At 33.4% G+C, this 72,089-nt stretch overlaps 1 pseudogene; it reads left to right on the top strand.

The window, feature by feature from the left end:
* Positions 1 to 40,671: 40,671 nt before the first annotated feature.
* On the top strand, positions 40,672 to 48,078 carry LOC147400262 (uncharacterized; annotated as a pseudogene).
* Positions 48,079 to 72,089: the final 24,011 nt, after the last annotated feature.

Raw genomic sequence — 72,089 nt, 5'->3', positions numbered from 1 at the left:
AGCAATACAACTTCCCTCGCCTAATACCACAACCAATCGTCAACTTTGTTTGATGTCTTGAAACACACAAAAATCAAGGTAAAAGATTACAACACAAGATAAAATTGTGGTTATCTAGGAAATTGACAAAAAGTTATAATCTAAAGATGGAGCAACTAAAATAGAATTTAAATTCAGATTATTAGCGAGGGTCAAAGATCCTTCCCCAATCACTGGGGTTGAAGTACCATTGGTAGTAGAAACAAATTTTTGTGAGTGAGGATTAAGAGGTGAGACTTATCGAGAATCAAAGGTCATATGATTTATAGCACCAGAATCAATTATCCACGTACTATTAGAAATAGGTGTATAAATATTCATCATCTTACCATCATTATCTGCAGTTACTACCAACCCTAAGGCCTTTTCAACAACCTTACTTTCAGTTTTTGTTTCAACAACTACTGTAGTGGAGGTCTTCTTTGAATTCTTCTTCCAATGGCTAGGATCCCACCATTCCAGATATCCCATAAGTTCGAAACAACGACTTTTGGAATGACCAATCTGATTGCAATGTGTGTATTTGTAGAGACTTGTCTGCACTATTGGTCGCTTTAGGTTGGTTGGGCTGAGTATGATCTTACCAGTTTTGAGCCACCATGGCTAAAGCTTCATAATTTTTGGACTCCCCTTTCAAAGTTGCACGACATACCGTTTCTCATCAAACCAAAGAGTAGCATTCTTCCAAGTCTGGCGCTGGATCTTTGTCTAGAATCTCTCCATGAACATGTTCAAAATCACCATCCAATCAGGCATGAAAGATGTGAACCCTTAATTGCTCGATAGACTTCTGATACAATTCAATGTCATCTGGATCTTTCATGACCACTTTATCATGATGGTCCAATTCTCGGAAAATCTCTGTTAGCACTCCATAATATTCATATAGAGATTTTCCATTTTGTTTGGCAGTGAAGGCCTTTTGGTTAAAGACAAAGACTTGCAACCCGTCACTCCCATCATAAAAGGCCTTTGATAGAGTACTCCAAATATCTTGGGTAGTGGGTAAGCGTGAATAATGCTTCATAATTTTTGGACTCATGGACATTAATAATCACTTCTTCACTTTTTGATTTTCGACATACCACTTTTCATATCCATCTTCTAATTCAGTAGGTAGCTTTGTCTTGCCACGAATATAAGAGAGTTTCTCTTTTTTTAGCAATATGCATCTCCATCAATTGGGACCAAGCATCATAATTTGATTCAATAAGAATAATCGTTTCATTAAAAATACCTTCAAATTGAACAACAATAGAAACCGATTTTGTCCCAGATGATTCAATATTTTTTTTCATTCATTTTTTTAATTACAAAACACAAATAGGACAACAAGTACAAGTGATTATCGCATTTATTTTCTAGATCGTATATGCTTATTCGGTGATAAGTTTTCTTCGATAACGACACATGAACAAATCGCAACTTGGCAACTAACAAATCTCCACTAATCATCGAGGTTTCCTAAGGTTCATTCTTGAAAGATTGATAAGTTGAAGGTCTTATTAGAATCTCTTGTTAATTCCAACTCAAAGCGAAAAAGCGTATATCAGATCATAGGTCTAAAGTTGTATATGAGGCTTCATAAAGAATAGGCGCTAAAGTTTCGCATGGCCAAAGTTGGTGAAGCTATAGAATTTGAGAAGAAATTGGCTTCTGAGATTTTGACTCTTGAGAAGCAAAGAGATGAACTCGAAGTTGAGCTGAAAAATATTAATGTCACCTTGATTGCCACTCGAGCATGCCTTCACAATACTAGAGAAGAGAGAGAGAGAGAGAGAAAGAGCAGTTTGATGAAGCAAGCAATCAAATTGACGATCTTCAACACAGGAATCTTCGATTGGGGCGCAAACCAAGTAATATGTTATATTTTATAGTTTTTTCTTTTCCATTTTTTTTTCAAAGATTCAAGAGGTTTGAATTTCTGGGTTTCAAAGTTTCAAAGAGATTTAAAAAAGCTTTTTGGTAGGTTTTGATACCATGTTTCAATTCAGATAAATAATTGTGGAGGTTAAAATTGTATTTGAATCATGTTTATTGATTGGGATCATTTCTATTTATGGAACACAATCCTAACTTAATTAGATAACTAATTATATAAGGATAGGGAAAGTAGTTTCCTACAAATTAGCTCTAAATTAGAGTCCCACAATTATACAATTTGTACAATCTCGAATTACAAGAGAGTAAATTTCAACACATTGTTGTATGCGTGGATGTATTAGCAAAAATGACTGGAGGGCGCTACCATAACTCATATTTTTGATAAAAATAATATTGTATATATGTATTGAAACAAAAATTATTTTGTTTATCAGTAAAAGATTGTAGAAAGGCTAAAAAAAGTGATATGTTGTTATACTTCCTGAAGCGGTGGGTTAATCTAAAATAACACCTGATGTTATATACTATTTACTAGTATGGGATACCTTAGAATGTAATTCAAGAATTTCTTATCTTCTTTCATTAAAGAAGATTGAGGAAAACTACTATCTATTTGATAGGCATACCTTGATCAGTATTCAACAATGCCAGATTCTTCATCTAGTCATTTTACTTATACTAAAAAGATAATTTAAAAAAAAAAAAAAAAAACAAAGAGTTTTCTGCATGCATCATGCCAAACTAGTATTTGGGCTTGTGATGAAAAGTTCAATTTATTCCTTAAAAATAAGGTATCACATTACTTAAGGTCAATAATTATCAAAACTATTTTGTATAAACAATTTCTGAACATTTGCTTTTTAGAAAGAGTCTAAACTATATATTGCTCCTCAACAAGAACCTAAACCGTATGATGCTCCCTAGTACGAACCTAAACTACCTGGTGCTCATTAGCTAGAGCCTAAACTGCGCATTGCTCCTCAAAAAGAGCCAAAACTACCTGGTACTCCTCACTAAGAGCCTAAACTACATATTGCTCCTTGTCACATGAGTATAAACTGCACAATATTTTTAGTCTTTTTAAAAATATAAAAAATAAAAAATAAAAAAAACAAAAAATCAAGGAAAAAAGAAATTTGATTTCCTTTAGATTTCATAGGTTCGTCATTCAAAGCAAAAGACGTTAAATCATTTTTGTCAAAACACACTTAAATTGCAAATCTCCTTTTCACTTTCCACATTCGATTTAATCCTTGTCAAACTCCTAGCCTGGGAAACTGTCTTATTTATAGTAGATTCCATCCTTATCAGACTCAAAGCTCGGGAGGATCATGTTTTCTTTTTTCTAACCATTGCAATCAAAGAGTGTTATGATAAATTTGAAAGATTTTTCCGTGTAGACCTGTTAAAGGATCATCACAAGTACTTTAGTTCTACCAAAAAAAATTTCATTATTTAAACGTATCTTGTTTTAAAAAAAAATTAAAAAGTAAATAAAAAATCCTTTTTTAGTTACATTCAATCCCAATTTGTCGAAACATAATAAAAACCCCAAAATTTAAAAATTTATTATCAAATCTGAGATCTCAAACAAACTCCATACCACGAGATCGAGGAATTCTAAGGCCAACCCTACCAGATCCCATGCTTGGGTAGCCACTTTCTACAACAAAAAAAACTTCAATCCGCTCAGTGTTTTAAAATCGAGTTTTAACAAAGTTTTTAGGCCTGTACAAACAGGGGTGCAGCCTATTCTTTGAGATTCTCTGCATGCAAATCCTGCAAAGAGAGGCAGTTGTAAACACTCCAATTTGAACGAGCCCCCGTTCAAAAGGACTCAAAAATATCAATTTTTCAATAAAATTCGCAAACGGGCCTAAAAAACCCAAATCGCCTAAACATGGCATTTTTATTGATTTGAGAGCTCCTAAGACCCCTAAAGATCTAAGGGACCCACAATAAAAGCTTTGCAAACCTACCATCTCCTCGACTCTCAAAACTGAAACTACCCCTAACCCGCTTAAAGCCCACCAACCCTTGATTCTTTAAAAATCACTCCTCATCTCATCCAACTTAGGTTAAACCTAATTTCATATTACCCAAATCGCAAAACATACCCACTCTAAAAAATTCATTTTAAAATATACCCTAACCAATCCAAAATAACCTAAAACCTTTCCTAAAACTCAAGCCCAACACACTAAAGCCTAAATCAATTCAAACCCACATTCATAATCCACAAACCGTTACCCACAATCCATTATCTACATCAATCAATCAACTTTTGATCAACAAATAGACACATGTCCACACCACATCTCACCTCCCAAAAAATCATTCTACCCAACCTAACCTCTCACCTTTCTCCAACTCACAATCCATACCATTCACCCTCCATATCATAAACCTAATCCATCATTTTTTCTCTAACACAATCACAAACCCACATCACAGCGCACACCTCCCATCATTATTCACCCTCAACCCATTTTTACAAGCCATCCTCACACCCCTTCCAATCAATCAATCTACCTAAACAATCCCTCTCCATATTCTTTTTGACACATGTCATCATCCCCTTAACCCTCCCAAAAATCTAGACACCTAACTCCTTACACAACTCATTATTCTAATCAAACACCGCACCTTCTCATCTCACCTAACACTCAATCATATTCTTTCAACTAAACACCCTATCATTTCACCTCACCAAACACTTAATCCAAATGGGTTGGGTTGGATCCAAATCATTTGGACAAAAAAACTATCCATTTGCCTCCTTTCCTCAAATACCCTCCTCTTTACCTAAAATTTCACACCCCTCACTGTTATACCCTATGCCATTCTCTACTCTTCTAACTTTTCATCCCATCTTACCCTCAAAAGTAACATTTCATTCCTATAAACATCTCGTTCATCTTACAAAATGGGTACACCAAGTCTAAGTCTAATTTTTTTTTTCAAAAACTCTCTACTCTCCTCAATTCATCTACTCTAAAAAAATTGTTATTCTCACAATTTTACTAAGGGCTCAAGTAGAAAAAAAGAAAGAATAAAGGAAGACAAGGAAAACCCAAGTCTCAAGGTAGGATTGAGGATAGTATTGTACTCCCCCCTCTCTCCCCTCTTCACTTTCCTCATCTACCTCCCGTCTCACTTCTATAATTTTTCTTTTAGAAAACTTCTAAGATGTGATGGTCCCCCTCCCTTATATCTGGTAGATCGGATTTCTATTCAATTGAAAGTATATGGGTTGTAACTACTTTCAAAACAAAATTAGTTTTAAACCTTTCAAATCATTTCGTAGCAATCAGTATTTGGGTCCTTCTCAACTCATGAGAATGAACTCATAACCATAGCCAACACTTTCCAAAAACACATATAGTTCCCAAGGCTAGTTGTTTATAGGGATCATCTCCTTCAATGAGATGATCCTATAATCCGAGCTTAAAACAAACCCCTTCTTAGGGTACAAGTCGTCAACATGTGACATTTTTTTTATATTTGCGTTTTCATCCAAAATGATCGAGTTACTTTCGAGGTTACCGTCATTTGATGGAGAGAGAGAAGTGCCTAACACTTTCGCCTCTCTCTAATCGAGCCGCTTACCTAGATCTTAGGTGGATCGATTTTTTATTCGTATGAGAGTCCTATAGTCCTAAAATGATAATTTTTTCTAAAAAATGTACATCGGGAGACCATTGACACCTTTTTACAAAAATGAATGGTAGCGACTACAATCCTTCGTAGAAGTGATTTTTGAAAATCGAAAATCACGTATCTACAATCAACATACAAAGCCTAAAAGTCAAACTAGGGTCCCAATCATCATCAATCTATATTTGATTTGCAATACGAATCTTACGGCTAAGATTCTCCCAAGTATCACATGATTTCTCGAATTTTGCATAAAAAAAAGAATTTATGAAAAAACCTCCCATATCCTATGATCTAAAATTAAACGTAAATCCACATGCAAATATTTTTCAAATCAATAATAATGGAAGTTTGTGAAAATTTTCCAAATGAAATTTCTAAATTAGTAACCTATGAGGTTTCTAAATTAGAAACATGAAACTTCCCAAATTAGAATTTTACAAATATGATTAGCTCCCAATTTAGAAATTTGTAAAATAATTTGCCAAGATTGAAAATTGTGAAACCTCCACATTAGAAAACCCTAAATATGAAATTTTCCAAAATAGCAAATTTCATTAATAGGAATTCCTAAATTAGATACTTATGAATTTATGAGAATCACCAAATTGGAAATTAACAAAATATCAATGAAAATTTTCATATTATCATGCTTACCAAATTGGAGATCGACAAATATCAAAGCATACAAAATTTCCAAATTTGAAAAAAAAAATCTACATTCATCCAATTATTAAATTAACCAATGGGTATGCATACATAACTTTCAATTTTTCCAAAAAAATTATCATTCAATAACATGCATATTCATCAAGTTGGGAAGTACATTCACATGGAATAATTTTCAACTCATTACAAATTCATCGTAAAAATATATTTTCCAACCCTAAAATAATGCAAGGAGCTTAAATATCATTATAAGTCCTACAAATCTAAATCGAGCACAATAATCGTAACATTTTAACAAAAAAAATTCTAATAATCCTATTAACAATTAAAAATAAATAAAATAAATAAAAGAGATGCATAAAACATATTCTCCTAATCCTATCAATATGCAAAAAATAAATAAAAACATAGAAAAAACACATAAAAAATATTCTCCTAATCCTATCCATATGCAAAAAAAAAAAAAAAAAAAAAAAAAATCATAGAAAAAATTACATAAAAAAATATTCTCCTAATCCTATCAATATGCAAAAATAAATAAGGAAATATAAAAATGCATAAAAAATATTCTCCTAATCCTATCGATATGCAAAAGTATAAATAAAAAAAATAAAAATGATGCATCTATTGTGAATTATTCAAAACACAACAAAACATTGCATGGCATCGCAAGTATAAAAAATCTCTTTTGTAATAAACTCTATAATGATTATGACACCGAAAATTAACATGAGACATCAATACAAAGGGAAATTTAACTATATGAACACATGAAAATAGAGAGGAAAAAAAATAAGTATGCCGTGAAGAACAATGAGAGAAAGAAGAGAACAAAAATAAAAAATAAACCAAATAAAAACTTACCTATAGGGAGAGATAACAATGAGTTGATTCCTTCAGGTGCGACTCAAAAAGCTTATTGTGATCGCTGCTGTGGAGATGTGAGAGACGGGGGTAGAGAGAGATGGCTATAGTAGTCGATTGAAGATAATGGGAGGAAAGTAGTTGCTATAACAGTAAGTTGGAGAGTCTAGACAAGCAAAGAGGTGGCTGTGTTGTGTTGCAAAGAAGATGAGGGCTGAGAGAAAGGTGGTTGTGTTATGGTATGAGGGAGACAAAGACAAAGAGGGGTGGCTGTGCTGTGTTGCGAAGAAGATGAGGGCTAAGAGAGAAGTGACTGTGTTGTGTGAAGAGGAAAAGATGATGGCAACGCTGCTGTTGTAATGGTGAAAAGGGAGAGATGAGGTCAGCGTTGCTACTATAATGGTAAAGAGGGATAGATGAGAGTAGTAAGGGAGTGGCAGGGATGGCGGTTGGGATGTGAAGGATAGATGAGGGCAACAAGGGAGTTGCAGGGATGTTGTTGTTGGGATATGAAGGAGATGAAGTTCAACAAGGGAGCTTCAAGGATGTTGCTGAGTTGGAGAGAGATAATGATAGAGAGAGGTGAGTCCAAATTCGTTAGAGCAGAAAGAGGAGAAGACCTGGAAAAAAGAGGGAGGGCAGAGACGTTAGGGTGAGAGAGCCCTTTTTTTCATTTTGAAGTAGTCTTCTTTATAGAAACGATGTTTCTATTTGGGTTTTCTTTTAAATTTTTTTATTTTTTTATTTCTTTTCCTTCATTCTTAAAGAATGAGAGCAGTTATCCCACGCTACTTGTAGTATGATTGTCATTGCTTAACTTTCACTTTATTGGTTTATTGAGTTTCAAATTTAATTTGATTGGTTTTTTGTGTTCCATTAATTGATATTATTTTAATTTGATTTTGAATTTCTATTTGAGTTTGCATTTTAATTGGTTTAGTAATTTTAAATTTAAACTTAACTTTGACTTTGCAATTTAGTTCGATTTCTTGGTTAAATTTTAATTTGATTTTCAATTTGATCGATTAATTTTTAATTTAAATTTTAATTGTTTGATTTTTTAATTTGGGATTGATTTTTAATTTGAGTTTGACTTTTTTGTTATTTCATTTTTTGTCATGTTTTCCTAAGAATCAGGGTCTCCAAGTCAAAGTTAGACATTGTGGGGCATTTTAGTCATCAATTTGTGATTTTTCCTAAATTTCTCGATTTTCATCGATTTGAGTCTCATTAGACACGAAATCACATTCTGAATGTAATGGAAATATTTTCGAGGTTTTTTGGAGGTTCGAAATTCATGAGAGGTATTTTCATCAATTTGGTGATTTTTGTAGATTTTGTCATGAAGTTTCTTTCAGTTCTAACATGATTATTTTTAAGTTTCAAAGTCTAATTTCCTAGCATAGCGAGATCTCTAAGTAATCGAACTATGTAGTGAACCTAAGCGTACGTGTTTATTAAATCGGGTGTAAGATGTAGCGATCTTAAGCGTGCATAAATTTTTATGCTGGGTCGTAACAAGTAAGGGAGATGAAAAGAATAAAAACAAAAAGAGTCGAGGACAATTCTCATAAGCCTTTGAGTTCTTTGCGCTTATTATTAGGAATTCACGGTAATCGGGTGACAAATTCTCAAATTAGGTAGATTCAAAAATGGGGTGTCAACAGAAATATTTTAAGAATAGATCTGTTGGCAATAAATACCAACATGATAAATACATTTATTAAGGGCTTAATAAATGCATTTAGTATGCAAAAGAATAATATATTGTGAATACTAACATCCCTTGAGGTCTTATAAGTTAGCTTTCCCCGTATATATATAAATTGTAAATCAAGTTAAATGCTTTCTCTCACAAGAGACGCATGGCCCATCCAAGATAACTCAATCTCATCGACGAGGCATCAAATTTTGATTTGAATTTGAAGCCATGCTGTGACTAGACATATAGTAACTCTAACTGGTATATCCTCCCCAAACCATAAATTTAATAACATCCCATCTTGTCAATAAAAGAAAAAAAAACAATTATAAAGAAGTCTTTATTGAAGAAGAAATCTTTATTTTACTATGTTTTCTCTCTTATTACATTAAGGATCAATTGAAGGACAAACAAACCATTTTCTAGTACAAAATCCATATCATAATTTCTCAAGATAGTTGATTGGTGTTGGTAGTCCCCTCAACCTCACTGTAGCATGGTGAAGAACAATGTGGCACTCCCACAACAATTGTGCACATACTGCATTGGCATTTTCCCGATCTGTCGCATGTTGATCAATATATTAAATAAATTAAACATCAAATATGGGTTGAGAGAAAAAATAAATGTACATTAGAAATCTAAATACCCCTTCAGGTTTGGTTGAATATTTGAGATTATCCCTGCCTACATTTATAAATTGATGATTATGATATTTCCATTAACCATAGTTTTCTTGTAGATTTATAGAAAATTATTAATTAAAATACTCTCATATTCAAAATATCCTTATATTTTTCAAAAAAATCTATAATATTTTTCATCTTCCATGTTATAAAAAGAAACAAAGATTTATTGGCAACACTTGACATCTTTTTCCCAAGAATTCTTGATTTCCCTTCCACCTCCAAAAAAATAAAAAAAAATAAAAAAATTGATCATCTTTCTTGGAAATCACCTCGCCTTGGAAAGGAAACTTCATTCATTTTACTCCCTAGTTTATAAGACGAAACAATAAAGAAAACTGAATAATTAATAAAATGTATGTGTGGTGATAATGTCACCAAAATCATAAGTAAGTTGAATTTGGGGGTATTTTTTTCTTACAAAATACTACAATCTAGGGTATGTCATCAACATGAAAACACATGGGTAACTCAAATATTCACCAGAACCTAGAATTATATATATATGGGAAATGTTCGGCACCAAACATTTTCCCAACCATTTTTGCCCTACATGGGTTAGAAGTTTTGGAATTGGCTGATTTTTGGTGAGGATGATCTCTACGGTTAGGAGATCATCATCACCAAAAATCAGCCCATTCCAAAACTTCTAACCCCATCCAAAATTGTTTACAAAAAATGGACAGTCCACGATTTTTCAACTTGTAAACATGGGGCTAGAAGTTTTGGAATGGGCTGATTTTTGGTGAGGACGATCTCCTCACCGTAGAGATCATCCTCACCAAAAATCAACCCATTCCAAAACTTCTAACCCATGTAGGACAAAAATGGTTGGGCAAAATGTTCGCCAAAATGTTTGGTGCAGAACGAGACCCTATATATATATATATATAAAATTAATCAGAAAACATTAATAAGTAATAGAAAACAATATATAATCCAATCTTAATCTAACAAACTAGTTGCAAGAGGATGATAAGGCGAGAAGCCTTCAAGATCCACAACTACTGGAAGGCCTTCCATCATTGCATGAACCTTCATAGATGAAATGGCTATCAAGAGTAGCATGCAAAGGAAAAAACTTCAAACACCCCATAATTTTGGCTGAGAAGCTAAGTGGATTGAAATTGTATTTGTTTAATGGTATAATGGGTTGCTTTATCAACCCATTAATATAGAAGGTCATTTCCTCGACTAACGAAATTTATAATTATTTTGTGTATATCTATGTGGTTGGTGAACTTACTCTTAATGGATGAAGAATTTAATGTAAGAGGGATATGATATGATTTTGTGTATCTTTGGTATATTATTACTTTTGAGAGTTGGGTTCTAATCTAGTGACTCATGAAGAATGGTTCATCAAAAAACACACAATCCCTATCGTTTAAACACAAAGTTCAATGGTTGTGATTCATATATGTAACACCCCGAATTTTTAATTCATATCTCGAGGAAAAAATAAATAGTGAAATTTTAAGAAAATCTTGAAAGTGGGATTTAGGGGTAAAATTTTAGGATGTTTCTGATAATTTTTAATGGAATCTGACCTCACCATTAGATTCAAAATGATCGAAAAACATAGTTTAGCCTGTAAGCATGCTCAAATGCGAGTTCGAATATAAAAGTTGCAAAATCCTCGATTACCGGGTCGAACCAGGCTAAAATAGTGACTTTTTATTAGAGCAATAATTTGTAAAATTCGATCATACCATTGGGTTCATAACGAAAAATTATTCAACATGGACTATTTATTTATCAAATTTGGAGACCAGAAAGTCGAATTATCGTAAAAAACGAAAACGACATCAAGTTTATGGGTCACCTCAGGCCAAAAATGTAAACTTTTGATGGAGACATAATTTGTAGAAATTGACTATACCATTAGATCTGGAACGAAAAATTAGATGAAATAGAGTATTCATTTGTCAGTTTTGAAATCCGGATGATCAAATTATCATCGATCAAAACAATAGGCGAAATACCGAATTCGTCCCAAATATTATATAAATAATATTAAATTTTTTTTTTTAATCTCATCTTCCCCAACGCGTCTAAACAGCCGAGACCTATACGAAATGACATTTTTTTTCTCTTCGACCTTCCACCTCAGATCTCTCGTAAACGGTCCAATTTCGACGATCGCCGCAGAAGAGAAAAAGATCCGCAGCTACGTTATCTACAAAATCCACCCAACCTTTTTTCGTTTCACTTTCTATTTCATCCAATCGTCAAAAATCAGCCGTATTTGGATACGGAAATTTCGAAACTTTGACCTCGGATTTCGTCCGTTTCGGGGTCAAACCGTCTTTCGACGCAGAAGGGAGAAACGTCCGCAGCCTCATTCTCTACATAACCCAACCAAATTCCTTTCGTTTTCTCGTATTTTTCACCCCGTATAGTCAAAAATCAGCCGTATTTTTATACGGAGATTTTCGTAACTTCGACCTCGATTTTCATCGGTTTCGGGGTCAAACCGCCTTTCGCCGTAGAAGGGAGAAGAGACGAGCACATCGAGATCTTCAAAACCACCAGGTCGATTTCAAAAATCAGCCGCTTCGAAGTTCGCACACACGCTTTGATCCTTTCGCCTAGTGATTGTAAGGAACTCTCAATTTCTATTAGTAATCATAGATTGTGAAAATTGCATTTACGATTTTATTGAAAAAATTTGGATGTATTTCCGAAATATAGAATTCTTTGTTTATTTCAAAATTCACGCCAGAAATTACATTTTTGATATGTTTAATTGTATTTTTAACAAATTATACGTGGGTAGAGTATTATAACGGGTTATTTCCATAAATTGGGTCTTGTGCACTGTTCGGACCCCGTTTTGATATAAAAATTGTACTCTTTTTTAATATTATTGATAGAAATAAATTCTATAGTTGGAAAATGTGATTTAATATTCAATGAACTCATTTTGAGTTGATGAATATCAGAAAATGGATATTTTATTGAAGAGATTGAAAACTGTAAAAATCGGAAAAAAAGGAAAAAAGGGTATGAAACGGTAAAATGTCAGAGTCACACCCGAGGGGTGATGTTTGCATTTTACGTTGTTGTGTTGTGTGCAGGTTGGTGAACAGATATCCAGGGATAATATTATTGGTTGCATGTTTATTTCCTTTCTGTTAGCGCGAGGCGCTGTTTACGTTTCCGTTATGTTATTTATGTTAGGCCGGGTGGCCACACTTGCATGGTAGGAAACTGGATATCTATTCTCAACCTTGTATTGTTAATTTCTCTTTTATTTTCAAATGAAAATAATATACATATGTAATTATTTTGTGAGCTGTTAAAGAGTTTGTGAATGCCTGAAGGGATAGTACGTCATATCATCCGGAGTGGTGTACTATCCTGGGATGTACGGTAGGGACCACCAAGCTCATACGTGGTATGGGACGCGTATGAGAATGGAGTCACAACTGGAATCCGGGTTTATTCCTCTCTATCTTTACCAGTGAACTTGTAATGTAAAGGTGGTCGTATACGAATGGTTTGTATATTTGGGAATCACATGTACGCCTGATAGGCATAGACGAAGATGATTGGTCAGTGATCACTAACAATCTATAGTAGTCGAACGTTCTAACACATCGAAAAGAGACCCATTGCTTACGGTCACGTCAAACGGCCAGCCTGAGCCGGATAAATGGTCAACCAAACGTGGTAAGGGCAGCGACCGGCCACAAAATCAGGAACTAAAAGCCAGAAAGGAATTGTAACATCATGTCCCGACTGGGAGCGATCCATTCGTGAATCCCAACTCTCTAATTCCAATACTCCACCATCGTGTATTATGTATCTATTGCTTATTTTGATATATAAAATGAAATGCATGTTTATTGTTTCCATTTGATCAATTAGATTTGTATAAAAAGAGAATGTTATAGTGAGTACTGCTGATCGATGTAATGTGAGTTTTAAAATGTTTAGTTGCTCATCCCTGGCTATATGTACCAGTTAATCGTAGTTTTCTTCTGTAAAACTTTGTTTATTTTAAAATGATTCAGTATGTTTATTCGTTCATGTTAGGAGAGGTTATTGGTAGAAATTGTTGCTTCCTTACTAGGTAACCATTGTTACTCACCCCTTCTTTCTCCATTTTTTTTAGTTTCAGATTTGAAGCTTGGCGAAACAAGTGTAGAAAATGAATGAGGATCATCTGGTTCGTCAGATAGACAACTAGAGTCCGTCACCTGGTAAGTACTAGGACTATACCCCCTAGTGGTGTCAGTTTCTCCAAGTAGTCTTATGGATTTGTCTTGAGTGTTAGGAATTCTGTTAGAGTGAGGAATTTTGTATAATCCTGTATATAATTTTTCTTCTTCCGCACTCTGATCTATCGTACGATATTAGACGTGTATAAGCTTCCGCTAGTTAATATATTACGCATGTATATGCAGGATTGTATGTCGTTTATTAGGTGCAGGTTGAACGCCTTGGAATGCTAACATAAATAGAGGAGACCATGCCGAAATTTCGAGGTGCCACTTAGTACCTCGAGATCTAACATGGGGATTTGTGTTAGCGTCCGGCGGGGCGCCACAATATATATCCCCATATCACATATTTTGGAGATACTTATCTCGATGATAAATCTTAACAATTAAATTTTTTTTTTTAAATGGCTGAGATCACATGTTTTTTCCATGAGTCATTCTTCTTGAGTTACGGGATCAAATCCAAGGGAAGAATGAGATCATACCAATTTCAAAAGGAAAATGCTGAAGTAACATTGAAATTGACATCATTTTAGACATTGCTGACTTGCATCTTTTTTACCAAAATACCCTCAAATGCTTAGTCCCAAATGTATTTATTGCACTAAGGGCACACGTTAACAGAACCCATAACATTTAGTAAATAATTATAGGGTTTTGTTAACATGTGGCGTAGGGCACACAAATCTATCATGCAACACTAGGTCGAACAATGATTCTAAGAAAAAAAACATGTGATCTCAGCCGTTTAAACACAAAATTTAACTATTAACATTTATCCTTGAGATAATTATAGTGTTTCATTTGATAGTAAAAATCTCTCGATACCAACGTTCTCCAGAAATCTCTCCAACTTTAGGGTTTCATTTGACGGTGACAAGCTCTCGAAGCTCCAACCAGTAGTTGTAGGCCTCAACCAGATAAGGTAAATTTATTTAGGTTCCAATCATTAATTTCTGCATAATTATTGTGTTTTTGTGGTAATTTCAACTGCTGCAGCTCTTTTTTTTTTGGGAAACTGTTATGGAGACCTTGTCTGGATTTTGTTTTAGAAGCTTTATTATGTAGTTGGTGTGGATTTGTTAATCATTGTTGTATGCTTAGATTAGATGTTTGAATGCCATGAACAAAATGGAAGATTTGCCTAGGAGATATGTAGAGTCGACACATAACATTTCACTAGGAAGGTACAGCCATATGTTGCTGGATGTGATCCCAATCATCCTCCCAAGGCAATTTTTTTGGAATCAATAACCTGTCTTATGTTTCCTGATTTATGGAATTGATTTTGGGTTTGCATACCACTTCATAACGGATTGAGTTTGTGAGAATTTTTTTTCCTAGGTAAGCTGTTTGGTTTGCTAGGTTGGTTTGCCTAGAAAATTGAAGTTGCCTTAAAATTTATGAAAAAATAAAAAATGTAGACAAGGAAAAGAAAGAAGTATATAGAGGATAAAAGACTTCAGCTATGTGCCCTTACACAATCCGATTTCTCAAGAAAATATGTTGTGTTCTTAATTTCTGAATAATTATTGTGCTTCATGGAGACAATGGGGTTTAGTGAGAAGTTGAGGTGGTAGCAAGCCTAATGATGATTTTTGTAATTTGAGATGTACTGGGCCGAATATGTTGAATTACACTTAATGATGAATACGCATACCTTCCAATTGAATAATTACCAAGATTATCTATAATGGTAAATCAACTAATTTGAGTTTGGATGAACCAAAGGTTAAGTTATGCAATGACGGGCAAGAGACATTTCGCTGCTAAATCTTATCTCACCCTAACAGAATTTGAATGAAGGCAATCAGAACAGGTCTTTGTTGAGAAACATTTCTGTTTTCTGTTGCCTACAATTACCAGCGCTGACACATTATGTTCGAGTGGAACAAGGTCTTAGCTTCATCTCCAACTCTATTAATAGAGAGCTGTAGTACCCCTTGTGGTTTATTTCATTCCATGTGTGGATTGAGGCAACAGAACAAAGCAAATAAAAAGTAATTATAGATCTATATATTTGTATTCTTGAACATGGAATAACTCCAGCCACACAAGGGTTTGGAGTGTACATGGCTAACCAAGTTTCCCTTGAGCTCATGGAGACATATCGAACTTTATATTACACCTACACATATTGAGATGTTCAAAACTAGTAGTCCTGACTTAAGGTCTAATTTAAGAGTGTGACAGACCTAATGTCTATTAATGGGTGGGCTAACCTATCAATGGGCTTGACGCAAGCGTTTCTTACCCACATCTTAGGTGATGAGAACATCAAATATTGAAGAATAGATTTTAATTTTTATTTAGCTTTCTATTTGAGGACTTTAATTTTATGTTTATTGTGCTTATTTTGATGTTTTATTTGCCTATAATGTTAGTATAGGTCTTAGGGGACAATTCGGTAACTTTACATTGACTTTTTAATGAATTTTCATAGGCTGAAAATTCAAGGGAAATAAAGTTACAGGATTGGGACGAGACATAGACGGTATTTTTACATTTTTCTTATTTAAGTTATTTTAAGTTTTATTTGCAACCATTGGATCTCCTTATTTTAGTTGGATGGTTTAGATAACATTTAGGGTTTAGAGAACATTATAAATACTTGTTTCTTGCTGTAATTTTCTTCAATGATGAATAAAAAGAAAGCTGCAACTTTGATATTATCATTAATGGTGTGGTGTGAGGCCAATTTGGAGTGAGGCCAAGGTAACATTTGTTTTCTCTTTCGAGACAGGTATTTATTTAATTTTTTTTTAATATTTTCTCTTTGCTGAAACCTTACACTACAAACCTATAACCACTTTCATTGGGATTGTGTCATACCTACAATCATTGTTTTCATTTAACTTTTGGGTTTACCCTATTCTAACCCAAATCGTAAATCCAATCTCAAATTCTTAATCCTTACCCAAAATCCTAAATCAAATTCACTATACCCCAATATTTTCTTATCTCTCCTCATCGTCTTGCATCATTAGGCTTCCTTTTATATATTCCAATAATATTATAACTTTGGCAAAATGCACAACCCTATTTTTTGGTACAGTATTTTTTTTGTTAACTAACTAATGGATGGCATTTTGGAGATCACCCACACTAAAAATCAACTTAGAGTTTTTTTTTTTTTTCTTTTTTCTTTTTTTTTTTTGTCTCTAGAAAAGGTTTTTTTTTTCCTCGTAAATGTACTTGAAGATAGTTTTTTCCCTATTTGTATTCTCACTTCGGAAATGTTGATGTTATAATTCTTTCATCCCTAAGCCTTTAAGGGGAATCTTACCTCTTGGATTATAACCCCGTTGAGGATGCAATGTTGATTGAGTCAGAACAAGTGAAAGTGATGGTAAGCACATCCTTTCTTACTATAACACATGTTGTTTTTTTTTTTTTAAATTATGGACATGCATGTTAGTGGTCTGAAAATACAGCTCTACAACCACTTGGGTATGTTGTGCAAAATCTTGTTTGGAAAATACAGAAAGAGTTTACAATATTTAGTGTGGTTTGAAAATGCAATTTCTCATAATCGGAAATTAAGAGATTTTTAATTAACTAGAATGTTTTCTTTTGCTCCTAAGTCTTACATATGATTAGTGGATTATATTACTTTTCTAGTCAAATTACCTTTTTATTTCCAAAGCATTCCTAACCCTCATTAATCATATCATTTCATTCTTTTTCACAGATAATAACGGAACCCCAAATGTGAACTTTTGCAAGGACTGATTAAGCCCATCTAAGTGGAAAGAAGTGCATGTGAGTTTAATTTTTGCCAGTAAAAGCGGTATACCTTTCATATGATCTAGACAGTCGCGTGATTACTAGAAATTGATTTTTTTAGTACTTTGTACCACGTGAATTGTTTATGAATTTTGTTGTAGTTACTATTCCCTTGGATTTCATATTCTAAGTCTTGAGCATGTCAATTATGATCATTTGAGCATCAAAAATTGGGATGTACTCTTAAGATAATTAGTTCATTTTGTTAATTATGCATCTCTCTTATTTCTCAATCCATAAAAGAAATCTCCTTTTAAGTTCATGTGCCATATTTGATACGCATAGTTGTAAGCCATACTTAGTAGGCATAGTTGTAGTAGTACCAAGGTTAATTTATACGCTTACTTGTCAAGCTCATAGAGAATGGGTTAAGTGGTTCCCTTCTTAGAAAGATAAAAATGCCCCTTCAAAATTTTAACCCAAACTAAAACTAGGTTTAGTCGACTCACTTCTTTGTCAATGTAAAAGAGTGACATTTTTGGAAGTTTCTTCTCTTTATTTTCTTCATTAATTATTTTCTTTTCTGAAATCTTCTTTTTTTCAGATTTTACAACTATCATCTCTATCTTCAATTAGTACGAAATCTTATGTCCCACTTTTCATTTGTTAAATTTTCTTTTCTTTTATTATACTTGAAAATAAAAGCGTCTCATCCCTAGCAAAGTACTTGCTCAAGTTGCACTATTTATATTAAATCCTACGCCCCACTTATCCTAAAATCCATTATTTCTAATACAATTTTTATATGTCACTTCTATCTTTGAAATTGAGTTAAGCATTTATTATTTGCATTTACTCTTAAATAACATGGAAATTCTAATATATTTGTTATTTTTGGTATTCAGTAATGGTGTTCTTCCATTTATCCAAAAAATGGTCTTTCATGTGATACAATTACTTGTATGTGTAGTGCAGGATAAATTGACGTACTTCCGAACAAAAGAGCTTGAGTATGTTCTCAGTTAGCTTGGTCTTGCAAAGCAAGGAATAAAACAGGTATGCAGTTCATTTTTGTTATGTTGTTCGGTGCCACATCTTGAAATTTCACAATTCTACTATAGCCATGTTTGGTGTTCTTGTTATTCTCATTTTCTTGTATTTCTTCTCTTCGGACCGGTCACCTCTCACCCCATTTTTGTTCTTTTTATTAAATTTTCAACTTTACGAAAAGAAAAAAAAAACAAAATACCTAATTATGCCGAGTAAACAACTATTATAGAATACATTGAAAGATGTATGACTTTTGTATTATTCAATTGAAATAAATATGAAACTTTCAAACTTGAAAATAGAGCTTTACCAACCCCAACTACGAAAATGTAGAAAGAAGAACAATATTGTTAATGAATTTTTTTTTTTTGTGATTGGCTAGTGCATTATAGAAAAATAAATCGAAAGGACAAAAAGTAAAATTTGCATTATCTACTCTTTGACCACATTTAAGATTGGTGGGAAACTATTAAAGCTTTGCATTTGCTCAAACCATCTAGTCAATTTTTTATTTTACTTCTATCTTTTTTTTATTTTATTTTATCTCATCTACTTCCACTTACAATTTACCATTAGGATTATAGAATGTTTTTCATGACAAGTCTAAACCAAAAAAGACCTTTTTAGTTCTTGTTTTGATGGATTGTAAGTCGAGAACAAAAAGATTTCATCACATTAATGATCCACATTTGCAAAGTAATAGTTCATACTACACCTTTCAACTACAATGTTATCAACACTGTATCATTCCAATTGTTTCGGATGCATCCAAGACATAATTATTGAGATCAACAACTCAACACTCAGAAACATAATCATTGGGTTCAGAAAATGATTATGAGTGCTTAAATAATACAAATAGTTTTCCACCAAAAACTCCACTAAAATTATAATTCAAAAAACATAATGCCTTATACATTGAACCGCATGATTTCTTCCAATAATTCAAACCATCAAGCTATTAATCAAAACCCATATTGAGACGTATAAAAATCGGATCACTAATAGATCATAGAACGAATAATCCTACAATCAAGAGAAATTTGGGTTTAGAAACACACCTTGTGATTCAGTTCTTCAAGGAACCCAATTCATGACCTCTAAAACAAAAACATACAAAAAATAAAATCAATTTCGAAGGCATAAAATGATGAAATCAACTTTGATAATTGAAATATAGACCATTGTGGAAACAACATATCTTATCGATCAAAGAGATTGTTTGGCAACAAAATATAGTCCAACAAGAAATTAAATCAAAATCAATACGACAAGATCCTAGATTCTTAGGTAGATTTTATCTCTCTATGCTAAGGTGGTTTCTTTCAGCTCTTCGATCTGAAAGTAATCCTACAATAAAAAATCCCAAATTCCTTTTTTGGAATGCTAAAAAAGATACAAAAATAGTGAGTATCAAGATCTAAATACAGAGAGAGAGAGAGAATAAATAATCGAATGGTGAACCTTCATCTGATGTTGTTGTCAAGAGAGAAGATGAACCTTGAAAATTCAGGTGAGCTTTTCGTTGCCTCATTTTTTTGTTCCCTCGTTCATTTTCGAAAACGTTATGGTGTTTTACACTTAAGCGTTATTCAATTTATAGAGTTTAAATAAATAAATGTTATTAATAATAGAACATTCTTAGTGTTTTTAAAAATCAACGTTATTAATCATTCTTGAACATCATGTCTAAAATGTTACATAAAACCATTGTACAAAAGAAAGGTTTCCTTCTCTTAAAAAATATTGACCTCATCTTTCTATTTTTCTCTATAAAAATCGATTGGAGATGTCTTTTGGTGATTTTTCTTATTGTCAACATTTTCTTTGGTTAGGCATACAAATTTGATCGATTTCCAAGATTACAAATCATTAAAGAGTTTGTAGATTCATCACCTAGCAATGTCAGTTTGTGAAAGATAGATCATTAAATCCTGTGAGGTGATCATGAGTTCTTAATAACATCTTCTTCATGAGTGTAGAGGTGAATCTCAATTTAAGGAAAATGAGCAAAGCTCATGCCTTGATCTTCATAACTGATAATCTTTCTGCTATCTTTTGTTTACATGTTAGAGAAATTGATTGGATATATTACTACTATAAACATTTATATGAAAATTGATATTCAAGGTATTGCTTTCCTAGGCCTAGGTTCTATGGTTCTTGTTCAATTTATCAATCTATTTTAGACCAAAGTTCTAACGTATTCTTCAATCACCTATATAAAAATATTTAGATTACCAAGGGTGACCTCCATATCCCAGAATATCCTACTTTCAATTTGTCTTGATGTTGGTCGGCCACCTCATAGATTTTAACGTGTCAAAACTAATTGCATTCAATGATCTAGGGATCATGCACAAAAATCTCTCCGATTAAAACCTCTGCTAAGAAGTTACGAGTTTTGGTTTTATTATCACAAGACTACATTTGGTAGGAAACAATTTCAACCCCTCGATGGGTTCTCTATATTCTCCGTTATTTCTTGATGCTTTTCTAAAAAATCATTTTGAAACGAGTAACCAATTTCCTATTTAAATCTCTAACAGTTCCATTGGGGGCGTTATCACTACTATCTATTCCATTAACGTCGAATTTAATCCAACAAACCGTAATTTTGTTCCAATGGGTTATTTTAAGTTATGGAATATTGATCTATGCAACATAAATTTTCATCCAAACCCGAAGGATTAGGCTTAATCAGGGTATTGATCTCATGTATCCAAAAAAGGATTTGAATTATCTTCTGTCTCAAAATATCTTTGATTTTGGGTCAACTAGAATTCACATACATGAACCAGGGGACATTAGCCATACAAGAGCCGTGTGATTCAATTTTTTAACTGCACCATTTTTTAATGAATCGCCAAATTTAAGTCATTTGGTTCGATCTATATCGAATGTAAAAAATGGCACTAATCAAACTTTGCCCATGAAATAAAGTTATACTTAACAAATCGATGATATATAATCTCTTGCACACGACCATTTACAATTTACATACGAGGCTAAAATCATTCTTTTTCCTAAGGTCATCCACACAACATGCATGTTACAACATAAAATCATTTTTATGGTACACTTTAAGCCCATTTCACTTGATCTATTTCGGAAGGTCACGTATCTTTCATCATTACATCCTCGAGCTTCGTAGAAATTGACATATCATTATTCTACCGCATATTCATCTATGATCATAAGGTTTGATTCTCTCATTGGATGTTAACAATTTTCAAGATTAACTTAAAATAGACTAAATATTTATTAACTATTCATTGTTTCATTTTCATTAGTTCAAGCTCGATGTGACATCGAGCAGACATATCCATGATTGTTAGATAATTTGTCTTTTCACAATTAAATTGTTGAGCTTTTTAAATTATGTTACTCTTGGTTACACATTATAATTTCTTCTATAATGTGTAGTAAAAAGGATGACTACAAAAGAGATTTCACAAGTTATAAAATCTTTTGACATTAACTACAAAATCTTTCACAGATCAGTTGGATTTAATAATATTTTTAGGAATGTTGCTTCTCTTCATCTTGCATCATTAGATCCTTGAGCTTCGCAATAATTGATATGTGAAGATTCTATTGCATATTCAATTATTGTCGTGGGATTTGATTTTCTCATTAGATATTAACAATTTTCTATATTATCCTAAAATTGAGTAAGTAGTTATGAATTATTTATCGCTTCATTTTCATTAATTCAAGCAACATGTGACATCGAGCCACCATTCCCGTAATTGATCAATTTGAATTGCTAAGCTACTTAAGTTATGTTACTACTGGTTACGTCCTATAATTTCTTCTTTAATGTATACTAAAAATTGATGATTACAAGAAAATTTTGACAACTTATAAAATCTTTTGGTAGTAACTACCAATCTTTCACATATTAGCTAGATTTAACAATATTTTTTTAAGGTCGTGTCTCTACATCTTGCATCATTAGATCCTCGAACTTCATAATAAAAACATGTCGTGATTATATCACATATCCATCTACGATCATGAGGTTTGATTTTCTCATTAGAAATTATCAATTTTCTAGATAGATTAGCTTAAAATGTAGTGAATATTTATTAATTATTTGCTGCTTCTTTTTCATTAGTTCATGTAACATGTGACATTGAGCCGCAATGTCCGTAATTATTTGATGATCTTGATTTCTCACAATTGAATTGTTGAGCTTCTTAAGTTATATTGCTATTAGTAATGTGCTATAATTTCTTATGTAATATATACTAAGAAAAATAATGACTAAAAAAAAATTTACAACTTATAAAATCTTTTCGCATTAATTACTAAATATTTCACTCATTCACTAGATTTAACAATATTTTTTGAAAGTTTACTTTTCTTGATCTTGCATCATTAGATCTTCGAGCTTCGTAATAATTTACTTGTCATAATTCTACTGCATATTCATCTACTATCGTGAGGTTTCTTTTCTCATTAGACTTTAACAATTTCGTATATTAGTTGAAAATAAAGTAAATATTTATTAATTATTCGTCATTTGATTTTCATTAGATCTTCAAGCTTCACAATAATTGGCATGTCATAATTCTACCACATAATCATCTATTATCATGAGGTTTGATTTTCTCTTTAGACATTAACAATTTCCTAGATTAGTTAAAAATAGAATAAATATTTATTAAGTATTTGTCATTTCATTTTCTTTAGTTCACGCAACATGTGACATTGAGTTGTAATGTATATAATTGTTTTGATGATCTTGACTTCTAACAAATGAATTGTTATGCTTCGTAAGTTATGTTACTAATGGTTATGTGCTACAATTTTTTTTTTTTGTAAAGTATACTAAAAAAAACATAATGAATACAAAAAAGATTTGACAACTTATAAATTTTTTTGGCATTAATTACCAAATCTTTCACATATTCTCTAGATTTGACAATATTTTAAGGTTAATTTTTCTATATAAACTGGATCATTTTAGCACAATGGATTCTAAAAGAATTTTTTCTTCTTAAAATCTGTAAAATCTGTGTCCATATTATTTCTCTAGTGTTATTTTAGGGTTGAGATATATTCCTAATTATAGTTGTACGTCACTTATGAGATAGTAGATTTCATGTTGGCATGACCCCTCATGTTCTCTTTCTCTCTTTCTTTATGTGTTTATGTGTTTTATAACTGTACTAGAATTGAATGTTTATTTAGTTGAGTTTGAGTAAAAGAAAAAATCACTTAATATTGCATTTATGTTTTTAATTTAGGAGTTCATTGGTCCATTTTAAAAGGTAAGACTTTACAAGAAAAAATAAATTTTTTTAAAAAGAAAATATTTTCAAACTTCTTCTGAACCATGAAATCTAGAGAGTTGAGGTGTTTTATTGCCTAACATTCAAGTCCACTTGACCGAAATGAGTACCTCAATCTAGTCTTGACATGGTCCTTCAGGCTAAGACAAACTAAAATTGATTTTTTTTTTCAAGAGAACAAATATTTATTACAAAATAGAAGTTTATCGATATTTTAATCAGATTCAATTAATTCATGACTTCATTGAACTAAAATCAAGATGACTAAGTGAGTTGGTTCAAATGATTAACTCTGTGTCTGGTCAACTTGATATTTAATTGAAGCCTGACTTGGTGCTAACTTCTAATCGCGTTTTTGATCCACATATGAATTCTCAAATTAAGATTGAATCTCCAAGCTTGTGAACATGAAAGACAAATGAGGGTGAAAGATATTGGAAATATAAAGATCTAGAAGTAGATGAAGCTATCTAAATAAAACAAAAAAGAAAGTTTGAAAGAATCCATCTATTGATTGAAAACTCTTCAAGATATATCTTGAAACCCATACAAGAATTCTCACCATCAAATCTCATATTTTAGATGATCCAATTGGTAATCAAGAAGTTGGTACTTCTCTCAAATCCTCATCCTCGTCAAAGTCCATAATGATCTCATTGTTGTCATCCTTGGTGTCGTCCTCCACCACGTCCTTTTCATCATGATCATCATATTGTATCACTTCCATTAATCAAATTTCGAAAATCATGGGTAGAGTAAAATGACCCACATTAGAATTTTTCTCAACCATTGCATGTGTGAAAGAAGAGATGTACACTATCATTTTTTCTTTAATTTCTATAGAGATGTTCATTCTACAAAAAAATATAACATATGATTCATGGAGATATGGAGTTAGGAGCATAGAATTCACTAATTATGTTTGTATGATTGAAAATTTTTCTACCTCTTGAAGAATATTAGGAACTTCATCGTCTCTAACCTAAAGGATGGAGCTCCTAATATATTTGAAGGGGTAAAAATTCTCTCGATCATACAAACGTATATAGTAAATTTTATTCTCCTAACATCTAACTTCACATCTCTATGGATCATATCTGATATGTTTTCTAGAATAAATATCTCTATAAAAATCAAAGAGAAAACGATAATGTACATCTCTTTTGACATTAATGTGTATGAGAATTTGAGAGAAGTACTCACTTTCGAATCATAAAAGAGTTATTAAAAAAAGTAATATTCAATGGTGAGAATTCTTGTATGGGTTGTTAGGTATGTCAAGAAGAGTTTTCAGTTCAATTGATAAGTTCTTTCTTATCCATTGATAACTATTTGAATCAAAAAACTATTTTGATGTAAAATCAATGAATTGTTTTGATTTGTTGTTACATACTGTAGGATCTCTATGATAACTCAAGTGAGGAAATCTCTCTTAAGAATTCTCAATCAATTTCAAAAGACTCAAAAAAGTCAACTCACATCACTTTCTCTCCTATAAAATCTCTATTATCTTGATTAGTTATTGCCTATTTTGAATTCTATAACTTTTGAATTTTAAATTTGATTTGTAACTGTCCCATAATTTTAGGATCTCATGATTGTACATCATTCTATAAATATTCAATAACTGTATGAGAAAAAATATTTTCCATCAAACTCTTTTATGGTATCAGAGCCAAAGTCTCACGACTTTAATCTTTAATTTATTTTTTTAATCTGTTTTCATGGTAACTTCTTCAAATCTCTCTGCGTTGGTCTCGATCAAACTTGACCGAACCAACTATGCCTTATGGTTGACACAATTCTTACCTTTTCTTAAAGGTAACGAATTATTTGGCTATATTGATGGAACAAAGCATCTCCAGATCAACATCTTTCGAGTACCAATGAAACTCGTATGGAAAATCATCTCTATCATACCTGGCATAAGCAAGATCAACAAATCCTTAGTTGGATCAATTGTACCTTGACTCCACAAGTGCTCTCCACTGTTGCTTGTTTCACTACACTAAAGGATGTCTGGCAATCTCTTGAGAAACGGTATGCTTCCCAATATAGAAATCGTATTTTACAATTGAAGACTCAACTTCAACAGACCAAGAGAGGTAATTCGTCCGTTACTGAATATCTTGATAAGATGAACATTATAGCTGATAGCCTTGCTCTTGTTGGAAAAGGAATACCTGATGAAGATCTGATTGAAATGATAGTAAATGGTGTTTGACCTGCTTATGAAACTATAGTTAATTTCATGCAAACTAAAGATATTCTTGTCTCTTTTGATGATCTCACTGGTCTTTTGTTGATTGCTGAAATGCGCATGGAGGAACACAGTATTGTCTCTCTTGAACAAACTACTACTGCTTTATACACTTCAAAGAACAAAAATCAGTCACCATCTTACAATAATGCACACCCACCACTACCACCCAGTTCATCTGATCAACCTTCTCATGGATCTCAAACTGGTCCAAATGTACCTCGGGTTCCTTGTCAAATCTGTCATCACATAGGTCATATTGCAATCAATTGCTATCATCGATTTGATCACTCCTATGAAGGCGCGGGTACCTACAAAGAAATTGGCTGCTATGGTGGTATCTTCACCTCAATCTAGGAAAGTTGAAACATGGATAACAGACAGTGATGCATCTACACATATTACTCCAGATTTGGCTAATCTCTCACTTCATGACGTGTACCATGGCAATAACAACGTTGCTGTTGGAAACGGTGAAGGTTTAAGAATCTCTTATATTGGCTCCTCCCAATTTAAATCTGATTCATCTACACTTCATCTAAATAATGTTTTATGTTGTCCTTCCATCACTACAAATTTGCTTTCAGTTCAGCAATTTACACAAGAAAATAACTTCTTATTTTGTGTTTCATTCCAATGGTTTTTTTATGAAGGATTTAAGAACGGGGAGGATGCTTTTCCAAGGAAAATGTGAGAATGGTCTATACCCTATCCAGATTCCAAGAGGTTCATCTAGTCCTCAGTCATTTGTTCTCATCAGTGAACGTGTTACTGCACCAGTTTGGCATCAACACCTTGGCCATCCAGCATCTTTAATTTTGCATCATTTGTTTTCCAATAATTCTCTTCCTCTGAAAAAAACTATTAAGAATAATGAGTTCTGTAATTCTTGTCCTTTGGGCAAGAGTACTAAATTGCCTTTTTCATTATCAAATTCTATTTCTTCAAAACCGTTGGAATTAGTTCATTCCGATCTTTGGACATCTCCTATTTTTTTCCATTAAAGGATCTAAGTATTATATATCTTTTATTGATGATTATTCCAAATATACTTGGATCTTTCTATGCGGTTTAAATATGAATCTTTGGATTATTTCATAAAGTTTAAAACTAATGTTGAGAACTTGTTGTCTACTACCATAAAAAGCTTACAAACTGATGGGGGTGGTGAATACATCAAATTCCAATCTATTTTGTCTTAGTCAGGAATTTCTCATCAAATAAACTTCCCCCATACTCCTGAACAAAATAGAGTCTTTGAAAGAAAACATCGCCACATTGTTGATATGGGTATAACTTTATTGGCAAAATCTGGAATTTCTTCAAATTTTTGGGTAGATTCTTTTAATACTCCTATTTATTTAATTAATAGACTACCAACCAAACAATTAAAATTTCTTTTACCTTATCAAAAATTGTTTGATGTTCACGTTTTCTATATTATTACTCTTTACGTGTTTTTAGATGTTCATGTTTTCTATATTTGCGACCTTATAACAAAAATAAGCTCGAATTTTGTTCTAGACAATGTGTATTCTTGGGATATTCCCTTAATCACCAAGGATACCATTGTTATGATATGGAAACCGGTAAAGTTTACCTTTCTTGTCACGTTGCTTTCAATGAACTCTCTTATCCATTCAAATAGGCTGATCCCACAGTTCTTATTACTTTACCAAATATGCCACCTGAAAATCCTCCACCACCCGAAGTTTTAGAAACTTATGCTGACTCAAACTTTCCTAATCCGATTGAAACATCGCAACCAAATCCGCCTACTTCTCCTACAATATCTCCCTCTCAACCCCTTTCTCCTCAAAATACCTTTACCAATACAATTGATTCTCAAGCTTCAACTGCCAACAACCACGACGTTTCTCATACAATGGTAACTCACTCACAACATGGTATTTCCAAGCCAAACCCCAAATATGCTTTACAAGTTACTACAAGTCCAATTCCATAGGAACCAACTTGCTACCGACAAGCTGCAAAAGATCCTAATTGGCGAATTGCTATGTGTCAAGAATTCAATACTTTACAACAAGCTGGTACTTGGACTCTTGTTCCTTTCAAATCAAATATGCATATTTTACCTAACAAATGGGTGTTTAGAGTAAAACAGAAATTGGATGGTTCGATTGAGAGATATAAGGCTCGACTTGTGGCAGATGATTTTCATCATCAGGAGGGGTTGGACTTGTAACACCCCGTATTTTTAACTCGTATCTCGAGAAAATCAGATAGTATTTATTTGAAGAATATTTTAGAAAGGAAACTTAGAGTCAAGTACCCAGATTATGCTATGTTCATTTTTATTGAAGATCGACTTCGCCATTAGTTTCAAAATGATCGAAATATATACTTTAGCCTATAAGCAAGTTTGAAATCAAGTTCGGGTGAAAAAGTTAACAATTCCTCGAATTTCGCATCGAGTGGGACCCATACAGAAAATTTTCGTTAGAGGGAGAATCAGGAAAATTCGACATTTCCATTAGATTCGTAGTGAAAAATTATTCAAAATGGAATACTCGTTTATCATTTTTCGAGTCCGGATAGTCAAGTTACGGTCGAAACTAGAAATAATAAGAAAATTACAAGTATGCCCTCGCCCTTGTTATAAAGAGAAAATTTATTTTCTTTTAAATCACTTTCTTTCTTCTCCAAAGCATCCAAAGCTCAGATTTTCCCAAAAACCTAGGGTTCTCCTCTCTTCTCCTCAAGATCCGTTAAGAATGAATGACCGTTGAACTTCGACGAAGAAGACAAAGTTGTCGGCTACAATGATAGCTACAACCTCACCCTCCTTGTTAACCCATTCTCATTTGTTTTTCCCATCCTCCATCAAAATCCAGCCGTGTGGTTCGAGTGAATCCTAACACATCTTCATCGAGGGTTCCATCGAGTGAGAGTTAGGCCCACCATTCATTGTAGAAGCAAAGGAGTGCCGTCGTCAAAGGGGATTGCAAACCCTAGCTCACTTTGCATCAAACTCAACTCAACACCAACTCCTTCACCACCAACTTTGATCCTTATACGAGTTCATTGCTTTCGGCGTCCACAAACAAGTAGGGGACTTTCAATTCCTATTGATAACTTTAGATTTCTCAAAATGTGCATTTAGGTTATTTTAACAAAACTTATTGTTTGCTTTTGAATCATAGACGGTTGTTGTTTGATTTCAAATTCATGATAGAAGTAGGTGTTTTGTTTATGTTTTATCGAATTTTGATAACAAAATCGTGGGTAGGTCGAATGGTTCGAAGAGTGGAAGAAGAAATCGAGAAAGGGATCGAAAAACCCAAAAAAAAAAATCGCGAGTGAGGTTCAGGCTGTAGGTGGGAAGGGTCGGTGCCACCGGCACCTACCGAAGGCATCCTGTCGGTCCCACCGACAGAATGAGGTTTCTGCCACCGACGAAACCAAATAACGCGAGAAAATTTTGTTCTGGCGGCAGGACCGTCGGTCCCACCGACATATGCCGATGACCAATCTGTCGGTTCCACCGACAGAATCCTGGTTCTGCCACCGACAGACATAGTTTTGATCAGAACAGTGTTCTGACTCTTGGCTTGACCTCTTCACACCTTATACACTATTTGTCACCCTTTATTTCATTAAAAACATTTAAGTAAATGCCATTTACTTTAAGTTTTTTAATGAAATTAAGGTTTTACCCCCCATTTCGGAACATTGGGAATGGTTTTAAGATCCAAATCTCAAAGGATCAAAATCCAAATTTTGGTTTAAAGAATAAAACTTAATTTTCGACGTTTTTTGCAAGTTTTCAAAATGAAATAACTTTCGCGTTTCTTTGAATTAGATTACAAAAACTATATGGTGTCGAATCTCATGATCGAAACTTTCATTTCGAAAAACCCGTTTTCAATTTCGAAAACTTTGAAAAGTTGAGTTTCTGACACTTAGCCAAATTTTCACCAGCTTTCTCTATTTTTAACAGCCTTGATCCCGAGCATTGCTGGGACTTTATTTTTATAAACTTTGATGGTTTTTTTAATGGAAAGACCAAAAGAATGACTTTGAAATATTGAAAATGGATGGTCGATGTGAAAAGATGAAAAGTGAGAATGTCGAGAGAATGGGAAAAGGGAATGAACGGTAAAATGTCAGAATTACACCCGAGTGGTGATGTCTACATTTTACATTGTATATTGTGTGTAGGTTGGTGAAAGGATATCCAGGTTATTAATGAAAGGGTTGCATGTTTATTTCCGATTATGTTAGCGCGTGCGCTGAGTACTGTTGTTTATTTTAGGCCGGGTGGCCACAGTTGCATGGTAGGAACTGGATATCCATTCTCAACCCTGTTCTGTTAATTTCTCTTTTGTTTTAAATGAAAAACTATATATATGCGTAACTATTTTGTGAGCTGTTAAAGGGTTTGTGAATGCCTGAAGGGATAGTGTGTCACATCATCCGGAGGGGTGCACTATCCTGGGATGTACGGTAGGGACCACCAAACTCATACGTGGTATGGGACGCGTATGAGAGTGGAGTCACAACTGGAATCTGGGTTCATTCCTTACTTATCTTTACCAGTGAACGTTTATTGTAAAGGTGGTCGTATACGAGTGGAGTGTCATTTGGGAATCACATGCACGCCTGATAGGCATAGACGAAGATGATTGGTCAGTGATCACTAACAATCTAGTAGTAGTCGAACGTTCTGACACATCGAAAAGAGGCCCATTGCTTACGATCACGTCAAACAGTCAGCCTGAACCAGATAAATGGTCACCTGTGTGGTAAGTACAGCGACCGGCCACAAAATCAGGAACTAAAAACCAGATTTATGTTGTAACATCATGTCCTGACTGGGAGCGATCCAGTCGTAAATCCCAACGCTCAAATTCCATTACTCCACCACTTGTATTATGTATCTGCTGTTATATTTCGAACTATAGACTGAAAAGCATGTTTATTATTTTAATGTTGCCAACTGTATTTGCATAAAATGGAATTTGTATAACGAGTATGGATGATTGATGTTATGTGTTACTCTTAAATTGTTTAGTTGCTCATCCTTGGCTATATGTACCAGTTAAATCATAGTTTCTATTGTAAAACTTGCATGTTTTGAAATAACGCAGTATGATTATTCGATCACGTTAGGGGAGGTTATTAGTAGGAATTGTTTGTGGACCTACTGGGTAACCATTGTTACTCACCCTTTCCTTCCATTTTTTTTAGTTGCAGAGCCTTCAGTGGGCGCAGCGGGTGCTGAGCTATTAGCCGAGGAACGCCTGGTCGGTCAGATCGACAACCAGAGTCTGTTGCCCGGTGAGCAACACGACTACTTCTACTAGGAGTCTGTTCATCCTAGGAAGTGTACATAGTATTTTGGGACCGAGTGCTAGGTCTATGTTAGAGTGAGGATAGACTTTGTAATCCTGTATAACTTTATACCTTTTTGTGCAACTCTGATCTTGCATATTTTGTTGTTCATAAAATCTATTGTCTTTCGTTCATTAGTCATTGTGGATTCGTTGCTTTATACAGGATTGTTTGGTATTGTTTATCAGGTTTGAGTTCCGTGAAACGCTAACATAAACAGAGGAGACCATGCCGAAATTTCGAGGCGCCACCTAGTGCCTCGAGGCAGTATTGGGATCTGTGTTAGCGTTTGGCGGGGCGCTACAGGACTACATAAAGACCTTTAGTCCAGGGACAAACATACTACAGTGAGGGTAGTTATTTCCTTGGAAATTTTTAATCAGTGGCCTATCTGGCAACTTGATGTTCAAAATGCATTTCTAAATGGATTTCTTACAGAAGAGGTCTTTATGAAGTAACCACGGGGATTTGAAGATCCAAATTTCCCAAATTATGTCTGCAAATTATGGCATTCAATCTATGGCTTGAAACAAGCACCCCGTGCTTGGTTTCAACGATTTTCAGATTTCTAGCTGAATTGGGTTTCATAGAGTCCAAAGTTGATTATTCCTTATTTGTTTAGAATAATAATGGAATTCTTGTTTACTTACTCGTTTATGTAGATGACATATTTGTCACAGGAAACTGCTCAAAGCATATCAATCAACTTCTTCATACTCTCAATACTAAATTCGCCATGAAAAACCTTGGCCCACTTCAAAATTTTCTTGGTCTCGAAGCCAAATATACCAAGGATGGTTTATTTTTATCTCAAGTCAAGTACGCCACAGATTTGCTAACTTGTCTTAAAATGACTGATGCAAAACCCTTGCCAACTCCAATCGTCGGTGGTCAAAAGCTTTCTACTATAGAAGGAGAACTTCTTCCAGATCCTTCTGAATATAAAAGTGTTGTTGGAGCACTCTAATACCTAACTCTCACATGACCTGATCTCAGCTACTCAATGAATAGAGTCTACCAATTTATGCATCGGCCTACTACAGCTCATTGGACAGTAGTTAAATGTATCTTACGTTATGTCAAAGGAACCATTACTTATGGTATTCGGTTTGAAAGGGGAAACTTGTCTATTCAAGGTTATTCAGACTCAGACTATGTAGGTGATCCGGATGATAGACGTTCTACAGGAGGATACTGCATCTACTTAGGAAATAATCTTATTTCCTGGAGTTCAAAAAAACAAAAAACTGTGTCCAAATCGAGCATAGAATTTGAATATCGCCAACTTGCCTTAGCAGCAACTGAAATTTCTAGGCTGAGACAATTATTACGAGATTTAATTGTCTTTCTATCTTCACCTTCGGTACTTTGGTGTTACAATATAAGTTCCATTGCTCTTGCTTCCAATCCTATTTTTCATTCACGCACCAAACATCTAAAAGTCGATTACCATTATGTTAGGGAAAAGGTTGTTCACAAGGAACTAGTGGTTCAACACATCAACACCACTGATCAGGTAGTCGATATTTTCACAAAGGGACTTAGTACACCGTGATTTCGATTTTTGTAGTCCAAACTGTTGGTACAGGATCTTCCCATCAGTTTGTGGGGGTGTGATAACTCAAGTGAGGAAATCTCTCTTAGGATTTCTCAATCAGTTTCAAAAGACTCAAAAGAGTCAACTCACATTACTTTCTTTCCTATAAAATCTCTCTTATCTTGATTAGTTGTTGCCTATTTTGACTTCTACAACTTTTGAATTTTGAATTTGATTTGTAACTGTCCCATAATTTTAGGATCTCATGATTTCACATCATTCTATAAATATTCTGTAAATGAATGAGAAAAGATATTTTCCATCAAACTCTTTTACTCTATGTCATGCATGGTCGAATATGTGATAATTTGGATTGAATAGTTGATATATTATTGGAAAAGAACTTTAATAGGAGGAAGGAATGAAAATTAACTTATATTAAATAACCTCAATGACATTCATTATTCATCTCATCATCAATTAGTGGAAGAAAAAATAATTCTTAATTACTGGGTTACAATTCATTTGTATTTTTAGTCTTAATTGTCTTCAATCCATTAGCTTTAACCATTTGAAGGAAATCGTACCCATGATATTTCTACCAAAAAATCCATCATTTTCAAGCTCTTAAAATTTTATAACTTTGACTTCAATCCATCAACTTCAATGCCTAGAATAAATCGTTGATTATTCCAAAAAAATATTCTTCAAGTTTATTCAAAGCCCCTCTTCAATGCATGGGGTTCAATCTTTTAAAGAATTTATGCCCAAAATTCTATTGTCTTCTACATCTAAAAAAAATATTTTATCATGTTTATGGGTTATGAAGGTTTAATGAGAATATGAGATAGATCTTAATGGTTGAAGATGAGGGTATGTTAATGATAACTGGTATTACAAAAAAAGTGTGTTCTAAAATTCAAATTTAATTGATTGTTTGACCGTAATTCTTATCAAAATATGTTTGCTTATTAAACCACTTATTTTTGTAAGAATTATATTTTTATCATAACTAGAAAAATGCATATGCATTGCACAAGGACTATTAAATAAGTGTTAAAAAAATTATATTAATATTTTTACTTAGATTAAAAAAAAATTTAACTTATTTTTAAATGAGAACCTTTACTCCAACATTTGAATTTAATTGATTGTATTTTTCAATCCAACTTTTACATATATTCAATATTTTATAATAATTTTTCTTATTATTTAAAATTATGTTTTTTATAGAAGTTGTAGAGAATTTTTCTTAAATCTTAATCTTGTTATGTGTGATGTTAATATATCATTAACAAATATTTAATAAATTAATTTATCTATTGCATGGATTTATGCTGCTAACTATGAACCTGTGTTCAATATGATTTAAAGCATGTATAATTTATTGTGCAGGCAAAAAGTAAGCTAAACTCATATTTCATGAAAAGCGTTAGAAAACTAAAATGACCTTATACGAAACAAACCTAATCAATACCTTAGAATCCATTATTTAATCCACTTTGTTAAGGTAGTTATCATATTTCTTAGCTTAATTGTACCATAATTAGCAGATAATCATACAATTCTCATATGTCTTTAGCTTATATGATTTATCATACTAAAATAGGCATAATTATGTGAATTTATATATTTCCAACAAATTTGATCATTGTGTGTTCAATTGTATAAGTCCAAATCAAAAGATCAAAGGTAAACACAATTGCGCAATTTGAACATAACATTATAATTAGAATGTCATAATAGGAAGGTGGACCAAATAGTAACCATTTTCATTTTAATTTAGTTCTTGAATTACTTCACCTTGGTTATTTTTATCCTTCTAATCCGAAGCTTGTATAATCAATCACATGATCTTCAAATTTTTCCAATATAATTAATTATTCATCCAATTGTGCCAAACTAATGTGATAAATATGTAGTGAGATGCTATGAGGCATAAACATGATTATTTGCTAACAAAGGTATAATTAGGGTTTAAATTATGGTAATGCCTAGGAAATATGCATATAAATAAGTTCTTTGAGACACTAATCAAATATCCTACTTTCAATTTATTAGGATTGTCGGTCGGCCAACTCATAGACTTTAACATGTCAAAATGAATTACATTCAATGATCTAGGGATCATTAACAAAACTATTTCGCCATTAAAAGCTTTGCTAAAAAGTAATGAGTTTTGTTTCTATTGTCACAATAGAACATTAAGTAGGAATCAATTTCAACCCTTCGACGAATTCTCTACATTTGGCTCTGTGTTTTGTTGTTTCTCCAAAAAAATCATTATTGAAATATTTAAAAAATCCGTTGGAAGCAGATCACTACTATCGATTCTATCAATGTTGAATTTTATCCAACAAACTAGAATTTTGTTTAAATGGACTATTAATTTTAAGTAATGGAATAGTGATCTATGTAACATCGAACTTCCTCCAAACCCAAAGCATTAAATATAACCAGGGCATTCATTTCAGGTAACTAAAAAAAATTTAATTTGCTTCTGTTTAAAAATATCTCAACATTTTGAGCCAACGAGAATTCATATATTATGAATCAGGGGGCATTAGACCTAAAAGGGCCACGTTTGTAACCATACAATTTTTAATGATTTGATAAATTAATAAATTTTGATCTTTTAATTTGATCTAAAATGAATGTTGGAAATGACACTAATTAAAATTTTCCCATAATAAAGTTACACTTAACAAATTGATGATATATTATCTTTTCCACATGAAAATTTAGCTATGCAAGGCCAAAATCTTTCATTTTCCTAAGTTCATTAATACAACATGAACATAGCTCATACATAGTGCCACAACATCAAGTCATAATTATTTCACATTTTAGGTCTGCTTCTCTTGATCATGCATAAAAAATCATCAGCTTTCATAATAACTAACATTACATGATTTTACCACATAATCATTTACAATTATGAAGTCTGATTCTTAGTTAGATATTAATAATTTCTTAAATTAACTTCAAAATGAGTAAATATTTATTTATTATTCGTCGCTTCATTTTTATTAATTCACATAACGTGTGACATTGAGTCACCATTTCTATAATTGTTTAATTGTCTGTATTTCCCTGAATTGAATTGTTGAGCTTTTTAAATGGTTACACACTATACTGAATTGAATTGTTGAGCTTCTTAAATGGTTATACACTATAATATCTTTTGTGATGTCTACTAAAAATTGATGAGTACAAAATAGATAATCTTTTGGCATTAACTATCAAATCTTTCACACATCCTCTAAACCTAATATCATTTAATACAAAATGGATTGTGAAAGATTTTTAATCCTCTTCTTGAAATATGGAACATTCTTGTCTATATTTTTTCTTTGGTATTATTTTAGGGTTCAAATATATTACTAGTTATGATTGTATGTTGCTAATCAGATTGATGATCCTAGAAATTCATATACGTTTCATGTTAACATTACCCCTAAGTTCTCTTTCCCATTATCTCTTCTATAACTAGAATTCATTAGATGTTCATTGTGTGGAGTTTGAGTCAACAAAAAAAAAACTTATTGTTGAATTTAAGTTATCAATTTGAGAGTTCAATAGCTATCTATTTTGAAAGAGAAGATTTGTTTTTTTTTAGTACCTTTTATAAACCTAATATGGACCATGAAGTCTAGTGGGATGAGACGACGTTTGACCAACATAGAAGTCCACATGGCCGAAATGAGGACCTTGGTCCAAGCTTTGTACGATTTTTAAGCATAAGGATAGTCAAGTGAATCGATTGTATATAGGTAAATGACTACATGTTATATTTAATTGTATACCATAGTTTTAAAGCCCATCTAGTAGACCAAGCTCGATAGAGTCAACTTGATTAGATTTGAAGGTAACTTGATCATGAAATTTGTTGGAACCATGACTTTGAGTTAACATGGAAACTTGAATGAGTCAACTAAACTTGACCAAGCTAGTCTGAAAATGCATCGAGACAAGACCCAAAAGCCTTGATTTTTTTCTATAAAAATCATTAAAAAATAATAATAAAACTCAATCAAGACAGTCGGGAAATGCATTTATTCAAAATCTAATACACTTAAAACTTAACTAAAACTCATCGTAAGACTATACTTGGTCATGCTATTCTTGAAATGCACCAAGTCATGACATAAAATCTTTGAATTTTTTTCTAATAATCATCCAAAGAATAAACTTAGGCTAATCATTTTGCAAATGCACTGAGTAAAGATCCAAAATTTGATTTTCAAAAAAAAAAATCATTCAAAAATAAAACTCGACCGAGTCAGAATGGAATGATGAGTCAAGACCAAAACCCCTTGATTCATTAACAAAAAAAATGAGACTTGGCTGAGGAAGTCTATAAATGCACCTAGTCAAGACCCAAACCATTGATTTTGTTACCTTAAATCATCTAAAAAAATGAAACCAAGAGTCTATTTGGAAACATATTGAGTTAAGACCAAGGTGTTTCCTCCTCCATAGCTCTTGAGATGTTTCTGATTTGAATTTCTTTAGAACATTAATGAGTTTTTGGTTGTTATATTCCCACTGCAAGAAAAATGATCCGTGTCTTCTAAATGAGACTGACAAATACCATTGGATCTATTTTGATATTATAATAGTAAAGCCCCCTTGATGCCACCCCGCCAGAGAGCATCTCAAGGGGTGGCATCACCACCAAGATCTAAGTCATGCACTGAAGGATGGAAAGAAGAAAGTGTCGAGCACATGCCTTCTAAATATTCTATCTTTTCACTAGCCCTGGTAGATTGGAAATGTACAGACTTGAAAATCTACAAAAACTCTGTAAGTGACCATCAAATGATTATCATGTGTTGCGTGAAAGTACTTCAAATGAACTTTCCAACCATGCATAAAATTGTTAAGCTTTATTACATCTCTAATCATGATAGGACCAAGTCAATTACTTCTTTCAAACTAGTCTTCAATGGGAAGCAAATGTCGATCACATTTCCAATTCAAGATACCTATGATAAATAAAAGTGATGCTATCCACTGTTGAAATAGTCGAGAGACAGATAGTGATAAAAACTCCTAAAATAAGACAAAAATGTATGTCTCAAATGTATAAGAAAAGAAAACTTTTCAGGCCGACAACGCAATTTAATGTCTTTATCACCAAAGGAATCAAGTGAGTAAGAAACTCACATGAAAAAAAGATGCATTCTTTTGATTGCCAATAGAGATGCTCTCAATGTCTTGAGGTTTCTAAATCAAGGGGAGGAATAGATTCTTCCTCATGGAATGAAAGAATTAAAATAGAGCCGAGACACCAAACTTTTTAAGTAAAAAAGTGAGGCTAGAATCATAGAACCCTTTGTAGTATCGATACCTTGGGCTTTAGGAGAAAGAAAAAAATTCAATTGAACTAAGAAAATACAGGGTAACATGTAATAAAATCACACATAATGTATGAATTTGGCTTTCGAAAAATATGGTATGTATAGATGACAAATATCGATAATATAATGAAAGAATGCAAGATAAAAAAAGAAAATAGAGCTTCAATACAAATTGAGCAAAGGTAGTTGTACGTTGACTAGGTTCAAAAATGATTTATGCAAAAGAAGCATGGAGCAAGATATGAACACACAATCATGCAATTATGCAGGCTAAAAGATGATTGAAGCTCTTCTATTTTATCAACGATGCAAAAATAAGGAGTAAAGCTTGAGGATAAGGGGGAGAATTCATCAATACATTTATTGATAATAACCATGCTTCGCAAATGGTGATGAAATAGATAGTAATGAGGATTCCTAAAATAGGACTAAAATTTCATGTCTCAAATAGTGAAATAAATAGGGGTTTGAGCCAATTCTATATTCTAATAATCTCATTACTAGTGGAGACAAAATGAATGGGACTTACTAAAACGCACCTCAATATCTTTTGTCAAAATGGTAAAGAAATGGGAGTATCACCGGGGAAGAATCAATGTCTTGCAATTGTTATAAAGAGAATAATGACTCTCTTCTATTCTGTGAACTGAAATATAGAAAAATGGGGATCGAGACATAGAGCCCCTAGTGAAGAAAATGAAAAGAAGTTCAGGACTTCTCTCGTAGCTTCAATATTGCAAGTTCTATAGGAGAATGAGAAAAATAGCTAAGTTGAAAAATAAAATAAATACAAAGCCCTCATGATGACAAATATTCGTGTAAAACTGTGTGTCAAACTAGTAACATATGGAAAGTAATGAATCTTAACACTGGCAGAAGGCTGGTATGAGAGAGGAATTGCACTATGAAAAAAATAAAGTTTACGATCTTGTGATAATGACAATGGATTGCAAGATGATTGAATGCAAATGGGTTTTCAAGACTACAAGAGAGTTAAAAAATAGTATTGAAAGGTTCAAGACAAGGCTAGTTGCTACATAAATTGGATATTGATTTCTTTGAGACATTTTCTTCGGTCTTATCAAAGGATTCCTTGCAGATTATGTTGGCTATTGTAGCTCATTATGACTTGGAGTTGCATTAGATTGATGTGAAGACAACTTTCCTTAGTAGTGATCTTGAGGAAGATATATATATATATATATATATATATATATATGGCATAACTCGATGGTTTTGCAGATGAGGGAAAAGAAATTTTAGCTTGAAAATTGAAGAAATCCATCTATGGATTAAAGCACGCCTCTAGATAGTGTTATCTCAAGTTGCACCAAGTTGTGGTCAAATATGTCTCTAAGAAAAATAAAGTAGATAAGTGTATATATGTCTCTAGGTGAATGGGAGTAGTTTTGTGATTCTTGCTATCTATGTGGATGATATCTTGGTCACCAATAATGACATCCATCTGTTACACGGCATGAAGCATTTCCTGTCAAAGACCATCAACATGAAGGACCTAGGAAATGCTGAATATGTTCTAAGACTAAAGATCTATAGGGATCGTTCGGTTGGCTATTTGGGATTTTTTCAGAAAGCTTATGTTGATAAGGTACTCAAAATGTATGAAATGGAAAATTGTGGACCTAGTGATGGCCCAGTGGTGAAATGAGACATCTTTAGTTAAGATAAAAATCCCAAGAATGAGATTGAAAGGAGTCAAATTGGTCTAAAAGGGTACGCCTTTGCGGTTGGTAGCTTGATGTATGCAATGATCTAAGTTCGACCATATATTAACTATGTTATCGGCATGCTTGGAAGGTATCAAAAGAACTCTTGTGTTGCTCATTGGAGAGCAATAAAGGAAGTTATTTGATACTTTTAAAAAACAAAGGATTTTATGTTGGTTACTCTGATTCAGACTATGCAGGATGTTGTGATAGTTTGAAGCCTACCTCTAGGTTATTTTGCTGCTTACTAATTGTATAATCTCTTGGAAGAGCTTCAAACAATCTATCATGATCGATTATGTTATGCATGAGGAGTACTTTGGTTGCTATGAAACTACTTGACAAGCCTTGTGGCTGAGGAACTTCATTTCAAAAATGGGTGTTTTGGATTCCATCCATAGGCCAATGGTCATGACCAAATTTAAGAAGAACAAATGGATTATTAAAAACAACAAGCGTATAAACATCAAATATCAACTTGTGTGTGAGAAAATTTGAATAGGCATTATTGAAATTCCGCATGTGTTTATAGATCAGATAATGGAGATCTGGTTGCTGACCAAATAACTCAAGTTGATGTTCCCAATTCTGTATAAGAACCATTGCAAGAAATTGACGGACCAATGACTAGGGCAAAGACAAAGATAATGGAAGAGACATTACACGGCTTGATTGTGGAAGTACAATACAAGGAGGCCGTTCTAGAAAATTCTAAGACCAACTTTGGAGATGTCAAAGTTTCACCAAGGATGGTAAACTATCTTTTTGTGCAAGGGAGTGATTTGTAAGAACAAATTGGATGCAAGAGTTAATTGGGAGTTTGATATTCTAATTGTCCTTAGTTTTGGCTTTTTATTTCTAAAGGACTAATTAGACCCAAACTTGATCTAATTTGTTTATAAAAGGGCACCTTATGTTGTATTTTGAACACAATTTTTATTTTTACAATTTACCTCTTATGAGTTTGAAGTTTATTCAAGAAACTTTAGTTTTGTTTCATGTATTCTTATTGGGTTCTTTATGAGTTCTCATTCGAGTTCTTGAAGAAAGGCATGAATCTTCGACTTATCAAGGAATTGATCAATCCTTGTGGTGTCACTAGATTGGGGTTTCAAGGACTTACTTTCCTTGGGATTCTAGTCCGATCAACATTTTAAGATTGTTTCTAAACAATCTAGAACGTTCGAAGCCTTCGAATTAAAAGGGTTTCTAGAACAAATCATTAAAAGAAGGTCTTAATCCAAGAGGGTTCATATCATTTGGTATCAGAGCTTCAAGATTGCTGGAAATAGAACATTATTGAAGGAATTGTTTGAAGATTCGGGTAGTGTAACAATTGGAATTGGAGAACAAAGCGGGTAGATCTTGCTTCCCAACAAAAATTCATACCAATTCAAAGCCAATGAGGGTTGGAAACCAGGTTTTTATTATCCCAAATCAATTTTGTTACATTCTTGATTGGAATCCATGACCATTCATTAGATTTCCATTATTGTTACGTTCTTATTGCTCTCATTTGTTGCTATTTTGTACTGTTGTTAAAAAAAATATTTGGATAGCCACAATGAACATTCGTTGTTATTGAATTGCTGTATTGTTGTTAAAAAAAAACTTTCCAAGAATAAATGTTTATTACTGATCTTTAATGATTTTTAATGGCCTTTAATGGCCTTCCATTGAATATTATGAATCTTCAATTCGAAAACTTCGTTTCTTGTTTTCTAAACTAATCTATCTTGCTGGAAATTCAGCAACAACGTTCTATTGAATCGATAAAAATGGCATCACCATTGACGTTCATTAGATAGCTATTCAATTGAATCGTTTGCCTGAAATATATAAATAACCGAAACTCCCATTAAAACATTTCTTAAACGTCCTCTTTCTTGCTATTCTTGTTGGAAATTTCAGAATAACACATTTATTTTATTGCTGAGTTTCAGCCACCACGTGTTATCTGAATTCAGCAAAACAGAAAAACAAAGATCGACTTCTAAACCAAACTTCTTACATAGATCACCCTCGATTGTGAATTCTGAATTTCATTCATAATGTTCTCTTGAATGGTCTTTCATTGAAAATAGACGAAACATTCTTCGTGAAAATATTCAGACATTGATTTCTGAATTGCGTTTTGATTGGAAACCATGAACATAATGTAAGCAGATTTCATAACGACTTTGTTGCTGAATGTTCATGCTCAATTAATAGCCATGAAATTCAATAAATATTCAGATTTTCAATGAAATTCTTGATTGCTTTTCTTGTTGTTCTCTGAAATTTATTTCTTAGAGTTGTCTTTAATGGACTTTCATTGAAAAAAAAAAAAAAGAAAAAAAAAATCAACAAAACCCATATGCTGGAATTTGAATTCAGCAATAACAAAAAGCGAAATCTTCAAGCAATATCAATTTTTGCTGAAACTTCAACAATTGTGACACTGTAACTCTGCCATTACAGAAGAATGTGAGGAGAAAATGCTTTAAAAAAAAAAAAAACTCTTTAAGAATTTTCTTTTCATATTCCGTTCTTACATATTTCTTGTTAATTCTGAATTTTCTTTGTGAATTCTGAATTTTTTTGCTGAATTACAAATTGTGATCGATCTTCAACAATCATTCTAAGATCTTATATGTTTATGTACAAATCGAACTTCTTGAATATTCTTGAAAATTCTTTCTTGCATGATCAAGATGGTAACCGTTCTTTCTTGTACCAGAACATTACAGGTTAGCTGAATTTCGGCTACAACGTCTATTTTTCTTGTTGAATTTTAGATAAACGTTTGACATAATTTTCTTTGATTCAATAACTCCTTTGGAAAAAACTCCAGCAACATATCCATAACGTGGCTTGCTGAAATTTCAGCCACCACAGAATTTTTCTTTTGTTGTATGAACATCGAATGCTGAATTTTTGGATTATTGAACTCTAGCTTCTGATTAAGTACCTTAAAGGGGGTTGATTTATTGTTTCTTCTTGCTGATATTTGTTTTTTTTTTTTTTTAAAAGAAAAAAAAATAAGAATTGTTATTTGCTGTTTGTAGTTACAAAAAAAATAAAAAATTTTGAAAAAAAAAAAAACAAAAATCGGAGTTGGTAACTTCAAACGGCCATAACTTTTGATCCGGATATCGGAACAACTATTAGTACATATCAAATCGAAGCTCTTTTCGAAACCTATAAATTGAACTAGGCATAACTTTTTCTCATACCATTTTGACCCCCAATTCCATCGTTTTCATCACTTTTTGGGACTTGCAAGATTGTTGTGTTTTTTGTTGCTTTCATTTATTTAAATTTACAGGTTCAAACCATGAGTAAGGAAGGAGGAGAACCACATGTGACCGACATGAAATTATTCATCAAGGTTGTTCATGATCAATTTAAATTGTTGAATTCAAGGTTGAACAATATGGAATCTTCTTATGAATCTAAACCATATCGAAGACATGAGTTCGAAGGAGAAGAAGATGTTCATTCCGAAATGAAAAGAGTACATTATCGACGGGATAAGAAAGTTGATTTCAAAGAAGATAACAATATGGGTAGCATAAAGATGACGATTCCGACCTTTCACGGAAAGAATGATCCTGAATTATATTTGGAATGAGAAAGAAAGGTTGAGCACGTTTTTTATTGTCATAATTATTCCGAGGATAAAAAAATAAAGCTAGCTATCGTGGAATTTTCAAACTATGCCAGTATATGGTGGGATCAATTGGTGATCAATAGGCACAGAAATGGTGAGAGGCCTATTCGATCATGGGATGAGATGAAGTTAATGATGCGTAAAAGGTTTATACCTAGCCATTACTATAGAGATTTATATATAAAATTGCAAGGACTGGTTCAAGGTTCCATGAGTGCCGAGGATTATTATAAAGAAATGGAAATTGCCATGATTCGAGCAAACATAGAGGAAGATAGAGAAGCAACCATGGCTAGATTCATTGCCGGATTGAATAAGGAGATTGCTGATGTGGTTGAGTTGCATCATTATGTAGAAATGGAAAAGTTACTACACAAAGCCATTAAAGTGGAAAAGCAAATCAAGTCTAGAAGGTTCAGATCTGGATCATCTTCTAATAGTCCGTGGAGATCAAATTGGAAGGACAACAAAATTCCTTTCAAACCAAAAGAAGAAGCAAAGTCTAAGAATTCAGTTTCTATTCCTAAAGATAGACTTGACACAAAGCCTCTTATTAAGTCACGTCAGATTAAGTGTTTTAGGTGCTAAGGGTTCGGACACATTGCTTTTGAATGCCCAAACAAAAGGGTTATGGTTGTATTGGAAAACAGAGACATTGAAAGTGCTAGTTCAAGTGACAACGAGATGCCTCCATTAGAGGATTGTTCTAATGTTGAAGTAGAAGAGCATGTGCATGGTGATTTACTTGTCACCAGGAGAGCTTTGAGTATATAGCTTAAGGATGAAGGAAATGAGGAGTAATGTGAGCACATTTTTCACACAAAATACCACGTGAAGGATAAAGTATGTACATTGATTATTGATAGTGGGAGTTGTAACAATGTTGCTAGTACCTTGTTAGTAGAGAAGTTGAATTTGAAATGACTGAATGATTGTAGAGAAGTGAAGCTAAACAAGCAAGTTCGGGTTCCTTTCTCAATAGGCAAGTATGTGGATGAGGTTCTTTGTGATGTGGCACCGATGCATGCTGGTCATATATTGCTTGGTCGACCATGGCAGTTTGATAGGAGAGTGTCGCATGATGGGTATAAAAATTGTTATTCTTTTGTAATGAACAATCGAAAAATTGTATTGGCCCCTCTCAAGCTTTTGCAAGCTTATGAAGACTAGGTTAGGATAGCAAGTGAGTACAAAAAGAGAGAGAAACAAAGGTGTGAGCAAAAAAGAAAGCAAAGTTAGTAACATGGAGAAAAGAATAAAGTACTGAGTGTACTTGCTGAAAAACATGATGTTAAAAGCGTAATGATTGCAAGGCCACAAGTACTAGTACTTATGTACAAAGATGTTAATTTTTCTACTAACTATCTTAACTCATCTTTGCCTAGTGTTGTTGTGTCCTTGTTGCAGGATTTTGAGAATCTTTTTGCTGAGGAGATTCCCCATGGTTTACCTCCTTTAAGAGGAATTGAGTACCAAATAGACTTCATACCTGGTTCTGTTATACCAAAAAGACCTGTTTATAAAACTAATCTTGAGGAAACAAAGGAGATACAAAGGCAAGTGGATTAACTATTGCAGAAGGAATTTATAAGGGAGAGTCTTAGTCCATGTTCGGTTCCAGTTCTATTAGTACCAAAAAAAGATGGAACATGGCGCATGTGTGTGGATTGTCGAGCTATTAACAAGATAATAATAAAATATAGGCATCCTATCCCTAGGTTAGATGATATGTTTGATGAATTGCATGGCTCTTATTTGTTTTCTAAAATTGATTTAAAAAATAGGTATTATCAAATTCGCATGAAAAAGGGAGATGAATGGAAAACTGCATTTAAAACTAGATATGGGTTGTATGAATGGTTAGTAATGCCCTTCGGTTTTGACTAACGCACCTAGTACATTCATGAGGTTAATGAACCATGTCTTGTGTGCTTTCATGGGAAAATTTGTGGTAGTTTACTTTGATGATATTTTAGTCTATAGCAAAAAAGTGGATGACCATGTGAAGCTTTTGCATGCTGTGTTCAATGTGTTAAGAGAGCACTAATTATATGTTAATCTTAAGAAATGCACATTTTGTATGGAATCTGTTGTGTTTCTTGGATTTGTTGTTAGTTCGCAGGAATTAGTGTTGATGAGGAAAAGGTAAGGGCAAGAAAGGATTGGCCTACGCCTACGAATGCGAATTAGGTAAGAAGTTTTCATGGTTTAGCAAGTTTTTATCGAATGTTTGTTAAAGATTTTAGTTCTATTACTGCACCTTTGAATGAACTTGTTAAAAAGAATGTTGTTTTTAATTGGGTTAATGTGTATGATCAGGCTTTTCAAATTTTGAAAGATAAGTTAACTAATGCACCTTTGTTGTGTCTGCCTAACTTTGATAAAGCTTTTGAAATAGAGTGTGATGCATCCAGAATTGGAATAAGAGCTGTTTTGATGTAGGATTCCAAACCAATAGCTTATTTTAGTGAAAAGCTAAGTGGGGCAGCATTGAATTATCCTACTTATGACAAAGAGCTTTATGCATTAGTGAGGACTCTTCGAACATGGCAACATTATTTATGGTCGAGAGAATTTATCATTCATTCTAATCATGAGAGCTTGAAGTTCCTGAAGACCCAAGGTACGCTTAATAAAAGACATGCTAAATGGTTGGAGTTTATAGAAATATTTCCTTATGTAATTAAATATAAACGTGGAAAGGAAAATGTTGTGGCCAATGCATTGTCTAGAAGGTACGTATTGCTTACTTCATTGCAAACTAAACTACTTGGTTTTGAATTGCTTAAAGATTTGTATGCTAATAATTCTAATTTAAGTCAAGTATGGAATGCATGTGCTAAATGTGCATTTGGTGACTTTTATAGGCATGAAGGGTTTCTCGTCGAGAAAGATAAATTGTGTGTGCCTATTTATTTTGTTCAAGAGTTACTTGTAAGGGAAAGTCATGGAGGATGTTTAATGGGTCACTTTGGTGTCCTAAAAACTTTAGATATATTATGTGAGCATTTTCATTAGCCTCATATGAAGCATGATGTGCAATTTGTTTGTGACAAGTGCATTACATGTTGGCAAGCAAAGTCTAAAATTAGATCGCATGGCTTGTATACTTCTTTGCCTGTACCTAATCAGCCTTGGATTGATATTTCTATGGATTTTGTTTTAGGACGGCCAATGACTCAAAATGGCAAAGATAGTATATTTGTTGTTGTTGATAGGTTTAGTAAGATGGCCCATTTTATTGCATGTACTAAAACCAACGACGCAACACATATTGCTGATTTGTTATTTAAAGAAGTAGTTCAATTGCATGGGCTACCTAAGTCAATTGTTAGTGACAGAGATGTTAAGTTCCTAAGTTGTTTTTGGCGCACTTTGTGGAGTAAATTAGGAACTAAACTTTTATTTTCTACTGTTGCGCATCCTCAAACGGATGGTCAAACTGAAGTAGTCAATAGGACACTCACTATTTTATTGCGTGCTATCATTTAAAAAAATTTAAAATAATGGGAGAAGTGTACCACATATTGAGTTTGCATATAATAAGACTATTCATTCTACTACTTCATTTTCTCCATTTGAGATTGTTTATGTTTTTAATCCTTTAATGCCTATGGATATTTTACCTTTGCCTACTAATGAACATGTTAATCTTGATGGAAAGAAAAAGATAAATTTTGTGAAAGATTTACATGTCAAAGTTCGAGCCAACATTGACAGGAAGAATGAGCAATATGCTAAGCAAGCCAATAAGAGCTGATTGAAAGTTGTTTTCCACCCTGGAGATTGGGTTTGGGTGCACTTGTGTAAGGAGCGGTTCCCTACCCGAAGGAAATCAAAATTGCAACCTCGAGGAGATGGACCATTTCAAGTCTTGGAACGGATCAATGATAACGCCTACAAACTAGATTTGCCAAGTGATTATGGTAATGTTAGTTCAACTTTTAATGTTGCTGATTTATCCTTGTTTGATGTAGGTGATTCGAGGACGAATCTTTTCGAAGAGGGGAAGAATAATGGAGATCTCATTGCTGACCAAATAACTCAAGTTGATGTTCCCAAGTCTTCACAAGAACCATTGCAAGGAATTGGTGGACCGATGACTAGGGCAAAAATAAAGATGATGGAAGAGACATTATACGGCTTGATTGTGGAAGTACAATACAAGAAGGCTGTTCTAGAAAATTCTAAGACCAACTTTGGAGATGTCAAAGTTTCACCAAGGATGGTCAACTATCTTTTTGTGCAAGGGAATGATTTGTAAGAACAAATTGGATGCAAGGGTTAATTAGGAGTTTGATATTCTAATTGTCCTTAGTTTTGATTTTTTATTTCCAAAGGACTAATTAGACCCAAACTTGATCTAATTTATCTATAAAAAGGCACCTTATGTTGTATTTTGAACACAATTTTTATTTTTACAATTTACCTCTTATGAGTTTGAAGTTTATTGAAGAACATTTAGTTTTGTTTCATGTATTCTTATTGGGCTCTTTATGAGTTCTCATTCGAGTTCTTGAAGAAAGGCATGAATCTTCGACTTATCAAGAAGTGATCAATCCTTGTGGTGTCACTAGATTGGAGTTTCAAGGACTTACTATCCTTGGGGTTCTAGTCCGATCAACATTTTATGATTGTTTCTAAACAATCTAGAACGTTCGAAGCCTTCAAATTAAAAGGGTTCTTAGAAGAGATCATCAAGAGAAGGTCTTAATCCAAGAGGGTTCATATCATCAGATGATTATAGATCCTCTAACTAAAGGTCTTTTGCCTAAAATTTTCAAAGAGCGTGCTAATGGAGGGAGTCTTGGAGTCTTTTCACTCTATAGCCTAAATGGATTTTCTTTTCTTTATTCATATTTTATTTGAGACTGTTATTTTCGTTCAAAAATTAATAATAAAGTTTCCTTTGTACTCCTTATCATTATTATACCATGGTATATTTTTGTACATATCCAATGTGGATAAATTTTAGCCTCAAAATACATTGAAAGTATTCATGGTGATGGTTTGGGCTAGATGCATTGCCGAAGCCTTAATTTTGATAGGATAATGATGGTTTTAATATGACTGGTTGTCGTAGTATACAAAAGTGACACACTTAATGTGTTAAGCTTGATGGACTTAGAGAATGTACACAGATGATTGCGTGAGGAGTGTACATCATCTCTTTGTGCCCAATCCTTATGTCGTAACTAAAACATTTAAATTAGGGTATTACAGACTCATTGATCACTTGGGGGAAGACATGAGTGAATCAGTAAATGGTAAATGGTTGAAGCACTTTAACTGCTAAATCTGTGCGGGATTGTAATAAATAATGATTGCTTCTTGGACCACCTAACTTCATACATAATTAAAATTATGTTGTTTCTATAAAACTGAGTTGATTTACATTACTATCATTACTTTACCTCATCTCAATTTCCGAAAGAGACCAGAGTTTTGTGTGTTGAATTTCAGGGTAAAAATACGACAAAGTGCAGATCATTTCCTTCATCAAGTATGATTACAAAGGATATGAAGGGTGAGTGCGGTTACAATAAAGGTACTGAAATGACAAGAATAACTCAAGGAGCAGTAAAGTCGAGTTCAGCCATGTCCCTGATATAACTATATATCATCGACAATGCCTCTTCTAGTCGTTCAATCTGCTGGCCCATGGATACAAGCATGTCCTTACTGGTTTTCTCCATCTCTTGAACATCCTTGTTACATTTTGCCACCCGATCCATTCTTTTCTGTACATCTTCAACCTTGAGCGTTGCCACCTCCTCTTTGTAGGTTGCCTCATCTAGATCATCTTCAAGCTCAGTTAACCGTCTGCTCAATATCTGTTACCAGCATTAAGACGCTCCACTTTGCCACTCAAACCATCTTTTCGGTCCCTATATCTGACCACCTCATCCTCCAATGTCGACAACTCGAAAGCAAGTGCAACCAAGTCATCCTCTAACTCAATCATTTCAACCTGGTATCCTTTTGAATCCCTCACCCGTTTCAGCCTCATATACATAAGAGATCCCTTTATAGGCCTCAACTCTGACTCCCTTTCACCTCTTTTCTCCACCACAATGAAGAAGTTCAGCCGGAACTCGAGCAAAACGCTTGTAATACTACAGTCAAAGTTAAACCTTTCCAAGTCCATGATCCTCTTTAGCTTGGCCTCGATCTTTGTTCATGAAAGTTGGTGAAGTTTGAAGATTTTTCTACAAGGTTCAAAAACTTTGGGAGCTTTGCGCAAAATAGATCCACAACATCTTGTGGATCCACGTAGATATCTGTTGAGGCCATCATCTTGGTGGTCTTCTTGAATTCAATCTTTTCACTTGTTCATGGGGGCTCAGGATTAGAAGATGATGCTTTGCCCAAGGCTTACGTGCCTTCGTAGTCATAGAGGCTGGGTACTGGGAATTGACAGACTGGATAATGTAATCCAATAATGGTAAGATACTGTCTGGGACCGAAGAACTCTACACAAAGATGTAAGCTATATGTAAGGAAGTGAGAAGATGAACCATTTGAGGACTAGTTGAGACAATTCACATACCAAGGATCTGACCATCTCTGCTGAAGAGACAGTGACAGGCGTTTCCGAAGGCCCCGAGGCAAGAAATTCAGCCACCTGGGATATCGGTGCTCCCCAAGCCCTCATGGTAATCAATGGCTGCAAAAGAAAGATATTAGTAAGATACCGTTACCAAGGGGTGATAGAAAGAAATACAAAAAAAGATCAGCTTACAATCAATGTCACAATCAAGGTAGCTTTGTATACGACTAATTGCCTACCAATAGGCACCCCTACCCGTTGTTACGCTTCATCTTCTTTGACTTCCATCTGCTCAGCCTTTTTCAGCATATCCATCCCCTCGGATGTCTCAGAAGTCTCAGCTTCAATCCACAACACAATGTTAAAACATCTGAACATCTTGTATATGCACAAACAAGAAGACAAGAGATAAACTATTTTACTTGGGTCCGTTTGGGTGATTGATGGCTCTGTCCTTTTAGATAGGGTGATCAGAATTCCCGTCCTAATACTCCTCACATATATGATCCAAGATTTCAAGGAATTCAGGTTCCTCTGATCCTCCCATTTGGGTGTCCCTTTCTTCTCCCTATGGTTAAGGAAGGGCAGAAAAATCTTGGAGAGATTCCTGAAAAGGGCAAAATGGGAGGCATTAGTTTTAGGCTAGTAGGAAATGCATATTGACAAAGCTGATGAGACTATCGTTGTTCTTCTCACCGGAGTTAATAATAATCTTAGTTTTACCTTACTTGTGGGGCAAGTAGGGGATCGAACCCAAGAGAAAGGAGGAATAGAGCTAAGCTAAGAAGATAAAATTCAAATTAACTAAAAGGAATTAAAACTGTTTTTCTTTGTATTTTTGAACTTATAAGAAGATGTAAAATTGCTAGAAAATAAACTAAAGTAAATGAAATTAAAAGCAAGTAAACTTATGAATTAAAACACCATTGGAGGTGGATCTACCTAAAACATGTTAATGAGCAATTTCTAGTCTCTAGCCTTTTTATAACTCAATCATAAGGGCTTGGTGTTAGCTCCTTAGATCGGAAAGTTTTACAATTAAAATGAAATAAAGGAACAAAAACAAAGTAGAATTTCTTGAGAACTTCTTACTACAAATTATCTAATTTAAGCATACTTTATCTTGATCTAATCTAAGCATAAAGTATCTATATTAAGAATAAAATGTGCAAGAAACTTAAAGAGAATTCATAAGCATTTTAAATAAAAGAAAGGCATAAAATTAGAAATAACACAAGAACTTGCTCTAGGCTTTTCCACTCTCCAATGGAGGGGAACTTAGCCTAATGTCATTGCAAGAGAGGGAAGACAAGAGATGAAAGAACTTTTCTTCATTTCATGGAGAAAATTACAACTTCTTCTTCTTCTACTTCTTACAAGACTAGTTAACCAAAAGAAAATAACTAGAAAATGAAAATACAAAAAATAAGAGAATAGGCAAAGAGCCTTAGATTAAAGGAGTCTTGGATAAGAGAACCAAGATGGGACCCTTTCTCTAGAAATGAAGGCTCTATTTATAGAGAAAAATGTGTGTAGAAGAGTCTAAAAGTAGCCTCCACTTTTCTTTGCACAAAAAGATAAAAGAGGAGAATATGAGTTAAGGATTAGGGCATTCCAAAGTGTTAGGGCATTCCAAAGTGGGCCCAAATGCTTTTGCCTTGAGATTTTGATTCCAAATTGTTGATTTTCTGCACAAGAAACACACGTAATTAGATTTATCTAGTAAATGAATTTATTTATATATAATTAAGCCTAATTAACATGCAACGTGGTGGTTTGAGGCTTATCATGATTATTATCTTAATATAGAGAAATAGGTACAAAAATCAAGATAAATATCCAGAAAATGTGTGTATAATTGAGTGTTTGGAGACACTCATCAAAAGCCTCCTTGTTCCCATCACTAACCAAGATAGCCTCTTGTGTGGGGATGTTGTCCATATCACCGTCCCCCATGTAGATCCTATCATCCCTTAACCCCTGGACTCTTCCCTCGTTCGAATTCGGTAATGTTGTTTCTGATGATTGGTCATCATCTGCAATGAACCAACCATGTTTAGCCTCGACATCTCGATCAACTTTGGTAGACTCTCAAATCAGGTTTTGGTTACTTACCAGCCAATTTATAAGTTCCCATAGGGGCTTTCCCCTTGTCTACCATCGCCAACATCTCCCCAATATCTTGGGTTTTTGAATCTGTACATTTCTTGATTGACATGACCGTGTTTCATTTTTCTTTTGATGAATTATTTTAGAAAAAAATCAAGGGTTTTGGATCTAGACCCGATGCACTTCCAAACTTGCTTGGTCAAGTTTACTTGATTCATTCAAGTTTCCAAGTTAACTCGAAATGATGGTCCAAACAAGTAATCAAATCACCTCGAAATCAAGTCAAGTTGACTCTATCAAGTTTGGTCTACTCGATGGATTTTAAAACTAAGGTATATAATTAAAGATGGCATGTAGTCATGTACATATATATATATATGCAACTCACTTGATTTTTCTTGTGTTGAAAGATCATACAGAGCCTTGACCGAGTCCTCATTTCCGCCACATGGACTACTATGTCGGTCAAATATTGCCTCAACCCTCTAGACTCATTGCTTTATACAAGGTTTTAAAAAATTGTATCTAAAATATTGCTAAATCTAGAGGATATGTGAAATATTTGGCAGTTTCTAACAAAATATTTTATAAGCTGTCAAATCTTGTGGTCATCTTTTTTTAATACACATAACAAAAAAAAAAAAAAAATTATAATGCATAACCAATAGCAACATAATTAAAGCACCTCAACAATTCAATTGTGAGAAATCAAGATCAATAAACAATTGCATACATAACAGGTTGATGTCACATGATTCGTGACCTAACGAAATTGAAGCGATGAATAACTAATAAATATATACTCCATTTTAAGCTAATCTAGGTAATTGTTAATGTCCAATGAGAGAATCAAACCTAACAATCGTAGAAAAATATGCAGTGGAATTATGACATTTCAGTTACTAGGAAGCTAGAGGATCTAATCATGCAATATTAAGAGAAGCAACCTTCCTTCCAAAAATATTATTAAATCTAGAGGATGTGTGAGAGATTTGGTAATTAATGCCATAAGATTTTATAAGTTATCAAATCTCTCTTGTAGTTATCCTTTTTCATTATACATTATAGAAGAAATTATAACGCACAACCAATAGCAATATAACTTTAGAAACTTAACAATTCAATTGTGAGAAATTAAGATCATAGAACAATTATGGAAATGCCCACATTTGAACTAATGAAAATGAAGCGATGAATAATCAATAAATATTTACTCCATGTTAAACACATCTAGGAAATTATTAATGTCTAATGAGAGAATCAAACCTCATGGTCGTAGATGAATATGCGATAGAATCATGATACGTCACTAATTGCGAAGCGCGATGATCTAATGATGCAAGATCAAGAGAAGCGACCATCCAAAAAAAAGATCAAGTGAAGCAGGCTTAAAGTGTAACATAAAAATGGTTTTATGTTGCTGCATGCTTTATGGGTTGCACGCATATCATGTGAATGAGCTTAGAAAAAAGAAAGATTTTACTCTCGCTTTTAGATGTTCATTTGGAAGAGATTGTATGCCATCAATCTATTGAGTGTAACATTAATACATGGGCAAAGTTTAATTAGTGTCATTTTTGACATTCTCTATAGATCAAACCAAATGACTAAAATTTGGCGATTCGTCAGTTGATTAAAAAATGGTAATACAAAACGTAAACTCAATTGATTCTTCTATATCAAATGTCCCCTGGTTCATATGTGTGAATTTTGTATAGTTCAAAATGCTGAGGTATTTCGAGATAGAATCGAATTCAAAATCCTTTTTTGGCTACTTGAGATGAGTACCTTGATCAAGCCTAATCCTTCGGGTTTGGAGGAAAGTTGTTGTTCCATATCTCAGCTGTCCTTCAGGTTTAAGTAATATACGCTTTCGGTGTTGAATGATTAAGTTCTTGAAATGCTATAAAAGGAAATAAATAGCATTTAATAAATGCTATGAAAATGTAATATACAATGACATTCCAAAAATAATTCTATCAATTAACCAAAAACGCTAGGGAAAGAAAGATAGGGTAGCTGGCTCTCTATCCAAAACAAACCAATAAGTAATGCTTCCAACAATACAAATGACTTGTAAGAAGTGAATAACAATTATTTTCCTTCCACTAATCGAAGATAGGACGAATAAAGAATGTCATGGAGGTTATAACATATAAGTTAATTTCCATTACTTCCCTTCTATTAAGGTTCTTCTTAAACAATGTATATATCAACAATGACGCAGTTCACCCCAGATTATCACATATCCTACCAGGAATGGAATGAAGATCCTATAGTATGTAACAAAGAAATGAAACAATTCGTTCATTTCCACAGCAAATGTTTTTTTATTCAAGTAGTTATCAATTGATTGGAAATAACTTATCGATTAAATTGACAACTCATCTAGACATTTCCGGCAATCCATACAACAATTCTCACCATCTAATCTCACATTTTTAATGACTCATTCATGATTGGGAACTATGTACTTTTCTTAAATCCTCAACCTAATCAATGTTCTTGTCGTTGTCATCGTCATCGTTGTTGTCCTTCTCCTCCTCTTCATCACCGTTGTCATTTCGTAGCGCTGTAATGGACCAGATCCCAACAACCATGAGTAAAATCAATCGGCCAACATTAAAATCTATCTCAGTCATTGCAAGTGTGAAAGGAAAGATGTACATTATCATTTCCTCTTTGATTCCTATAAAGATGCTAATTCCAAAAAGATATATCAGATATGATCACGAGATGTGGAGTAAGATGTTAGGAAAACGAATTCACTAAGTATATTTGTATGACCGAAGAAATTTCTAACTTTTGAAGGATACTTGAAACTCAATCCTCTGCGTTAGAGATGGTGGAGTTCCTAATCTCCTTCAAGATGTTGAAATTTTTCCGTTCTTACGAACATACTTAGTGAGTTTTATGCTCCTAACATCTTATTCCAAATCTCTGTGCATCATATATGATCTACTTTCTGGAATGAACATCTATGTAAAAATCAAAGAGGAAAAGATATCATACTTCTCTTCTTTTGTACGTGAAATGACTAAGAAAAAATCTAATGTAGGTAGAATGACTCTACTCATGGTTGTTGAGGTTTGGTTCATGGAAGTGATTCCATATGATGAAGAGGAGGTGGTGGAGGAGGAGGAGGAGGAGGCTGACAATGACAAGATCATTATGGACATTAATGAGGATGAGGATTTAAGAGAAGTATCCACTTCTAGATCATCAATTGGGCTAGTTAAAAAAGTGAGAATTGATAGTATGAATTCTTGTATGGGTTGTAAGATATGTCTAGAAGAGTTTTCACTTAAATTGAATTTCTTTCCAACATTTTTTATGGTCTGATTTAGAAAGCTTACATCTACATGAAAACTTCCATATTTCCATCATCATCCACCCTCATTTGTCTCTCATGTTCACAAGCAAGGAGATCCCATCTCAATTTGAGAATTTTTGTACGGATCACAAACACGGTTAGAAGTTAGAATCAAGTCAGACTTTAATTGAATTTCAAGTTGACTAAGCACATATTTAATCATTTGAACCAACTCACTAATTCATCTTGATCTTAATTCAATTGAGTTTAAAATTCACTGAATCCGATTAAAATTTCAACAGGCATTTATATTGTATTAAATATTTTTTTTTACTTTTTAGAAAAAAAAACAAAAGAAAAATCAATTTCAATCTAGCTTAGGCTAAAGGACCATGTAAAGCCTGGAACAAGGTCCATATCTCAGTCATGTGGACTGCATTGATGGCCAAATGACACCTGAGCCCTCTAGATTTTATAGTTCAAAATAATTTTGAAATTTTTTCTTTTATTTTTCTTGAAAGATTTTGTATTTAAAAATGGAAGGCCAGTGATCTCCCCAAATTCAAAACTTAAATCAAACAATAAGATTCTTTTTTCTTATACCCAAACTCGACTCAATAAACATCTGATTTAAGTTCAATTATAAAACACACACACACACACACACACACATGAAGAAAGAGAGAGAGAGAGAGAGAGAGAGAGAGAGAGAGAGAGAGAGAGAGAGAGAGAACCTTAGGGGTCATGCCAACATGAAATCTACGATGTACAATCAGAACTAGGACTATATCTCAATCCTAAGATAACACATGAGAAATAATACGGAAAAGAATGTTCTATATTTCAAAAAGAAGAAAAAAAATCTTTCACAATCCATTTTGTGCTAAAATGGTCTAGTTTATATGGAAAAATTGATTTTAAAATATTTCTAAATTTAGAGGATGTGTGAAAGATTTTGTATATGATTACAAAAGATTTTATAAGCTGTCAAATCTTTCTTATAGTCATCCTTTTTTAGTACACAATACAAAAGAAATTATAGCACATAAACAATAGCAACAAAACTTTAGCAACTCAACATATCAATTATGAGAAATCATGATCATCGAACAATTAGAGACATAGAGGCTCGATGTCACATGTTACGATAGATGAATATGCAGTATAATCATGACATGTCGGTTACTGGGAAGCTCGAGGATCTAATGATATAAGATTAAGAGAAGCGGCCTAAAAATATTTCTAAATCAAAAGGAGTGTGAAAGATCTGGTAATTAATGTCAAAATATTTTATAAGTTGTGAAATCTTTCTTGCAATTATCCTTTCTTAGTACACATTATAGAAGAAATTATAATGCGCAACAATAGCAATATAACTTAAGAAGTTCAACAATTTAATTGTGAGAGATCAAGATCATGGAACAATTATGGACATAGCAGCTCATTGTCACATTTTGCATGAACTAATGAAATGAAGTGACAAGTAGTTAATAAATATTTACATCATTTTAGGCTCATCTAGAAAATTATTAATGTTTAATAAGAGAATTAAACCTCATGATCGTAGATGAATATGCGATAAAATCATTACATGTCAGTAACTGACAAGATTCTTATACAAGATCAAGAGAAGGGACCTTCAAAAAAAAAACGATCAAGAGAAGCCAGCTTAAAGTGTAACATAAAAATGGCTTTATATTGCGACATTTTTCATGGGTTGCTTGTATGTTGTGTGGATGAGTTTAGGAAAAAGAAATATTCTAGTCTCACTTCTAGATGTTCATGTGGAAGAGATTGTATGTCATTGATTTGTTGAGTGTAACATTAATACATGGGCAAAGTTAAATTAGTGTCAGTTTTTACCTTCGTTATAAATCAAGCCAAATGACTAAAATTTGGTAATTCGCTGTTCCATTAAAAAATGGTGTGGTTACAAAAATGAACTCAAACGGCTCTTCTACGTCTAATATCCCATGGTTCATGTATGTGAATTCTAACTGGCTCAAAACGCTGAGATATTTCAAGATAGGAGCGAATTCAAAATACTTTCTTGGCTACATGGGACGATTACCCTGATCAAGCCCAATCCTTCAGGCTTGAAGGAAAGTTATGTTGCATAGATCACTATTCCGTAACTTCAAATAGCTCATTGGAACAAAACTATGATTCGTTGGATTAAGTTTGACGTTGATGGAATAGATAGTAGTAATCCTGCCCCATTGGGACCTTTTAGAGATTTAAATAGAAAAATGACAATTTGTTTCAAAATTATTTTCTGGAGAAACGTCAAGAAATAAAGCCGAATGTAGAGAATTCATCAAAGGGTTGAAATTGTTTCCTACTCGATGTTCTCTTGTGACAATAAAACCAAACTCGTTACTTCTTAGAAAAGATTTTAATGGTGAGAGATTTATGTGCATGATCCTTGAATCATTGAATGCAATTAATTTTGCTACGTTAAAGTCTATGAGATGGCCAACCAACATCAAGACAAATTGAAAGTGGGATATTCTGTCATATGGAGGTCATCCTTAGTTTTCTAAATTTTTTAACATAAGTGATTGAAAAGTATGTTGAAACTTTGGTCTAAAATAGATTGATAAATTGAACAAGAACAATAGATCTTAGGTTGAAGAAAGCAATACCTTGAATGTCAATATTCAAATAAATGTTTGTGGCAGTATATCCAAGCTACTTCTCTGAAATGTAAACAAAAGAGAGTAGAAATTGTATCCACTATAAAGACCGAGGCTTGAGCTTTGCTCATTTTCCTTAAATTGAGATTCACCTTGTACTCGTGAAGATGTTATCAGGAAATCGCGATCACCTCCCAAGATCGACGACCTATCCTTCAATAACCAGTATTACTATTTGATGGATCTGCAAACTCTTTGATGATTTGTACTCCAAGATATCCATAAAATTTGTATGCTAAGCAAAGAAAATGTCCACAGTAAGAAAATCACCATATAAAAAACAATAGAAAGATGAGATCAATTTTTCTTTATTTTTAAGAGAAGGAAACCTTTCTTTTATACACTACTAGAGACTAGAGTCCAATGGACGGACAACGTGTAACTGACATTGTCCCACGAATCCCCTTATATACTACTTTAAAAGATACGTATCTTTTGGACAAAGCTCACATGGTGGGCCGACAGTCCTGCAACCCATAGGCCTTGGTGTACCACATACTTTACCCAACTATTGAGAACCTTGTGCTTAAAACCTCAAGTGGTTTCCATCATTGAGTAATTAATGTGGGACTAATCTAATTTGAATAAAACCATTGGAAAAATAATCAGGTGGAAAAACCCGATTTCTGCTAGCCTACTTTACCTTTTCATTTTTTTCATTCACTAAATTCAAAAGAAATGTCCATACTAAAGATTATTAGAAAAAACTTGATTTACACAAAAAGTTGCACACTCAACACAGAAAACTGCTCCATATAACTAACGGCATTTTCCAAACATGTGACCTAAATAACTGTATTAATTATTTGGGTTTGCTTCGAAACCACTTTAATTTTTTTTAAAATAAAATTCTACTTGCTTGCTTAGCAAAAACAAATCATAAAAATTTTTGTAAGGAAAGACAATATTCTTCTTAGCAAAAGTTTATCGTTGTTTGATTTCTATTCAGGGGAATGTGACCACGACTTAGCCCAATACAAAAATACAAAATGTCAATGCCGAGTCTTTAATATCATATTGATTCCTTTGATGGTAGGCTCATAGTCATATAAAAAAATTTAACATATTGAAGTAGAGAAGAATTATTTTAATTGAAAATGGTAATGTGCACCATATAGTTATCTATCTTACATTATATTATGTTATATAAATATATTCATTATGAATTTTATTCTGGCCTTTCCATATTTATAATGATTATGAATGTACATTGATTTCCAAAACCAATCCATTGACAACCCTAAGTTAATTCTTGATTTTGCAACAGCCGAATAAAAACTATTTATGTGCTGAAACTAAAATTTAAAATAACAAATTATTATTGTGTATGAGAATATATTCAATAAAAAGTTTAATACTTCGAACATAAGCGATTAAACCAAATAATGTATACATTTAATGTTATAACTTTTTAACACAAATATTTGAAATGATTTCATACAAATATTTGGAGAGAAGGGTTAAGAGAAATTACTCGAAGTGGACTATAAGTTTATGATAAATGGAATCTCGAGCGTTAAGGTATTCAAAAAAGAAAACAATTGCATTGTTTACCAATACATCCCTAGTATTATATAAATACGAAACTTAAGAGAGAGATTCAAATTTCTCTTTCTTCTTCTTCTTTGTTTCACAACGTAAGTAACCCAAAACCCTTGATCTCTAAACAACGATCCAACCACCCTCGAGCAAGAACCAAGGATTGGCGAAAAAGAGAAAAAACTCCACCTCATGGAGACCTTCGATTAGAGTTGAAGAGATTTCGTTGAAAACGAAGATTAAAGTTGGGGTTCAAGAAAGGAGTATCTGTTGGGAGTCATTCTTAGCGAAATTTCATTTTAGAAGTCACAAAATAAGTAGGAAATCTTCAATTCTATCTTTTAATTGTTAGTTTTGAACAAAACATAGATTTATCAAATGAGTTTTTGTTGGATTTCTTATTTAGTGTTGGTTGATTTTAAATCATGCATGCTATTTTTTGATAGGTGAAATCATACATTTTAGATGATTGATTCTATAGATTTACTTTTTTATTTATTTATGTTAAATGAGTTATTATTTATATTTCCTTATAAGTTTTCGCAAAGAAAATATGATAAAACAAGTTTTGAAAAAGTAGTTTGGGAAAATCCGAGGGAAAATCCCAAAGAACGCAAGTTTAATCCCTTAAGACCGTTATTATAGCAATTGAAAATTATTATAATGGTTTGGTCATTATTTAGTGATGCCAAAGTTGTTTTGCCAAAGTCGCTTTGCAAAAATTGTTTTGCAAAATCACTTTGCAAAAATCATTTTCGAAAATAAATTAATAATAAAAATAAAAATCATATTTTTAACACTTAACTAATTTTTCACAGCTTTGACTAATTATTATTTAATCGTGTTTTCTAAGCCTTTTCTACTTAATCAAGATCATCATATGGAATTAGTTGATACCTTGAATCACAAATATTTCCAAGAAAATATATACTTTTATAGATTCTTAGGGAAATTGATGATTAATTGATGGATAGTGAGAACTTATGTTCTCTCCTAATTGAATGGGATGGTAACTCTAGAGACATGATAGATAGATGTAGGGATATCTCACACGTTCTCACAATCACGTGGAGATATATTGGGTGCATTGTGTTTCGATTCAGATAAATAAATATGAAGGTTAAAATTGTAATCGAATCATGTTTACTGATCGGGACCGTTTCTATTTATAGAATACAATCCTAGCTTAATTAGATAACTAATTATACAAGAATAGGGAAAGTAATTCCCTACAAATTAGCTCTGAATCAGAGTCCTACAGTTATATGATTGGTAGAATCCTAAATTTCAAGAGAGTAAATCTCATCACTTACCCTCAAGTTAGTGCATAAATGTCTCACATGCTCAACTTGTCTAAATTTTTTGAAAAAACTTGATTTGAGACTGCTTTGGTGAGAATATCAGCTAGTTGATCCTAAGATCGAATCTTAGGCAACTCCACAATTTTTTCATCCAACTTCTCCTTAATGAAGAATATGTCTATCTCGATATGCTTGCACTGGATTATGGGAAATATCACATACTGCTTTATTGCCACAATATAGTCGAATCGGTTGCATAGATGGATAACCCAAATCCTACAAAAGAAGTCTTAACCACAATGCTTCACAAAGTCCAAGTATCATACCTCTGAATTCAGCTTCTGCACTTGAGCGAGAAACAACATTTGTAAAGTAAGCAGAGGTAGATCGCCTTTCATCTATGGCTCCAACCCAGTCAGCATCAGGATATGTATCTATGCTTTGATAATAAAAAAATTTAGGAAACAAAATTCCTTTTTTATGAGCAGATTTCAGATATCTCAAAATATGTATAACTACATTCATATGTTGTTCTCTAGGATCATGCATAATCTGGTTAACAATACTCAATGCATAAGCCAGATCTGGTCTTGTGTGTGCTAAGTACGTCAATTTCCTTACAAGTCTTTGGTATCTTCCTTTATCAACAAGTGCTTAGTTGGAATCAACACATAACTTCAGTCCTACTTCCATTGGTATATCAGCGGGTTGACATGCTATCATACCAGTTTCTTGTAATAGATCTAAGGCATATTCTCTTTGAGATAAAAAGATTCCTTTATTAGATCGAGATATTTCGATCCCAAGAAAATATTTTAAGGGACCTAGATTTTTCATTTTGAATTCTATGGACAAGTAATTCTTGAGAGCCTTCATTTTTTAAAGATCATTCCATGTAACTACCATGTCATCCACATATACAATGAGTGCAATGATCTTACCCTGTTGCCTTTCCAAGAATTAAGTGTGGTTTGAATTATTCTGCTGGTAGCCAAAGGCTATCATAGACTTTGTGAATCTTCCAAACCATGCTCTTAGAGATTGTTTCAACCCATACAACGATTTCCTTAACCTACACACCTTTCGACTATGCCTTTTTTGTATCATGCATCCTGATGGGAGATCCATGTAAACTTCTTCAGATAATTCACTATGCAGAAATGCATTATTCACATCAAATTGTTACAATGGCCAATCCAAGTTCACAGCTAAAGACAACAAGACTCGAACTATGTTGATTTTGGCTACAGGTACGAATCTCTCTTTGTAATTGATCCCATAGGTTTGGGTGTAACGTTTTACAACCAATCTCTCTTTAAAGCGTTCAATTGTACTATCATCTTTATACTTCATAGTGTAAATCCATCGACACCCAACTAGTTTCTTTCCAGGTGGAAGATCATCAAATTCCCAAGTTTCTTTTTTCTGTAGAGATTTCATTCCCTCGTTCATAGCTGCCTTCCACCTAGGGTCAGTTAAGACTTCCTACATACTGTTAGAAATAGATACAGTAGATAATTAATTTACAAATGAAAATTTTGATTATGAAAAATGATGGTTCAACTCATAATAACTCATAGGATACTTAACTTTACTAGAAAATTCGGGTTCATATGTGGATTTAGGAATACCTCTAGTATGACGCTGTGGTAGCTGTTTTCTGAGTGACTCAAACTCGGACGATAGTGGGGTTGGAGCCATAGTATTTGTTTCTGGGTGTTCATCACCACTTTGATCCAAGTCCAAGTTTATGCCCACATCATGGTCATGATCTTTGAATTCAAAGGATTCTCCTTCATCAGAAGTGTGATAAACATAATCTAGAGTCTGAATTTCTTGAATTTCTTTCTAATACTCCCCCTGACGTTTAGGCTCAAAAGAAAAATACATCGAGTTTTCATGGAAAATAACATCCATCGTGATGAAGATTTGTCAAGTTAGAGGGTGATAACAACGGTACCCCTTTTGATGAGTAGCATATTCAAGAAAAACACATCGCAATGCTCGAGGAGTTAGCTTGTTGTATTGATGCTTGTGGAGGTGTGTACAAATGCTACACAACCAAAGACATGAGGAGGTAAATTTGGGATAGTTGGGGCAACAACTGTGTCAGTGAGAGATTGCAATGGCGTCCGAAAGTTAATAGAACTAGAAGATAGTTGATTGATTAGATATGCTGCAGTGGTGAGCGCTTCTCCCCAATACGATAACAGCATATGATCTTCTATCAATGAAGCATGAATAACCTCCAAGAAGTGTCTACTTTTCACTTTGCAACCCCATTCTGCTGGTGCATATTGGAACAAGTGGTTTGGCGAATAGTTCTATGTGATATTCTCCACCATTGTCACTATGGAGAACCTGAACATGTGCATTGTATTGAGTTTCAACCATTTTATGGAGCTTTTGAAATAATAAGTTCACTCACCTTTGGACTTCATCAAGCACAACCAAGTCATCCTGGTACAGTCGTCAACAAAAGTAACAAACCAACGTGATCCACCCAAGGTAGTGGCTTTGGACAGACCCCAAACATTATAATGTATAGCCATAAAAAGAAGTGGACTTTTATTCAAACATACTAGTAACGAAGCACGGTGACTCTTTGCTAGTTCACAAAAATCATAGTGTAAACTAGAAACATTAAATTTTGCAAACAACTAGGAAATAAAATTTTCAGATAACCAAAGGAAACATGCCCTAGACGTCGATGCCACAACCAGATTTCAGATATCTTATTCTCCCTCTCCTAACCATCCACTGTCAACGCTTGTTGTAGCTTATCAGAACTTTTTTACATTTAGTCCAAGCAATACAGCTTCCCTCTCCTAATACCACAACCAATCATCTGCTTTTTTTGATGTCCTGAAACACACAAAAATAAAGCCAAAAGATTACAACACAAGATAAAACTGTGGTTATCTAGAAAACTGACAAAAAGTTATAATCTAAAGATGGAACAACTAAAACAGAATTTAAATTCAAATTATTAGTGAGGATCAAAGATCCTTGCCCAATAACTAGGGTCGAAGTACCATTGGTTGTAGAAACAAATTTTTGTGAGGATGGATTAAGAGGTGAGACTTATCGAGAATCAAAGGTCATATGATTTGTAGCACCAAAATCAATTATACATGTACTTTTAGAAATAGGTGTAGAAATATTCAAAGTCTTACCATCATTGTCTGCAGTTTCTACCAACCCTAAGGCTTTGTCAGCAACCTTACTTTCAGTTTTTGTTTCAACAACTACTGTAGTAGAGGTCTTCTTTCAATTCTTCTTCAAATGGCTATGATCCCACCATTCCAGATATCCCATAAGTTCGAAACAACGACTTTTGGTATGACCAATCTGATTGCAATGAGTGTATTTGTAGAGACTTGTCTGCACTGTTGGTCGCTTTAAGTTGATTGGGCTGAGTACGATCTTACCAGTTTTGAGCCACCATGGCTGAAGCTTCAGAATTTTCGAACTCCCCTTTCAGAGTTTCACGACATACCGTTTCTCATCGAACCAAAGAGTAACATCCTTCCAAGTTTGGAGCTGGATCTTTGTATAGAATTTCTCTATGAACATGTTGAAAATCACCATCCAATCTAGAAAGAAAGATGTGACCCTTAATTGCTCGGTAGAATTCCGATACACTTCAATGTCATCTGGATCTTTCATGACCACTTTATCACGATGGTCCAATTCTCAGAAAATCTCAATTATCTCTCTATAATATTCATATAGAGATTTTCCATTTTGTTTGGCAATGAAGACCTTTTGGTTAAAGGCAAAAAGTTGCAACCCATCACTCCCATCATAAAAGGCCTTTGACAGAGCACTCCAAATATCTTGGGCAATGGGTAAGCGTAAATAACGCTTCATAATTTCTGGACTCATGGACATTAATAATCACCCCTTAACTTTTTGATTTTCAGCATACCACTTTTCATATCCATCTTCTAATTCAGTAGGTGGCTTTGTCTTGCCATGAATATAAGGGAATTTCTCCCTTTAAAAAATATGCATCTCCATCAAGTGGGACCAAGCGTCATAATTTGATTCAGTAAGAATAATCCTTGCATTAAAAATACCTTCAAATTGAACAACAATAGAAACCGATTTTGTCCCAGATGATTCAATATTTTTTTCACTCATTTTTTTAATTAAAAAACACAAATAAGATAACAAGTACAAGTGATTATCGCATTTATTTTCTAGATCGTATTTGCTTCTTCGGTGATAAGTTTTCTTCGATAATGACACATGAACAAATCGCAACTTCGCAACTAACAGATCTCCACTAATCATCGAGGTTTCCTGAGGTTCATTCTCTAAAGATTGATAAGGTCTTATCAGAATCTCTTGTTAATTCCAACTCAAAAGCGAAAAAGCGTATATCACATCACAGGTCTAAAGTTGTATATGAGGCTTCAGAAAAAAACGGCGCTAATGTTTCGCATGGCCAAACTTGGTGAAGCTACAGAATTTGAGTAGAAATTGGCTTCTGAGATTTTGACTCTTGAGAAGCAAAGAGATGAACTCGAAGTTGAGTTGAAAAATATTAATGTTACCTTGATTGCCACTCGAGCACGCCTTCACAATACCAGAGATGAGAGAGAGAGAGTAGTTTGACGAAGCAAGCAATCAGATTGACGATCTTCAACACGGGAATCTTCGATTGAGGCGCAAACCAAGTAATATGTTTTATTTTATAGTTTTTTCTTTTCCCTATATTTTTTCAAGGATTCAAGAGGTTTGGATATCTGGGTTTCAAAGTTTCAAAGAGATTCAAAAAATCTTTTTGGTAGGTTTTGATACAATGTTGCAATTCAGATAAATAAATATGGAAGTTAAAATTGTATTCAAATCACGTTTATTGATTGGGATCGTTTCTATTTATGGAATACAATCCTAGCTTAATTAGGTAACTAATTATACAAGGATAGGGAAAGTAGTTCTCTACAAATTAGCTCTAAATTAGAGTCCTACAGCTATACGATTTGTACAATCCTAAATTACAAGATAGTAAATTTCAACACATTGTGGTATGCATGGATGTATTAACAAAAATGACTGGAGGGCACTACCATTACTCATATTTTTTAAAAACAATATTGTATATATGTATTGAAACAAAAATTATTTTGTTTATCAGTAAAAGATTGTAGAAAGCCTAAAAAAAGTGATGTGTTGTTATACTTCTAGAAGCAGTGGGTCAATCTAGAATAACACTTGATGTCATATACTATTTACTAGTATGGGATACCTTAGAGCGTAATTCAAGAATTTCTTATCTTCTTTCTTTAATGATCTTTCCTTAATGAAGATTGAGGAAAACTATTATCTATTTGATAAACATACCTTAATCAATATTCAACAATGCCAGATTCTTCGTCTAATCATTTTACTCATACTAAAAGGATGATTTTTTTATTTTTTTTTAAAAGAGTTTTCTGCATGCATCATGCCAAATTAGTATCTGGACTTGTGACAAAAAGTTCAATTTATTCCTTTAAAATAAGGTATTGAATTACCCGAGGTCAATAATTATCAAAACTATTTTGTATAAACAATTTCTTAATATTTTCTCTTTAGTAAGAGTCTAAACTGCGTATTGCTCCTCAACAAGAACCTATACCGTATGATGCTCCCTAGTACGAGCTTAAACTACCTGGTGCTCCTTAGCGAGAACCTAAACTGCGTATTGCTCCTCAAAAAGAGCTTAAACTATATAATACTCCCCAGTACGAGCCTATATTGTATGATGCTACCCAGTATGAGCCTAAACTACCTGATACTTCTTAGTAAGAGCCTAAACTACATATTGCTCCTTGTCGCATGAGTATAAATGTCCGATATTTCAGTCTTTTTAAAAATATAAAAAAATAAAAATAAAAATAAAAAGCAAAAACAAAAAATCTAAGAAAAAATAAATTTGATTTCCTTTAGATTTCATAGGTTCGTCATTCAAAGAAAATGACGTTAAATCATTTTTGTCGAAACACACTTAAATTGCAAATCTCATCTCCATTTTCCATAATCGATTTAATCCTTGTCAGACTCCTAGCTTGGGAAATTGTCTTATTTATAGTAGATTCCATCCCTATCAATATCAAAGCTTGGGAGAATCATGTTTTCTTTTTTCCAACCAGTGCAATCAAAGAGTGTTACGGTAAATTAGAAAGATTTTCAGTACAGACCTGGTAAAGGATCATCACAAGTACTTTAGTTCGCCCAAAAAAGTTTTCATTATTTGGACGTATTTTGTTTTAAAAAAAAATAAAAACAATAAAACCTTTTTGAGTTACATTCAATCCCAATTTGTCGAAACAGAATAAAAAACACCAGATTTAAAAAATTTATTATCAAATCTGAGATCTCAAACGAATTCCGTACCACGAGATTAAGGAATTCCAAGGCCAACCCTGTTAGATCTCATGCTTGGGTAGCCACTTTTTACAACAAAAAAATCTTCAATCCACTCGGTGTTTTGAAATCGAGTTTTTAATAAAATTTTCGGGCCCGTACAAACAGGGGTACAATTTATTCTTTGAGGTTCTTTGCATGCAAATCCTGCAAAGAGGGGCAGTTGTAGACACTCCAATTTGAATGAGCCCCTATTCAAAATGACTTTAAAATATTAATTTTTCAATAAAATTCGTCAACGGGGCCTAAAAAGCCTAAATCGCCTAAACATAGCATTTTTATATAAGGGACCCACAATAAAAACTTGGCAAACCTACCATCCCTCGACTCTCGGAACTGAAACTACCCCTATCCCGCTTAAAGCCCACCAACCATTGATTCTTAAAAATCACTCCTCACCTCATCCAACTTAGCATAAACCTAATTTCATATTACTCAAATCCCAAAACATACCCACCTTAAAAAATTCATTCTAAAATATACCCTAACCAATCCAAAATAACATAAACCCAAGCCCAAAACACCAATGCTCAAATCAATTCAAACCCACATTCATAATCTACAAATCATTACCCACAATCAATTATCTATATCAATCAATCAACTTTTGATCATCAAATAGACACATGTCCACACTACAACTCATTTCCCAAAAAATCATTATACCCAACCTAACCCCTCACCTTTTCCCAACACAACTACCGACCCATATCACAACCCATACCATTCACCCTTCATATCATAAACCTAATCCATCATTTTTTCTCTAACACAATCACAAACTCACATCACAGCCCACACCTCCTTTAATTATTCACCCTCAACCCACTCTTACAAGTCATCCCTACACCTCTTCCAACCAATCAATCCATTTAAACACTCCATCTCCATATTCTTTTTGACACATGTCATTATCCCCTTAACCTCCTAGAAACCTAAACACCTAACTCCATACACAACCCATTCTTCTAATTAAACACCACACCTTCTTATCTCACCTAACATTCAATCTTATTCTTTCAACTAAATACCCTATCATTTCACCTCACCAAACACTTAATCCAAATGGGTTGGGTAGGATCCAAATCATTTGGATAAAAAGCTATCCATTTGCCTCATTTCTTCAAATACCCCTCTCTCTACGTAAAATTTTACACCCCTCACCCTTAAACCCTATGCCATTCTTTACTCTTTTAACTTTTCATCCCATCTTACCAAAAAAGTAACCGTCCAATCCTATAAACACCCCCCTCATCTTCCAAAATGGGTACACCAAGTCTAAGTCTAAATTTTTTTTAAAAAACTCTCTACTCTCCTCAATTCTTCTACTCTAAAAAAATTGTTATTCTCACAACTCTATCAAAGGCTCAAGAAGAAGAAAAGAAAAAGCAAAGGAAGACAAGGAAAACTCAAGTCTCAAGGTAGGATTAAGGATAGTATTGTACTCCCCCCTCTCTCCCCTGTTCACTTTCCTCTTCTACCTCCCTTCTCACTTTTATAATTTTTCTTTTAGAAAACTTCTAAGATGTGATAGTCCCCCTTCCTTATATCTGGTAGATCAGACTTTCGGTCGATTGAAAGTATAGGGTTGTGACCATTTCCAAAACAAAACCGATTTTAAACCTTTCAAATCATTTTGAAGTAATTGGTATTCAAGTTCTTCTCAACTCATGAGAATGGACTCATAACCATAGCCAACACTTTCCAAAAACACATATAGTTCCCAAGGGTAGTTGTTTATAAGGATCATCTCCTTCAATGAGATGATCCTATTATCCGAGCTTAAAGCAAAACTCCTTCTTAGGGTACAAGTCGTCAACACGTGGCACTTTTGTTTTATTTGCGTTTTCATCCAAAATGATTGATTTACTTTTGAGGTTACCATCATTTGATGGAGAGAGAGAGGAGTGCCTAACACCTTCCCCTCTCTCTAATCGAGCCGCTTACTTAGATCTCAGGTGGATCGGTGTTTTATTCGTACAAGAGTTCCATAATCCCAAAATGATAATTTTTCTAAAAAATATACATCGGGAGACCATTCACACCCTTTTACAAAAATGAATGGTAGCTACTACAATCTTTCGTAGAAGTGATTTTTGAAAATCGAAAATCACGCATCTACAGTCAACATACGAAGACAAAAAGTCTAACTAGGGTCCAATCATCATCAATCTATATTGGATTTGCTAAACGAATCTTACGGCTAAGATTCTTCCAAGTATCACATGATTTCTCGAATATTGTATAAAAAGAAGACTTTATGAAAAAACCTCCTATATCCCATGATTTAAAATTAATTGTAAATCCATATGCAAATATTTTTCAAATCAATAATAATGGAAGTTTATGAAAATTTTCCAAATGAAATTTCTAAATTAGTAACCTATGAGGTTTCTAAATTAGAAACATGAAACTTCCAAAATTAAAATTTTACAAATATGATTAGCTCCCAATTTAGAAATTTCTAAATTAATTTTCTAATATTGAAATTTTAAAAAGCCCTAAATATTTAATTTCCCAAAATAGCAAATTTCATTAATAGGAATTCTTAAATTAGAAACTTATGAATTTATGAGAAAAACCAAATTGGAAATTAACAAAATATCAATGAAAATTTTTATATTATCATGCTTACCAAATTGGAGATCGACAAATATCAATGCATACAAAATTTTCAAATTTGAATAAAAAATCTACACTCATCCAATTATTAAATTAACCAACGGGTATGCATACATAACTTTCAATTTTTCCAAAAACATTATCATTCAATGACATGCATATTTGTCAAGTTGGGAAGTGCATTATCACAGGGAATAATTTTCAACTCATCACAAATTCATCGTAAAATATATTTTTCAACCTTAAAATAATGCAAGGAGCTTGAATATCACCATAAGTCATACAAATCTAATTTGAGCACAATAATCGTAACATTTTAACAAAAAAAAAAAAAAAACTCTTATAATCTTATTAACAAGCAAAAATAAATAAAAGAGATGCATAAAAAATATTCTCCTAATCCTATCAATATGCAAAAAATAAATAAAAACATAGAAAAAATACATAAAAAAATATTCTCCTAATCCTATCCATATGTAAAAAAAAATAAACAAAATCATAGAAAAAATTACTTAAAAAAATATTCTCCTATTCCTATCGATATACAAAAATAAATAAGAAATATAAAAATGCATAAAAAATATTCTTCTAATCCTATCGATATGCACAAGTATAAATAAAAAAAGTAAAAATGATGCATCTCCCCTATTGTGAATTATTCAAAACACGACAAAACATCACATAGCATCGCAAGCATAAAAAATCACTTTTGTAATAAACTCTATAATGATTCTGACACTGAAAATTAACGTCAGACATCAATACAAGGGGAAATTTAACTATAGGAACACATGAAAATAGAGAGGAAAAAAACAAGTATGCCGTGAAGAACAATAAGAGAAAGAAAACAACAAAAACAAAAAAATAAACCAAAAATAAACTTACATATAGGGAGAGATAGCAGCGAGTTGATTCCTTCAGGTGCGACCCAAAAGGCTTATTGTGATCACTACTGTGGAATGTGAGAGACGAAGGTAGAGAGAGATGGCTATAATAGTCGGTTGAAGATAATGTGTGGAAAGAAGTTGCTCTAACAATAAGTTGAAGAGTTTGGGCAAGGAAAAAGGCGGTTGTATTGTGTTGCAAAGAAGATAAGGGTTGAGAGAAAGGTGGTTGTGTTATGGTATGAGGGAGATAGAGACAAAGAGGGGTGGCTATGCTGTGTTGTGAAGAAGATGAGGGCTAAGAGAGAAGTGACTGTGTTGTGTGAAGAAGAAAAGATGATGGCAACGTTGTTGCTGTAATGGTGAAAAGGGAGAGATGAGGGCAGCATTGCTGCTGGAATTGGGAAGAGGGATAGATGGGGGCAGTAAGGGAGTGGTAAGGATGGGTATTGGGATGTGAAGGATAGATGAGGGCATCAAGGGAGTTGTAGGGATGTTGTTGTTGGGATATGAGGGAGATGAAGTTCAACAAGGGAATTGCAAGGATGTTGCTGAGATGGAGAGAGATAAAGATAGAGAGAGGTGAGCCCAAATTCGTTAGAGTAGAAAGAGGAGAAGACCTAGAAAAGAGAGGGAGGGCAGAGACATTAGGGTGAGAGAGCCCTTTTTTTCATGTTGGAGTTGCCTTCTTTATAGAAAGCATGTTTCTATTTGAAATTTTTTTATACCTTTATGTCTTTTCCTTCATTCTTAAATAATGAGAGTAGTTATCCCACGCTACTTGTAATATGATGGTCATTGCTTAACTTTCACTTCATTAGTTTATTGAGTTTCAAATTTAATTTCATTGATTTTTTTGGGTTCCATTGATCGATATTATTTTAATTTGATTTTGAATTTCTATTTGAGTTTGCATTTTAATTGGTTTAGTAATTTTTAATTTAAACTTAACTTTGAC

Source organism: Akebia trifoliata, chromosome 6, assembly GCF_017979445.1.
Source record: "Akebia trifoliata isolate Shusen 1 chromosome 6, ASM1797944v1, whole genome shotgun sequence".
Lineage (NCBI taxonomy): Eukaryota > Viridiplantae > Streptophyta > Magnoliopsida > Ranunculales > Lardizabalaceae > Akebia > Akebia trifoliata.
Note: the sequence above shows the minus strand (reverse complement) of the source record. Positions and strands in the feature narration are given on the sequence as shown.